We start from the raw sequence: 72,089 nt of genomic DNA on the forward strand, positions 1-72,089 counted from the left end.
AGCTGTGGCAGTTACGAGACTTCTCAACCCACAAACACCAAAGACAGCGGAGAAGGTTAGTGGAAAAAGCTGCGGGAATGGAAGGAGTTCGCAGTTTGGCTTCCAGCCCCAGGGGCAGCGGAGGTGGGGCAGCTACAGCTGTTGTTACTTCCGGCCCCAGGCCCACCTGGTGGGAGGAATTAAGTGGCCAATCACAGCAGGAGTGCACAGCCTGCTGAAGATCTAAGCCCAGTCTGGGTTGGGGGTTCTTGGGGAAGGAGCAGTGCTGGTGTGGCAGAGCTGGCACATCCCCCCCAAACGTGGAACATAGAACTCTGTAGTCTACAAGCAGTCATACCCCACTGAAAAACTCAAGGGTCAAGTTAGTTGGTTGGGAATATTGTCAGGCAGTGAAAACGCACCCAGATTCAGTCTCAGACTTTGGATTCTTTCTTTGGTGACAAAGAAGACCAAAACATACAGACAGAAGTTAACAAAGTCAAAGAGCCTACAACAGAAACCTCCAAGAAAAACATGAACTGGTCCCAGGCCATGGAAGAGCTCAAAAAGGATTTGGAAAAGCAAGTTAGAGAAGTAGAGGAAAAATTGGGAAGAGAAATGAGAAGGATGCGAGAAAACTATGAAAAACAAGTCAATGACTTGCTAAAGGAGACCCAAAAAATACTGAAAAATACACTGAAGAAAACAACACCTTAAAAAAACAGACTAACTCAAATGGCAAAAGAGCTCCAAAAAGCCAATGAGGAGAAGAATGCCTTGAAAGGCAGAATTAGCCAAATGGAAAAGGAGGTCCAAAAGACCACTGAAGAAAATACTACTTTAAAAATTAGATTAGAGCAAGTGGAAGCTAGTGACTTTATGAGAAATCAAGATATTATAAAATAGAACCAAAGGAATGAAAAAATGGAAGATAATGTGAAATATCTCATTGGAAAAACCACTGACCTGGAAAATAGATCCAGGAGAGATAATTTAAAAATTATTGGACTACCTGAAAGCCATGATCAAAAAAAGAGCCTAGCTATCATCTTTCAGGAAATTATCAAGGAGAACTGCCCTGATATTCTAGAGCCACAGGGCAAAATAGAAATTGAAAGAATCCACCAATCACCTCCTCAAATAGATCCCAAAAAGAAATCTCCTAGGAATATTGTCGCCAAATTCCGGAGCTCCCAGATCAAGGAGAAAATACTGCAAGCAGCCAGAAAGAAACAATTTGAGTATTGTGGAAACACAATCAGAATAACCAAAGATCTGGCAGCTTCTACATCAAGAGATTGAAGGGCTGGGAATACGATATTCTGGAGGTCAATGGAGCTGGGATTAAAACCAAGAATCACCTACCCAGCAAAACTGAGTATCATGCTCCAAGGCAAAATATGGATTTTTAATAAAATAGAGGACTTTCAAGCTTTCTCAGTGAAAAGACCAGAACTGTAGAAAATTTGACTTTCAAACACAAGAATCAAGAGAAGCATGAAAAGGTAGTCAAGAAAAAGAACAAGAAAAAGAAATTGCAAGAGACTTACTAAAGTTGAAGTGTTTTGTTTACATTCCTACATGGAAAGATAACATGTATGATTCATGAGACCTCAGTATTAGGGTAGCTGAAGGGAATATGCATATATGTATATATGTTTATGTATATATATAAGTGAATGTGTATGTGTGTATATATCTATGTGTATATATATGTATAGAGAGAGAGAGAGAGAGAGCAGACACAGGGTGAGTTGAAGATGAAGGGAAGATATCTAAAAGAAATAAAATCAAATTAAGGGATGAGAGAGGAATATATTGAGAGAGGGAGATAGGGAGAGATAGAATGGGGTGGATTATGTTGCATAAAGGTGGTAAGAGGAAGCAGTTCTGTGGGAAGAAGGGAGAGGGCAGGTGAGGGGGGAATGAGTGAATGTTGCTCTCATCAGATTTGGCCTGAGGAGGGAATGATGGAGGGGAGGGCAGATGGGGGTGGAAGTAATCAAAAACAAACACTTTCAAAAGGGGAGAGGGTCAAGGGAGAAAACTCAATAAAGGGGGAGGGGTTGGGAAGGAGCAAAATGTAGTTAGTCTTTCACAACATGAGTATTGTGGAAGGGTTATACATAATGATACACATGTGGCCTATGTTGAATTGCTTGACTTCTTGGGGAGGGTGGGTGGGAAGGGAGGAGTGGGGAGAATTTGGAACTCAAAGTTTTTAAAAACAGACATTGAAAAACAAAAAAAAGTTTTTTGCATGCAACTAGAAAATAAGATACACAGGCAATGGGGAGTAGAAATTTAGCTTGCCCTACAGAAAAGGAAGGGAAAAGGGGATGGGAGGGGAGTGGGGTGACAGAAGGGAGGACTGACTGGGGAAAAGGGCAACCAGAATATATGCCATCTTGGAGTGGGGGGGAGGGTAGAAATGGGGAGAAAATTTGTAATTCAAACTCTTGTGAAAAACAATGCTGAAAACAAAATACGTTAAATAAATAAATTAAATTAAAAATAAAATAAAATAAAAAAATGAGAGAAAAAAATCAGATATGCAAGGTAGAGGAAAAAATGGCAAAAGAAATGAGAGCAGTGCAAGAAAATAATGGAAAAAAAGAGTCAACACCTTGGAAAAGGAGACACAAAAATACTGAAGAAAAGAACACCTTAAAAACAGAATAGTTTAAATGGTAAAGAGGCACAAAAATTTACTGAAGAGAAGAACTCCTTAAAAAGCAGAATTGACCAAATGGAAAAAGAACTACACAAACTCACTCAAGAAAATAATTCCTTAAACATTAGAATTTGGCAAGCTCATGACTCCATGAGACATCAAGAAACAAAGTCCAAAGAATGAAAAAATAAAGAAAATGTGAAATATGCCCTTGGGAAAACGACTGACCTGGAAAATGGAGAGGGAATTTAAGAATTATTGGACTACCTAAAGGCAAACAAAGACCCTAGACATCTTATTTCAATAAACTATCATGGAAAACGAAAACTCCCAGGAATATTATAGCCAAGTTACTGAGCTCCCAAGTCAAGGAGAAAAAATTGTAAGCATCCAGGAAAAAACAATTCAACCATCATGGAGCCACAGTCAGGGTAATACGAGATTTAGCAGCTTCTAAATTAAAGGTTTGGAAGGCTTGAAAAATGATATTCTGGAAGGCAAAGGAGCTAGGATTACAACCAAGAATCACCTACTCACCAAAACTGAGTATAATCTTCAGGGGAAAAATAGACATTCAATGAAATAGAGGATTTTCAAGCATTGTGGATGAAGAGACCAGAGCAAAAAAATTGATATTCAAACATAAGACTCAAGAGAAGCACAAAAAGGTAAACAGGGAAGAGAAATCATAAAGGATTCAACAAGGTTAAACAGTTTACATTGTTACATGGGAGGATGATACTTGTTACTTTTAAGAGCTTTTTCATTATTAGGGCAGTTAGTAGGCACATGTGTGAGATGAATATCATAGGACAATTGTCTAAAAAATAAAATTAAGGAACAAAAAAGAGAAATGCATTGAGTGAAGCTGAAAGGGAAACAAAAAATGGAATAAATTATCTCACATAAAAGAGGCATAAAAGAGCTTTTATAGTGGAAGGGAAGATGGGGAACGTGAGTGGGGAGAGTGCATGAACCTTATTCTCATCAGAATTGGCTGAAAGAGGGAATAACATGCATACTCAGTTGGGTATAGAAATCTATCTTAGTAGAGGGGAAGGGGATAAGAGAAGGAGGTGGGGCTGATAGATGGGAGGGTGGATTGGGGAATACAGTAGTCAGAAGCAAAACACTTTTGAGGATGGACAGGGTGAAAGGAGAGAGAAAATAGAATAAACAGGTGGGGGATAGAATGGAGGGAAATACACAGTAATCATAACTTTGAAAAAATTTTGTAGCAAGTCTCTCTGATAAAGGCTTCATTTTTCAAATGTATAGAGAACCGAATCAATTTATAAAAAGAAAAGATCCATTCCCCAATTGATAAATGGTCAAAGGATATGAACAGGAAGTTTCCAGGAGAAGAAATCAAAACTATCAATAGTCAAATAAAAATGCTCGAAATCACTGGTGATTAGAGAAATGCAAATTAAAACAACTCTGAGGTGCCACTCCACATCTGTCGAATTGGTTAAATGACAGAAAAGAAAAATGACAAATGTTGGAGATGTGGGAAAATTGAGACATTAATGCCCTGGTGGTAGAGTTGTGAATTGATTCAATCATTCTGTAGGACAATTTGGAACATGGCCCAGAGGACTTTGACCTAGCAATACTAGGTCTGTATCTCAGAAAGTTAAAAAAAAAACAAAAAGGAAAAGTACCAACATGTACAAAAATATTTATAACAGCTCTTTTAGTGGTGGCAAAGAATTGGAAATTGAGAAGATGCTGATCAATTGGGGAATGGCTGAGCAAGTCGTAGTATATGATTCTGATGGAACACTATTGTGTTATGAGAAATGTTGAGCAAGTAGAAAAATCTGGAAAGACTTAAATGAACTGATGCAAAGTGAAACAAGCAGAACCAAGAGAACACTATACATAGTAACAGCAACATTGTATGATGATCAACTGTGAATGACTTAGCTATTCTCAGCAATGCAATGACCTAAGATAATTCCAAAGAACTTATGATGAAAAACGCTATCCATCTCCAATGAAAGAACTGATGGGTTCTGAATGCAGATTGAAGCATACATTTTTAACTGTATTATTCTTGAATTTTTAGAAACATGACTAATATGGAAATATGTTTTGCATGACTACACATTCATTCTTTCTCTACATTATCATTCAAATCCATTTCAATTTAGTTCAATTCAATTAAAAAGATTGTTTAAACCAAATTGTGCACAGAGCACAGTGGTAGATACTAGGGAAAAAATACAAAGTGTAGGTAGGTTGTGATCCCTACTTTCATGGAATGAATTTATAAATCTGGTAGGAGGATATGATACACATACAAATAAGCAAGACAAAATAATATTCTGACAAACATATTAGAAAGACATACTCTGTCATGCGGTCTCTCTCCTGTTGCCTCTAAATGAGTATAAACAATCTTAGAAGATTGCTTATATTTTTTTCTGTTCCAAAATAATCCTTTAAAATTAGGTGTTCTTAACTATAGAGCTCTTCAGAATAAAATTTCACAATAATGGAAGGAAATGACAAATTTCCATTAAAGATTAGTTAAAAACAAAGATGTGATTATTTTTTCCTATTAAATTTATAGAACCCCTGAAATCTCTCCACTTCACTATGGAACCCAAATACTTTCTATATCCAAATATGTATGTGCGTTTTCAAATCTCTCTGTAAGGATGTGGGAGGGGGTGGTTGAATTAATTATTTAATCATCAAGATGTTAAGTCTTGATACCTTAAATAGGTGAGAACCCTTTTCTATTAAACCAATCTATAATAGGCTTTCAACCAGCATTTCCCAACTTTTGTTCCATAAATTCTTTCCAGTAACAATAAAAATGTGTTTTGAGCTTCCAGGGTAATTTAATAAACTGCTCATGGTATTTTTTTAGATGTATTCATTAGGTACTTACAATAACTATAATGATAAAATTTGTCCCCAAATTAAAATGTGTATTATATAATTGTAATTACAAAATATATTTTGTTTTATCTGTAATTCTGAAAGTTAAATATAAAATTGGAAAACCAATTATAAATTAAGAATATTTTATGTGGTATATTCTATAATAATGAAAATAAGTCATCCAGCAAGACTCATATACCTACTTTTACCTGTAAGACTTCATATTAAATATTTTTAGTTTACAAAATTTGTTGGATAGAAATATTTTTAATGAGATAAGTTACAACTTGGAAGATGTTTAATGTAATAATCATATATAAACTTTACTTCAGTGTTCAATGTTTTTATTTAAATAAAGGTTGTCAATACTTGATTTGACTGAGTCAAATCTGATTCTACATCCAGTTTCCCTATTTCATTTAACATAAGAATAAAATAAAAATAATTGCTCACACAAATGTGAGGTGGAAAATGGTAGATGTTTATAAGCTGTCTTGCTGAGAAATGGACATTTATTTTTTATTTTTAGTTACCTAACCAGTCAATGAAAATAGTTTGTTATCATGTAAAATATTTATTTTTCTACTAGCTAATGACAAGCACTGTGTTAAATTAAAAATATATGCAAAGTATAATTGCATTTTTTTTGTTTTTAACAATGTTTATATCTAAACTAACCTTTGTAAAGAAAGGATCTCTTCAGACATGACTTTCTACTGTTCTACTACTGGCATATTGGCTACATTTTCACAGAATGTCTACTAAATGACTGACCAGTGTTGACAACCAGTTCACTTAAAAATCTAACATAAGTGAAGCATAAGTTTAAATCAGAAAAGTCTTTTTGCAATGAGAGGTAGTATGAGGTTTGTTTCTGCAGAATGTTTTTTGATGTTCCATGATGGTTTCAAGATAGTTTCGCAATACATGCGCCCAGCAATCAGTTTTCAAACAGCCGGACATTTGGACATTTGTTCTGTAACAATGCAAATGTTTGTAATATCTCAATTAAATGATAATAGCTGATGAGGTACAACCAATTCCAGGGTCACAGAGGGGCATGAGGGGACTACTCTGGTGCAGTGTACAGAAGACAAGTGAAGGTATGCTTGTGCATCAGTTCATCCATTGGGAATCAACCAATTTGCCTTCAAATGTTGAGACCTTGTCACAGTTTGGAAACAATTTAATGATAATGAGAAATTTATAGAGAAATTTGATGAGAAAATGCAAGAACACATTGGCTTAGAAAGAAATGGTCCAAGTTTGATGTAATCTCTGCACAAACACCAAAATCACAATCACCGTGCACATTATCATGTTTTGCATCCCTGCAGAAACGAGCTTATGCTGCTTCAAACATGAGTGTGCTTGTTGTCATAGAGGAAAATTATATTTATAACATACTTGGGCAATTGTTTAGTGCTTAATGTTCCATTAATTTTTTTTTTGCAAGAACTCCTTTGGCCATAGTCTCAAACCCCTAAGAGAAACCATCAAATGGTAACTATCGCTTTAGACTGAGTGGGGTTGGGAGGGAGGTAAAAGTCCTCTATCAACTTGTTTAATAGTCAGATTGTCTGAGGAAACTTGATCGCACCGTATGGATTGCCTATAAAATATCAAGCCAGTTCTGGCTCAAGATTTTGAGATTTTTTTCAGCAAAAATCCTAAGAAGAAATCAACTGGGGGCTGGGAGGAAGGGAGGCAGATCAGAGCCCCAGGACCCAGTCTCAGCCTTCTACTTCTTCCTTAACTCAAGCCATTCCCTGTCTGGATCTCCTCCCTGGTACCAGACTTTGGGAGTCTCTTGAGCATGCACTGGCTTTATATTTTATGGACAACTCATAGGATGTGACCAGGTTTCCTCAGCTAATCTGGACATACTTCCAGTAATGGTGATGAAATATTTTTCTCACTTAATCTAAAACATATTATTGGTTGGTTCAATAGAGAAGTGTTCTTACCTACCAGATCAGGGCTTAGCATCTTGAAACTTACCTTAATTAAGAGTCTGCAGAGTGGCTTGATTGATTTACTCAATCCTCCACCTTCACAGATAGATAATGCTTAAGCACCTGAATTGGAAAAGTGACTGCCTTCACAGAGTTCCTTCATTCCCCCAACATGGCATAAAGGGTACTAGTAGGTCACATGTGAGAACACTATTTCACCACACAGAACAGAACCAAGTATCAAAGAAATTTATTTTTTTGCTTTCAGAACCAAATCACCTTGTTGTCAGAACGTTCATTTTCCTTTTGGGGTGTTTCAAGTTGTTGATGGCCTTAGAGGGGAAAAAAGACCCTAGTCCATGATGCTGGTGCTACTTTTCGTAGTTCTTCGGATGTATGCCACAACCGCCATACTGAATGATACGAAGAATAAAATAATGCGAATAAGGACAAAAACCAAAATTGCAAAAAGGATAAAATCAGTGTCATCGTTTTCAGTAGGTCCACTGTCTAGGCTTCCACCATAACCCAACAGAGTACAAAATGGTGGAGACCAGCCAAACTGACAATGACAATTTTTATGGTTGTTGCAAACACCTCTATAGTTACACTTCTCAGGACTACAGTCAAAACGCAACTGTGCTATAGGAACACATATCTGATTTAAGCACATTGTGCTTTTGGTACACTTTGACCCATCCCACACCATTCCAAAATCTATCCACCCTGTCCCATAGTGATATTCTGTCCCAAAACATGTAATATCTCTTCTGTCCTTCTTTACTACTATTTGGTGAATTGTAATGTGCTCATCTAAATTTGGCATTGTCTGCAAACCTTCGCATTGCAGCCTTCCACACTTGACAGTTGATTGTCGACAAGGCACAGTAATGTATTTTATTTCTTTCTGCTTCTCTCCTTTAGAATCATTTTTCTTTTGAGTCTCCACTCCGCAGTTTCCAAATCTATCTCCTTTCACATTCAACTGTTCGTAGCAGGCATCATTAGCATTTACAACACGAGTAGAAGCAAACGTTTCTCTGCATTGTATATGTCGGTCAGTACAATTCCCTTTAAAGCAAATGGCATTTGCGGTGCATGGCGTTCCATCTTGGACATAGCTATCTAGAGGGCAGAAGGCAGAACTTCCATTGCAGAACTCTGGAAGATCGCAGGTGCTGAATGCACGCCTGCAAAGTAACCCCAAAGCTCTAAAGTGACAGCTTTCGCAGCATGGTCCATAAGCACAGTCAGAATTAGGGGTCCGCTCACACCTCATGCTACAACAGGGATCCTCAAGACATTCTTTAACTGAACCACAGTCACACTGTTCGTTTATGTCTATTCTCTTATTACCACAAAGACGAAATGAATAAGCATAGTTATCATAAACGTTTGGAAGTCTGTTTAAACATTGATCCCAGTAATTAACTAAATCAAAAAACCGTCCATAACTGCAATTACTGAGAGAATCAGAAAAAAGTGGATGGTCTTCCATGAGACAATGTGACCTTCGGATACAATGACAGTAGATCTGATCATGAGGTAGGCCAAAGTTGTGACCTATATAATGCGCCAAGATTACTGAATAATAAAAGACCCTGTCATCCTGAAACCATAATAATATTGCTGCCCAGTTGCCATTGCATATTGAGTTTGGAAAAGCAGCATAACCAGTTTCCCCTGCCTTGTTTCCAGTAACTAGGGCTGAAGTATCATGTGGAAAGTTGTTAGAGATCACTAAATTTTTCCACAATCCATAATGTTCTGCTATTTCAGATGAAGATCCTATTAGCGGTACTTTATCGGAATATTGCCAAAGATACAGAAAAACTAGGACTGTAAAAATCCGAAACTGCTTATAAATGGAATCAACTATATGAGTCAAAGTCACCATTTGGTCAATGTGAATAGTAAGATTCCTGTTATGAGTGTCCACTCTAGAGCTGCTAACGCAAATCGCAATTTTTAAATAGCGGATGTGCGGCCACCAGTGGCTAAAGGGACCTGCCCGAGGACGAAGGCCAGTCACTGAGTAGGAAAGCTGTTCATTCATTTCATTTGTTAAACTGCATCGAAAAAGATTCTGCCCAGCCTCCCCTTCTTCTGGCACCAGCTGGGATAACACATGTTCAAACTGGGAAGAACTGTGGAGAGGCTCGATTTCATAGGTGAAGTCATCCAAATGCAAAGTCCCTCGGAGACCCCCTTGGCAGGTGTTCAAGACAGCCATGGACGCGGGGATCCCTTCCAAATAGCCATGGTAGTAACAGTCGTTCGGGACATATGGATACTCCTCTTGGGGAGCTCCTTGCTTATCGTCCACTAGGATCGGGAGGTGTCTGGGCAACAGGAACTTCTTGACCCGCATATGGACCACGTACCTTCTGCCACCAAAGCGCAGCGAGTAGGAGAGCCTCCCGGGGACTTCAGCAAGAGCGCCGCTGGATCCTCTGAGGGCTCTTCGGCTGCTTAGCTGGCGGGGAATCACCACTTCAAAAGAAGAGAAGCGCCAGCCGGGACGGTGCTGTAGGCAGCCAGCTGGGTCCAGGAGCGCTAGCTCGAGTGCCAGGAGGAGCCCGGCTCTGGCCACAGAGGACCCCATGAGAAGCCAGAAGCAAAGAGCACGGGGATGGCTTGAGTAGCCTTGAAGACAAAGCCAGAGGTGGTTTAAGGAGACGCCTCCTGGGATTCACTGGGAGCGACAAGACCAGTCAACTGACAGCTCCCTCGTAATCCTTTCTCTCTGGTTACGCAACAATCCAGGGTCAAGGCTGGGCTGGCTACAGTGGACGTTGTGTGCTTGCGTGCGTGCGTGCGTGCGTGCGTGTGTGTGTGTGTGTGTGTGTGTGTGTACCAGTAGGGATAAAAGGAGCATTAGTGATGACTGCCACATTGTGCTACTGACTTGTGTACTTCTCAGCTTATGCCATCTGCAGATTTGATGAGCATACCATCTGTGCCTTTAAACAATAATAAAGATATTAAACGGCACAGGGACTTTCCCCTAGGTACTCCCCTGGAGACTTCCTGACAAAATTACATTGAACCATTAGTGACGATTTTTGAGCCCAGCCATCCAGCTAATTCCAAATGCTTCCGATCATACGATGGTTAAATCCATCTCTATCTTCTCCTCAAGAATAGCATGTAGCTTTACTAAAATCTAGGTAAAATATATCTATAGCATTTCCTTTATTCATTAGTTGGTAATGCTGTAAAAAAAGGGGGGGGCGTGGTGGTGGAAATGAGGTTAGTCTGTCAAGACTTGCTCCCGAAGTCACGCGGCTCTTTGTAATCAACACTTTTCTATAAAGTCGTTTGCCAATCATCTGTTTAATTACATATTCCAGGACCGGAGTTCTTAAGCTGGGGTCAGTGAGCTTTTTTCCTTTCCTTTTCTTTTCTTTTCTTTTCTTTTCTTTTCTTTTCTTTTCTTTTCTTTTCTTTTCTTTTCTTTTCTTTTCTTTTCTTTTCTTTTCTTTTCTTTTCCTTTCTTTTCTTTTCTTTTCTTTTCTTTTCTTTTTAATATTTTGAGAACTGTTTCAATATAAATGGTTTCCTTTATATTCCTATGTATTTTATTTTAAGCTTTTAAAAATATTCTTCTGAGAAGGGGGTCTATAGGCTTCACCAGACTGCCAAAGAATTAGAATTATGAACAGAATTAGGGTTAGGGTTAGCAGCCATAGACAAGTTTAAGAACACCGTTCCAGAATTTTCTCAGGAAACATGGCCACAGGCTGTGGTTTGCAGGCTCTTTTTCATTCCCCTTTTAAAAAATCCATTTGTCATTTTGCAAACTTATGGTACCTCTCAGGGACTGGACTTGACATTCATTTAGGAATTTAAAAGTGAGGAAAGTCCTTCTACCAATGCCAATGGTTAAATTTTTGAAGATACCAATCTGCAGATACCAATTGCTGTGTAGCACACAGCCTCTCCATTTGTTTTATCCCTTGTGCTGACTCAATGATCATCCCGTTGCCTTTTCCAGTAGGACATTTCTTGGATGGGGGTGCTTTTACAGATGGTCTCTTGAGTGTCTCTTTCATTATAGTCTCAAACCTGAACCACTGGCTTAGGTCTGACACATTTTTTCAGTAGTTCAGATTTGAGACGTAATGAAATGAAACATTCACAGACCATCTTAATGTTTAACCAAAAAACCATTTTTTTAAAAACTCAATAATAGCGTGGAAAGGATATTCAGCAAGGTCATAGCATAGATTCAGTCAGCCATAACTCCTCTGTCTCTACATTCACCATAGTGGCCTACCTGGTCAGCAGCATATGTTATGAGGAGCCTTCTACTCTTTTGGTGCTAGGCTTATTTATGCTTAGGCGACCAGTCTCCTGAGCTAATTAAGACTCAGGGACAATTTCATTGCCTTTTAGGGTAGAACTAGCCTAGCCTGCACAGGGCATCCCCTAACCTAGAGCATTTCTGCTTCTCACCCCCACTCCACCAATTGCTACATATTACTCTGGCCACAAACATTCCTTATATATGTCCCCCCATTCACGTTTCATAGTCACATGTGTTCCCTGCCTGTGTCCCTTCCCCTCTTCTGTGGTATGGTAACCTATAAGAAGGAATGAATGGGGCCCTTTCTTATCTTTTGTTTTGCTGTTATTTGATTCAATGTTTTTTTGTTTAAACTAATGTTTTTCTAATTGGTCTAGTTAAAAAAAGTCAGTGGGAGTTTGTTCATTTCTAACGTCAATGAACATTATTAACCTTCTTGGATCTGGCGGTAGCTCCTAACAAATATTTTGGAAAAGGATGGAAGAGTAAAATAGTAGCTGTTGCTATGAGTGATAGGGCCTAGCAGCCTCTACCGCATCGTCTTCCTGGCCACCTATGCCTCTGATCCTCAGATGACCTTCTCTGATCAAGTGAGTACTCCACCTGGCTAGGATTTCCTTTTTCTTGCGTCTATCAAGTTTGCTCCCCCTGTCTTTGTGCTTCTGGATAGATAACTGATGAAGACAAATACCTATTCTTTCTATTACCTCTCATTAGGGTTACAAAATTTTTTGTGTGTGTGTGTGCGTAACGGTAGAAGTTGATTGAGTAAAGCATTCCTTATATATGTGCCCCGCCCCACCTCCATTTATTTAAAGTATAACAATATAACAGCTTGCCCAACTATTTCCTTCCCCTCAAAGTACTTTCTACTTCTCTAAGGAAAGTGATGCACCTCCTGAGATCTCCAGGGCAAGGTGTCTCAGTGTGCAACTTCTTAGAGAAAAGGACAGTACAATACACCTCCCAAGAAATGAAATTACACACTATACCTGTGAAAAAATGGCATACTTTACCCACTCCTGACAGGATTTGCTAAGAGTAATAAAGCTCAACAGTCTGCCCTGGGGACGTTCACATTCCAGTCTGATCATGGCCTGTGAATTCTGGTCTTAACCCTGTCTGATAATCTCAGGGCAGGAATCCAGAAGGTCCCAAGGGTATTAGAATGTGTCCCACAAGGTGTATGCAACTTTCCCTTACTAACAGTGTGTGGGGAAAATACTTTATTTTTAAAAAATTAATATTATTTGAACCTGACTTTCTGTGGTAAAAATTGTCTAATTTAAGCTTAGCATAGTAGTCAGGCTGACCTCAAAGAAGGGGGAAGGGAAGCCAGACGGCTGCAAAGAATGCTTAAATCCCACCCAGATCTTGGGTTCACTCCAAACACTCGTGACCAGAGAAATTCTTGTGTAGCGATAGTTGGATGGGGGAACCAAATGTTTGGTCTGCTCACAAAGGTTTTATTTTAGGCCCACCCAGAGCTTGTATTTTGGCTTTTCCCCAATTTTATTGAATATTTATACTTACACTTACAAAATGTTTGTCAGCTGTATTGCAATTGCAAAGATCTGTGATTTCAACAGTATGGGTTTTCCCTCTATTGGTATAGATCTGTAACACCTCTGCGATTTAATAGGGAGGTGTCATGGACTGGTTGAAAAAACTCATCACCTTATAGCTACTTTCTTGATTAGGCTCTTCCAAATTAATTAAGCCATCAACAGACAGACTGCTATTTTTTAAAAATCAGAGCTTTTACTCTGGCAGCACACCCTGGCCTTTGAGAAGGAAGGAAAAATGCCTTTATTAAGCACCTACTATGTGCCAGGAACTTCTGAAAAAGACTGCATTTGATCCCCACAACAACCTGATGAGGCAGGTGCTGCTATCTCCCCCACTTTGGAGTTGAAGAAACTGAAGCAGAGGTTACAAGCCTTGCCTAAAGTTACACGGACTGTAAGTGTCTGAGGCCAGATTTGAACTTGGCTTTCTTGACTCTTGGCCCAGTGCTCTCTCCACTGCACCGCCTAGCTGCCTCTGAAACTCGACCACCAATGGGACATGATGAAATGTCACCTAAGAATATTCATCAAAAGCCACAACTTGTGGATTAGCTTAAATTGAAACAGAGGTGATTTTTTAAAAATCTTGGTTGTTTTGCCCCAGGTGGAGTAAATTTTAAAATTAGAGAGTTATACAGGCATAATTTTAGAGTAGGAAGGGGGTCTTCTATGTAATATAGTCCAAACTCTAAACTAAAGCATGAAACCCCTTTTCAATGTTCCTGATGAATTGTTGTTATTCTCCATCTAATATATACATATATATATATGCACACACATACATACACATGTGCACATGTATGTATGTGTATATATGCGTGTGTGTGTATAGTGAGATAGGCTCTTGGAAAGGTATTATACCTTTGGGTTTAAGATACCTAGGAACACAGAGGAGTGGATAGCTTAGTGGTTCAGTCAATATAGTACTAGGCTTCGAGTCAGGAAGACCTGTGTTCAGATCTAGCCTTGGACACTCACTAGCTCTATGATGCTGTGCAAATCACTTAACTTCTACTTGCCTCAGCTTCCTCAACTGTAGAATGAGGGGATTGGACTTAAGGCTTTCTAGGGTCTAAACCAGGAGAGAGTAGTGTCCTGGAAACCTAGAGAGAAGAGGACGTCAAGTAGAGTGATCACTGTACTCTGAGACAAGGTCAAAATAGGCACATGATTACACATAAAGGGTGATACCATAAACAAATTAGCAGACTATGGAATAGTTTACCTGTCACATCTCTGGATAAGGGAAGAATTTAAGGCCAAACAAGATATAGAGAGCATTATAAAGTATAAAATAGTGTTAACTATATAAAATTAATTTTTTTGCCCAAACAAAACCAAATGCAACCAAAATTAGGACAGCAGAAAACTGGGTTTGTTTTTTTTTTTTGCAGCAAGCATCTCTGATGAAGTCTTCATTTCTCAAATATATAGAGAACTGAATCAAATTTATAACAATAAAAGTCATTCCTCAACTGATAAATGGACAAAGGATATGGACAGGCAGTTTGCAGACAAAGAAATCAAAGCTATCTATAATCATATAAAAATGCTCTAAATCACTATTGGTTAGAGAAATGCAAATTAAAACAGCTCTGAGGTACCACCTTGCATCTATCAGATTGACTAATATGACAAAAAGAAAAACAATGTTAGAGGAGATGTAGGAAAACTGGGACACTATAGCAGTGTTGGTGGAGTTGTCAACTGATCTGACCATTCTGGAGAGCAATTTGGAATAATGCCCAAAGGGCTATAAAACTGTACATACCTTTTGATCCAGAAATACCACTGCTATGTCTGTATCCAAAAGAGATTTTTAAAAAGGGAAAAGGGCCTATTTGTACAAAGATATTTATAGCAGCTCCTTTTGTGGTAGCTAAGAATTGGAAATTGAGGGGATGTCCATCAACTGGGAAATGGCTGAAGAAGTTGTGGTATATGATTGTGATGGAATGCTATTTTGCTATAAGAAATGACAAGCAGGATGATTAAACTGAAGTGAGCCGACCCCAAATGTTGTACATAGTAACAGCATCATTGGTCAATGAAGAATTGTAAATGATTTAGCGATTCTCAGCAATACGATGATCCAAGAGATTCATGATGAAACACGCTATCCACCTCCAGAGAAAGAACTGGCATTGTCTGAATACAGACTGAAGCATGTTATTTTTTCTCTTTCTTCTTTCCTTCCTCCCTTTCTTTCTTCCTTTCGCTTTCTTTCTTTCTTTCTTTCTTTCTTTCTTTCTTTCTTTCTTTCTTTCTCTCTCTCTTTCTTTCTTTCCTTCTCTTTCTCTTTCTTTCTTTTTCCAGTCTTCTTCTACAAAATGGCTAATATGGAAATGTTTTACATGATTGTACATATATAACCTATATCAAATTGCTTATTGTCTCAGGGAGGGGGGAGGGGAGGAAAGGAGGGATAGAATTTGGAATTCAAAACATTAAAAAAAGTTTTAACATGTAATGGGGGGGATACTATTTTTTTAAAAAAAGGAAAATGGAATAAAAAAGGAGAATGAACAATAGTATCAAAGGCCACAGAGAGGACAAAGAGAGCGAAGACTGAGAAAAGTTCATTAGATTTGGCAAATAAGCGATGATGAGTAAAAATGGGGGGAGCATTTTTGGTGGAATGATAAGGCCAGAAGCCTGATGGTGAAGGTTGAGAAGAGAGCAAAAGGAGAGAAAGTGGAGGCATCTGTTGTAGCTGGCATTTTCAAAGAACTTTGCTACAAAAGGCAGAAGAGATAGAGGGGATAGTTATCAGGGATGGAAGGATCAAATGAGGTTTTTTTTAAGGATGAGGGAGACCTGAGCATATTTCTGGGTGGTAAGGAATGATCCAGGAGACACAGAGAGATTGAAAATAAGTGAGAGAGTGGGGATGACAGACAGGTCAAGAGGAGATGGGATGAAATGGGATTGTTTGAACAGAGACAAGGGGGTTAGTCTTAGTAAGGGGTTAAGGTCACTGTCATGTGAGATGGGTAAAGGAGGAGATGGTGGCAGAAGCAAATGGGTGATAGGAGATGAAAAAGAGGGGAGAAGATGGAGCACATGGTGAATGGCTTCATTTTTTTCTGTAAAATATGAGGTAAGATTCTCAGCTGAGAGAGTGGTAAATAATTGGAGGGTCATTGAACAGAGAAATTTCAAAAAATATCATGAATTTTTTTTGCACTTTCTACCTTTTTAAAATTTGATCTTTTCTAAAATTTTGCAAAATACACTTTTAACTTTTTTAATTAAGATTTTTTATTTTTAGTTTACAACGCTAAGTTCTGAATGTTTTTGAGTTCCAGATTTTCTTCCCCTCCCTCCGCTCCCCGCTCCCCCACAAGATGGCATGGGATCCAATGTATCTTCTACATATACCTTTGCATTAAACTTATTTACACAGTAGTCAAGTTGTAAAGAAGAATTATGGCCAATGGAATGAAAAGTGAGAAAGAACAAAACCAAAAAAAGAGAAAAAAAAGAAAAAAAGGGAGCAAATAGTTTGTCTCAATCTACATTCAGACTCCATAGTTTTTTCTCTGGATGTAGATAACTCTTCCCATCATGAGCCCTTTGGAGTTGTCTTTGAACCCTGTATTGCTGAGAAGAGCCAAGTCTACCAAAGTTAGTCATCACAGAAGCGATATGTCTGTGGTTGTATGCAATGTTCTCCTGGTTCTTCTCTGCTCACTCAGCATCAGAACATGTAGGTCTTTCCAAGTTATCATGAAGTCCGTATCTTCCCCATTTCTTATAGCACAACAGTATTCCCTTACATTCACATACAAAAACTTGTTTAGCTATTCCCCACTTAATGGGCATCCCCTTGATTTCCAATTCTTTGCTACCACAAAAAGAGCTGCTATAAATATTTTTGCACATACGGGTCCCTTTCCCACTTGTGTGATCTCTCTAGGATACAGCCCTAAAAGTGGTATTGCTGGGTCAAAGGGTGTGCAGATTTTTATAGCCCTTTGGGCAAATATCATGAATTTTGACATATGCATGGGAAACACCTTTTTGGAAGAGAGCCCTTTAAGGTAGTAGTTTTTGCTACAAAATCACACCAGGCAAGAAGAGGTCCTGGATCTGGAACAGAGGGCTTGACTTTCTGTAAGGAGCAAGAACAAATGCCACCCTGTAGCTGTGTTCTCATTATCCACAGCTGAGTCACAGATGTAGGGCAGACAGAGGAGGGGACTTGTACCGAGAGGTGATGGTTCAGGACAAGCAGTGTTCACAGGCCCTAGGCCAGGGGTGGGGAACCCGTGCCTTTCAGGCCACATGTGACCTTCTAGGTCCTCAAGTGCAACTATTTGGCTGAATCCATACTTCACAGTATTGACATTTGGATTCAGCTGAAGGGCCACACTTGAGGACCTAAAGGACCACAGGTGTCTCCAGGTCTCAGGTTCCTCATTCCTGGCTATATTCTGAGTAAGAAGCAAGGACAAAAGCAAACAACAGCTGTGTGGCTCTGCCCCTGGTAGCAAAGTGGGGTCTGATATCTAGCTTCCAGCCTAGTCTGAAGACTGGCATGAAATAACCAGGCCAGGAATCCCTGAACAAAGGAGAGCCTACAGCTCTGTCCCTCGGACCCTACAGAGCTCTCCAGCAGGCTGGCACCTCCTAGCAGCGTACTAAAACTCCAACCAGGGCAAACCCGCCTTTATGTGGCTCAGACTCCAACCCAGGTCAGGAACTTGGGAGAGCTCAGGATAAATGGCAGTAAGTAACCAGACTTCTCCCCAGTTCAGACCATTTTGGGTCCACTGAAAGCTTGCAGCCAAAGCTATTCCTGAGCTATTGAAATAACATGGAGCTCAAAATAATAACAAAGCCGAAGCAGGAACCAAGAGGACACAAAACCGGAACAGGAACAGCCCAGCCATTCCGTCCTAAGCTGTACACAAAGTCTAACATTGGGAAGGAAACTGCAAGAATAAACAAACAAAAAAGATTCCCACCATAAAGAATTATTGCAGTGATAGGGATGCTCAAGACACAAACACAGAAGAGAATGACTCCAAAACAGCTATAAGTAAAGGTTCAGAGAAAAACACAGAATTCTTTGAAGAAATGAAGCAAGAGGTTTGGTTTTTTTTAAAGCGCTAAGTATGATTTTATAAAATGAAACAAAATCAGGATAAGAAATAACTGGAGAAGAAATGAGAACTATAGAAGAAATAATTTCTGGGCCTGGGTTTTTTCTTTTTTTTACAATATTAAAGAAAGAAAATTAACAGCCTAATATAAGAGGTACAAAACCATACCTAAGCAACAGACTTCTTGAAAATTAGTATGGATCAAATAGAAGCTAATGCTTATGCCACGAGAAAACAAAAAATAAATTGTCAAAAGATTGAAAAAACATAGAAGCATAATATAAAAAACAAATAACCTAGAAAGCAGATCAAAGACAGATAATTTAAGAATCATTGTAATGTCTGAAAGTCATGACCCCTACCCCCCAAAAGTGCTGAGACATCGTATTTCAAGAAATCATAAATGAACCACCTAGATCCCTTAGAACTAAACAACAAAGTAAAAAGGGAAAGAATCCACCAGTCACCTGCTGAAAGAAATTACAAAATGAAAATTCCCAGGGACATTATAGACAAAATATAAAGCTTCTGGATCAAATAAAAAAGATTCCAAGCAGTCAGAAAGAAATAATTGAAGTACTAAGGAGACACAGTAAGGTCCACACAAGATTTAGCAGCAGCCACTTAAAGGATTGGAGAGCTTAGAATAAGACATTCAAGAAGGTCAAAAATATAAGCTGACAAAAAAGAATAGCTTACCCTAAAAACTGAGTATAGTTCTACAGAGGCAAATATGTGTGAAATTTAAGCGTGACTGATTGGAAAAAACAAAAAAAACCAAGAGCTGAATAGAAACATTGAAAGACAAACACAGGAGTCAAGATAAATATAAAGTAAATATGAGTGAGCAATCATAAGGGATTAAATAAGGATGAATTGTTTACATTTAAATTGGAACAAAGATACATGTATCTCCTCAAAACCTGATAATAATCAGGGATCATAAAAGGAGTCTAATAAGGCAGAAGGCTTTTCAAAAATATTTTGATGACTTAAAGGAAGAAAGGAAAGGGATAAGGAAAAAATATGTGTTGGAAGGGGGAAGGAGTGAAAAGGAGGGGGAAATTATCTCACATAATTTCAGTGTGCAGGTAGTAGACCATATAAGTAAGGAGAGGAGGTAATATTTGAACCTTACTCTCATTTGAACTAGCCAAAGAAGGGAAGGATTCACAGAGAGATTTGGGTGTAAAAATACTTCTTACCTAACAGAGAAAGGAGGGAAAGAAGAGAAGGGGGATATAAAATGGAGAACAGATTACGATAGGAATTAATACTAAGCAAAACAAACCCTGTTAACAAGAGGATCTGGATCTCTGAAGAGGGAAAATGATATACATCTATGTTTGGGCTCTGATGAAGGAAAAAGAAGAGAGGCAGAGGAGATTTCATCAGATCTAGAGCATACTCCTCTCTCACCACCCACTTCTTTTTTATAAAGAGGTGGCTAGAAATTGGTCAACACAAAATGATTAACCCCCAGCAGCAAAGGATTCATAATAAAATGGGCTTAGAGTACAGTTTTTCTGGACATAACCAATGAGGGGATTTGTTTTGCTTGAATATATTTGTTACATGGGTTTTCTTTTTTCTTCCTTCTTCAATGTGTGTGTAGGGGTGGGGAGTGTGTGAGGTAGTGAGAGAATAAAGTGTGAAGGCTTCACAGGAAATATGTATATATGTATTTATATCTAAAATGTTTGAGAATCAATATTTAGAGAAAAGGGAAATGGGATAAATTTGAGTCTGTGGAAATCTGATTATTTAGCCTTTAGGAATGTCTTTCTCCTCCTTCTTCTTTAGATTTATAGATGTCACCTCAGCTGTGAATGGAATACAAGATTGTGAAAGCTTCCCTATGAATAACTCATGGAAGGCAATATTCAAATAGAGATAGTACAAATTTAGTTAGGATCTGAAACTCACCAGGCCTAAGTTTCATTTTCCTGTAAATCATATGATTTCAGGGAAACCAGATGATATTCCTCTCTCCCCCTCGGCTAGCCTACTTACAAATGGCCATCTTAGCATTAAAGTTTCCTTATAAGGTAATTCTGTAGTTTCTGTGCTTGTATTGGGTAAAAACTTATTCCTGGTTAGATTATGAGGCCACTCATCTCCGCAAATGGGGACAGGGGTCCAGCCTCTGGGGTGGGATTTCTTAGAATTGTTTGTACAAGGGTATATATCTCCCTGCTTGCCTCTCCCCCCGGCCCCTCCCCCTGCCTTGCCTCTCTTCACTGCTATCTCCGCCCTGACAGTGAGAGATGCCCAATTCTCGAGACTTGATCAAATAAAGCTTCTGGGTTTTTTTCTGCCTTGAGAAACCGAGACATCTCTGTTTTTTTTTTTTTAACTTGAGCCAGTGGTCTTTTGTCCCACACAGGAGGGACACAGGAAGAGAAGACTATGTGGGAAGGAAAGAGGGTTGATTTTTGATTATAAAAAGATGAAATTGAGTTTTTTTTAAAAAGTGGAAGTAAGTTGAATACAACTAAGTTTATAAAGGAAACTGCAAAATCTCTGTAGCAAGTTTCTCTGATAAAGTTCTCATTTCAAAAAACTGATTCAAATTTATAAGAATAAGAGCCATTCTCCAATTGGTGAATGGTCAAAGAGGCAGTCTTCAAAGGGAGACATTCAACCTTGTTAGTAGCCACATGAAAAATTCTCCAAATCAGTAACAATTAAGAGAAATGCAATTAAAGCAACTTTGAGATTCCACTTCACACTCCTCAGATTGGAAAAGTTGGCAAACAGGGAAAATTATAAACATCGGAGGAGCTGCAGGAAAATAGGCATTTAGTGCAATGTTGGTGAAGCTATAATTTGTTATAGCCATTCTGGAAAACAATTTGGAAATATTCCCCTGAAGTTAATAAACTATGCATATCTTTTGACACAATGATGCCACCATTAGTCCTATGCCTCAAAGCGATCAAAGAAAGAGGAAAAAGAGCAAAGTGTACAAAAATATTAATAACAGGTCCTTTGTAGTGTCAAAGAACTGGAAACTAAGGAGGAACTCTTTAATTGAGAAATGGCTGGAAAAAATTGTTATATACACGTGATAGAGAAATCATTGCACCATCAGAAATGATGAAAGGGATATTTCAAAGAAACTTGGGAAGATTCATATGAACTGATTTAGAGTAAAGCAAACCAAATCAGGAGAACAATTTATAGAGTCACAACAACAATGTAATAACAAACAACTTTGAAAGACTTGATAACTCTGGTCATTACAGTAATCAACTACAATTCCAGAAGATTTCTGATGAAGCATGGCACCCACCTCCTGTCAGAGAGGTGATGGCCTCAAGATGCAAAAGGAGACACATACTTTAATGTTGCCTATATGGGAGTTTGTTTTCCTTGACTATTTGCATCTGTATTGTTAATGGAAATGGGAAGATCTTTCCCAGCCATTAATAAGCTCATGTGACCTGCTTAAGTCACATGAGTCTGAGTCACATGAGCCTGTGGTGGGAGAAGCTTACCAAATGGGTGGAGCAGGAAGTTGGAGTGAGTCAGAGCTGGGAGAGAGAGGATGCAGGCAGAGAGCAGCTAGCATGAGTGAGAGAGGGAGTGATTTTGCTTAAGGGAGCTTGTTTGTGGGAAGGCCCTAACAGAGGGAAGGCTTGGGGATGGTGGTGCCTCCTGCATTGATAATGTTTATAGACTTCTTTGTTGCGATGATGGATTTGGCTCTCTAGTGTTGGAATAAATGTTTTGGTTCCATCTTCCATCGAGAAAGTCTGTTATATTTTGTGATTCAAACCTGGGAATTCGCCTGCATATTCATAGCAGCCACTGTGGGTGTTGCATTGGTGAAAACTCACTATTATACTAAACTTACAAGGGATTTTTTTTCTTCCTTTTTTTTTGGTTGGTGGGGAGAGAAAATAAATATTAATTGGAAAAATAAATGGAAAAAAGCATCAATAGAGCCTATTCTTCCTTTTCTGGGAAGACAGCACATCAGTTGAGGAATCCATTCCCTTTTAAAATCAAGAAGAAACCTGGGGTCAATACTCTGACTAGCTCTTTTAAATTGAATTATGTGACATATGACATAAAGTTGCAAGAGATTTAACTGGTAATTTGAGTTGGTTCTAACTCAGCTCTTTTCATCATTGCAAATTGAAAAAAAATAGGGCTAGCAAGTAGGTGTTTGTCTTACCATTTTGTCTGTGTTTTTATGTCTTTGTGAAATGTAGGAAAATCTTTATCTTGTCTTGTTTTTAATGTTGTTTATAGATTCTGTTACCTTGAAAGATTTCTAAAAGGGAAGATGCAGCCAGCCAGAAAAACTGCTAAAAGCTATAATCTTAAGCAAGTTATCTTATTTCTCTTTGCCTCAGTTTCCTGGTTGATAAAGAGGAAAATAATGGTGGTACCCACCTCCTGTGGTTGTGAAGTGTTTAATATGGCAGCTGGCATATGGAAAGCACTACATAAATGTTGACTGTTATTATTTCTTTTATTAAATGTAATCATTCCACACCTGATAACTCTATATCAGGTTTTAAATGTGATTAGTATAAAATATTAAAGCTAATAAGATTAATGATTTTTATATGGGATAATTTGGAAATCCATTCAGTTGAATTGATGTCACCTGACTGGTAATAAGTTTTGTTTCATATTTTAAATACATGGTATTTTGTATATTGTTGTATTTCTAAATTCTTATATTGTGAAATTCATCGGAGATGCTATTAGAAATATAACCTCTCTTTTTTTTAATCTGGATGCTGTTAAGATTACGAATTGAACTTTCAAAGGAATGCAATAAAAATAGATATTTGAAAACTGTTAAATATTTAATGAGATATATTTTGTTTTAAAACAGCTAACAATAGTAAGTTTACTATAATAGTGAGTTTTCATTTTTTTTTAAATTGGCTATCACTTATAAAAATTATGAAAATGTATAGGGTGGTTTAAAGATGTAACTTCAACACATTAATGATGAGTCAACTATCAGATGTTTGCTATATATCTAAAATCTCAGAATGTGGTTAGTTTTAATTTATAAGCAAAAGATAAATTAAATGCTAATTGTTAGGGAAATATAAGTAAAGATATTCAAACCCTAAGTTCTGGTTAGTGAAATTTTGCTATTTAAAATTCTTGGGACTAAAATTTACTATTGTTTTGAATTTTGATTACAGGGATGGTCGTTTGCATTGTCATGAAACCAATAGTAGAAAATGCCATGTGCTGCAATCTGAAAAATGATAAAAATGAATGTCTGTGGCTGGGAAAAGTTTTGGGATGACCTTTTCATGGCCTAAGATAAGATCGTTTTGAATCTATTTCCCTATTGTATTATTTCCTATCTTAGGAAACTTCCCCACCTGGTTAATCCTGAGCCTTGCTTTTGTGTTACCTTGTGACTACATAATTGGCTGTTGGATATGACTCATTCCTGGAATCAAACAGAGCTATTATATTATGATATATGCCGTTCTTTTAATTATGTCTCTTCATTTTATAGGAAATTTCTGTAATCAGGACAGGTAAGTAGTAGAAGGTTTGTAAGTACAATGCTAAATCTATTAACTAATAGATTGATATGGAAACATTTTTGAGTTACTGTAATGGGATGCAAGTATGAAAAATCTTACAATTTTAATCTATATTTGTGATCCAACTATAGTATAAGGATGATATCTTCCTAAAGGGGGAGATCGGAAAAAGTAATAAGACAAGGATGTAATATAAAAGTTTTCTAATTAAGTGGAATAGTAAATTTTGAGAAAGCAGCAGGATTAGACTGTTTTCTCTAAGAACTATATATATACACGTGAGTATATATGTATATACATACATATATACACACATATATGTATATTTGTATATACATATATGTGTGTGTGTATATATATATATATATATATATATATATATATATATATATATAATTGGCTTCCAAATAGATCTAGCATGAAAATTCAAGCTTTGATTATGTTTTAGTAATAAGTTTTCAAAATTGGATGGAGGATTTTACATATAGAATTGCATTGACAATTGTAAAGAAAGTGAAATTATTTTCCCATTTTTAAAGTATCTGTATGATAATTTTAAAGAGTTCATTTTACAGTTGGACCCTCATGAATTTTTAAAGACTCTTATATTAGGTACAGGATTTATGTAAAGATAGAAAAAGTAAGTCATATACAGAAAACTAAAATTCTTTGAAGTTTCAGGATTGGAGAACCAAATTTAAAGGATTGTAATAAATTGTATTGTCTTGTTACTAGCAGAATTATCCAGGAACCTCTAGATTTGGAACCAGAGGAGAAGAGCCCCCTTCAGAGCTGTCCTGAGAATGAAGCCCATTTCAGAATGTCCAATAGAAGATATCCAGGGACCATATGACTTCGTGGAATAGCTGGGACTCAAAATGTGCTCCTTAAATGGACATTGGGAGTGCATTGCCAACTACCCTGTAAATTAAAAGGGGGAAAATTTAGCAAATTTAGGGAATTAGGGCAGCAAGTAGTGGTGGGAATTGGATGAAACACACTGAAAACATCTTGTGACTCAATTCTGGAGCTCAGTTCCCTTTCTATTCAGTTATGGGTCTAATCCAACTTCTGTCATGTGAGAAAACTTTGTTCAATTTTGGGAATTAGTAAAAAAACTTTATTGCATTGTTTGAATCTAGCCCTGTGAAACTGGACTATCTCACATCCGAAGATTGATGCAAGGAGTTTTCTCACAATTGTACATCTCAAGCAACCCATATAACTTATCTCAAAATTGACCATGTACTGATCAGTCGGTTACTGTTTACAGATACCTGGGGAGTGGGACGCCTCCTTTTCTGAATTCAGGAAATTGTGCCTGTACACTCTCCCTCTCCAAACTTGCAAAGTCCCTTTTTAATTGATTGGCCTTAATCTAAGTACCCCTAACAGTTTCTTTTCACCACTCCTACAGCTGGCAAATTTGAAGGAATAGACTCCTGGATCATCTGAGGAAGGCTCCAGTCCCTGAGTAGACCACCAAACCTGGTAAGCACCTCAAGATCTGCTTCAAGTGGATCCTGAAGCAAAAGCCATCTTGAGAAGATGTTCCCCCAAGACTCTAGACGTGGCCGGAGTACATGGCACCCCTGACCACCAAACAGTCACTTTGTTTGGGGTTTTCTTTTGTTCCTGATTTTTATTGTTTGCCTTGTGCTTCATCAATTTACTAGCCCTCGTTGCTGCATCTGTTTTCATGAACCCTGCTAATTCTGTCATGGCTCCCTTTTTCCCCTTGTTGCTGCGGGGAAGGGAGGTAACCCAACTCCCCCTCAAGAGTCTGCTTCAAGCCCTTGAAAAAGCTGACAATCTCATATCTTGTTGGATCTATGCAAGGGAATGTTTCAACAGATCATGCCTTTTTGGTTAGTGGTGGGCCCTGCAACCACCTTGACCCAAATGGGGGCAATGTGAAAATACTCCTGAGACTAATGTGTCTTCCATGAGCTAGTTATGTACAGACATAGTGAACATAGAGCAAGCTTGTTTGCTGAAAGGAGCCAATCAGGAGCCTGCAGTGAGCCAGATGCCTTTGCTGGTCAATCTTGCCAAACTATGAACCTGAAACCAGCTTAAACCAGACTTCTGGTCAACCCTTGCTACAAAATATCTTACTTCTATGGCCCAGCTATTCTTGAACTGTCCACCCGCCACCCTAACCTCTCCCTGAACCTCCCCTTGGCACTAGCATCTAATTGTCCTTCTGATAAAACCTTTCTGCTTTCAACTCCACTTGGACTCCTCTGTATTTGAGGGGTGGGCTTTGCCTGGTTGACAACAGTCATCACTTCATCTCTATGGGCCTCAGTTTCCTCATCTGTAAAATGGAGCTAACAACGCTCATATTACTTACATTACAAGACAGTTATGAGTAAAGTGTTTTAGAAATATTAAAACAGGAGACAGGGCAGCTAGGTGGTGCAGTGAGTAGAGCACCGACTGTGGAGTCAGGAGGACCTGAATTCAAATGCGGCCTCAGACACTTGACACACTTACTAGCTGTGTGACCTTAGGCAAGTCACTTAACCCCAATTGCCCCGTCTTCCCCCCTCCAAAAATTTTTTAAATTAAAAAAAATAGGAAGAAAAACAGATTTCAGGGGCAAAGGTTGAACTGCAACATAACCTGGGCCTTGGTGGCATCCCAGTCTTGACCCTCTATAGGATGGCCCTCCATGACCATGCTTTGGTGGCTTCAGATTGAAACTTCTCCTACCGATTCAGTGCTTGATGGATTTTAGGCAAATCTTACCTTCAAAGAGATTGAGAAGAAGCTTGAAGAGGAGGGAGAACAGTATGTGAAGAAAAGTGGTAGTGTTTTTGCCTTCAATGTGAAAGATAACCCTGGTGGGAAAGAAGCCATCTGGGTAGTGAATGTGAAAAATGGCAGAGGCTCCGTAGCTGTTAATTTAGAGAAGAAGGCTGACTGCACAATGACAATGGCTGACATTGACTTACTGGATTTAATGACTGGCAAAACGAATCTTTAGTCAGCTTACTTTCAAGGGAAATTGAAAATCACTGGCAATATTGGTCTGGTCACAAAGAGGACCTCCAGCTGCAGCTTGGCAAAGCAAAACTATGAACACTTTTGAGACGACTTCTGCAAAACATTGAGCCTTTATACTGTGTAGATGTAGTATGGGTATGTGTACACACACACATGTGCCCACACTATCAATATAGTCAGAAGCTAGCCAGAAATGGATTGGCAGCAGTGTGGGCCATCGGTGTCATTGGCCTTGTCTTTCTCAAGCCTTGTATTAACGGAACTCCAAAGTATTACTACTGAATCCTTGATGAATTACATAAAACTGTGCATATCCATCTCCAGAGAAAGAACTGATAGAGTCTGAATGAAGATCAAAGCATACTTCTTCTTTACTTTATTTTTATTTTTTGTCTATGTTTCCTTTTACAACATGACTAACATGGAAATATGTTTTTCATGACAGCACATGTGTAACCCATATCAAATTGCTTGCCTTCTCAATGAAGAGGGGAGAGGAGGGAGAGAATTTGGAACTCAAAAAATTTTTAAAAGTGAATGTTAAAATTGTTTTTACACGTAATTGGGGAAAAATAAATCATTACATTAAAAAAAAGAGAAGTTAATGTGTGTAGCCAGAATGGACTTTGTTTTCTTTGAATGACTCAGCTTGCCTCGTTGAGCTTCCCTGGACGCTGGGGCTTGCTCTTCCGGGGCAGGACCAGAGCTTCCTGTGTGATGAGTCGTGGCGCTGGCTGAGGGGAGGTGTGTTAACGTGGTCTGCGCTAGGGGGAGGGGCCAAGTCAAGAACCAATCGGCCCTGGTCGTTCAGGTGGCGCTTGATGATGTCAAAAACTCTATAAGAGGGGAGAGGACAACTTGAAGATCCTCCTTTCCTTTTCCGGTTGGAGTCAGAGATGCCTACAGCCAAAGCTGAGCTGCCGGTAGCAGAGCTGACTAGAGGCTAGTGGGTAATCTTCTTACTGTAGAGGGGAAGCATGTATACGATTTTGCCTTATACCATCTCGCTTCTCTGTGGCTCCTGGTTCCCCTTATAAGGCGGACTTATTGGGCCTGGAAGCTTTTGATGAAAATATCAAAATGGGGACGCTGGTTTGTGGGCTTGTTATTGTGGAGTGTAAATACATGCTTTAGTTCTCCTGCCTTCTGCCTAGAGAATTCCTTATATCTTGCGGTTCTGGATCTTTTAGGCACATATAAGATTCTCTTTGAAATCATAAATTCTGCCTTCCTAATATAATGTGGTAATCATAGTCTGGGTTAAATTGAAGTACAGAAGCAGCAAAATCCAAGAACTAAGTAAACAAAAGATCTCATATTGCTCATATAATATATTTAAGGATTATTCTGTTACGATTTCAATTTTGGAGTTTTCCTTGTAAGAACTGGATGAAACTAGCTGGGTAGTAATTAGTGCTGTGTACTTGAATACTCTAATCTATTTTCCTTAATATTTTTTAAAAATGTTGTAATGGAATTTGAATTTTTGAAAAAGAACTTAATTCTTTATTTTTGTGTAACTGAAAAAGATCAGGAGTGGGTGTCTTTAACTAAGAGAAAGGTTTTCTTCTTGAAAATCAATGCGTTAGATTTTTTTAAAATTCATTTTATTTTTTCAATTATCAGGGCAATTGGGGTTAAGTGACTTGCCCAAGGTCACACAGCTAATAAGTGTGTCAAGTGTCTGAGACCGGATTTGAACTCAGGTCCTCCTGACTCCAGGGCTGGTGTTCTACTCACTGCACCAATTAGCTACTCCTGGGTTAGATTCTTGAAATGATCATTATTCACAATTAAGGGGGCAATAAAATTTGCCTTGAGAGGCACAGTACTTATTGGATTGACTCCATCAAGCAAACTTTTCATTTATTCCTTCCTCATAACTTTACTACTTCATATATGTTTCATTTCTTTACCTGATTTAATTTTTCTGGTGTGTGTTGATACAATGTTTCTTTTTAACTTTCTTGTAATTTACTAAGATGAGGGTAAATAATGACTTTGATTGAAGGTTTAACACAAAATTAATTTTGCTTTTCCTGCTTAAAAAATATTAAGACACTATATACTACAGTCATTATCCAGGTAGCAACTTCAGAAGAGCAAGCACTTTAAAAATAAAGATGGAATCCCTCCAACAGGAGCAACTTGATTTGAAGCCTCCACCTCCACTGATGGTTTGGATGAGCCAACATGACCAAAAATGAAATAAGAAGCTACATTCACAGCCCAGTTAGATAGGACACTTGGTGCATTCCTATAAACCCTGCTTCCATGGAAACTAAAGTAGATGGTTGGACTGAGCTTGGAAGGGCTGAGCTGCAATTTGTTAAGTTGATAAGATGTCTGCACTAAATTTGGCCCTAATGTGGTGAGTCCTCAAAAGCAGGAGCCATCAGTTGCCTAAGTAGGGTCAAATCAGGCCAGGATGGAAATGGAGCTGGCTAAAACTTCCACACCGATCAACAATGTGCCTGCGCCTGTGAACAGCTGCCCTACTTTCCGGGCTGGATGAGAGAGGGAGACCCTGTCTCAAAAAATAAGCAACAAAACGATATTTATGTTCACACTTAGAGTCACTTCCATTTTCGAACACACATGCAGAATATGCGTTTTTGTTTATGATGCTGTGGTACTATTCTTAATGAGGTATGTTGGCACTACAGATCCCTTATACCACCTCACTTACTAGAAACCATTATACATTTCACTACAGCCTTACAAACAATAGAGCAAAACAGGGTATAGTTGTGATCATATCACCACAGAATTCCTCTGGTGGACTGCCAAGGGTAAAACTATTCGCTTTAAGCAGAATATAACTTTTTCCAAATCCTTGCATCTTTGAGCATTAGGTCATTCTTCTCCCATTTACCTGGAACGAGAGAGTATGGTCAGATGGATCCTATTAAGACATAAAAATAGAAGAAAATCAAACCCATTGTCAGGCAGTATTTCAAGTAAAGCTCTTACAAGTACCCAGGAGGAGCCAGTTCGTGTATGTGTCAGAACTGCGCTGTGGGTATTTGGAAGATCCTGTTGATCTTGCCAGCTCCTCTTGCACTTTTGTGGACCGTTTACTGAGAGTGTCCCTAAATTCACAGACTGAACTCACTCTTTTAAAAAATTGAAATGTTAAATTAACAAGTCTTTATTTTATCTCCTTCTCACTCCCCACCATTGGAAAGAAAAGAACCAAAAGCGTCTCATAACAAATAAGCACAGTCAAGTAAAACAGACCTCACATTGCTCTTGTCCAGAAATGTATATCTCATTGTGCATCTTGAATCTATCATCTATTTGTCAGGAGGTAAGAACTCAATCTCATATCATTTTGGGGAGAAGCATTATCGACTGTTGTTTTACTAAGAAAGGTTATGATCCCTAACTAGTAAAACTGGACCAAACTTTTTTAATTTCAAAATTTATGCCAAAGGGAAAACAAACAGTGCTATAGAAGTTTTTGGGGTAGGAGAAGGTAAGATGGGGATAGAAATGTGTATACTTTATAATCATGACCCAACAACTGGTTAAAAATCGAAGGATTTTTTTCTTTTTTAAAAAATGACATCTCTAGAGAGAAAAAAAATCACAAAAATTCAATAGTCAACATTTTCTTTTAACGAAGTCTTGCAGTGAAGTCCTTATAGTTTATATTTTCATTGATGAATCAGTTGATCTTAGATGGATTCTATTAAATAACATTGCCCTGATTGAGGATTCAAAATCAACAATGTACTTGTAAGAATGAGAAAAATGGAGGTCATTCCAATGTAAAGAATCAAGAGTTTACTGAATTTTGGGGGGGGCGCACAGGTCCACTGTCAATGCTTCCCCCATAGCCTTTAAAATTACAATAGGGAGGATTCCATCCATACAGGCAGTGGCAATTCTGATTATGGTTGCACAGGCCTCTGCCATGACATTTTGTTGCATTACATTCATCCTTTTCTTCTGGAATATCGACACATTTCCTATTCTTACACATTTTCTTCGGTCCACACCTTGTTCCATCTTTCACTTTTCCAATATCAATACCTCTTATCCCAAAGTGATAATCTGTCCCCCAGCAGGTGGTACCATTAACATTCATCTGAAAGATGCTGACAAAATCTGTAACAGGGATTTCTATTACATTTTCACACAGTATTCTTCCACATAAAATATGATCTTCAGCACATTTCTTATATTTGTCCCCCAAAAGGCTGCAGTTACCCAAATGGTCTCCTTCCATGTTGATTTTCCTGAAACATTTTAAGGAACCACTTTTTGCCTTTTGACCAAAGATACTTCTGCATTGTTGGTCAAGGCCTTGACAATATTTCTCATAACAGAAAGCACTATCTCCACATGGGCTTCCATTGAGCACATATGTGTCTGCTGGGCACCAGGGTGAAACTCCATTGCAGTACTCTGGAAGGTCACAGTTGCTGATCTGAGCTCTACATAATTGCCCCGCTGGAACAACCTTACAATTCTTACAACAACCTAAGGCACAATCAGCACCAGGAGACAGTCTACAATCGGATTGGCAACAATGATCCTGTTTACAATCCTTTTCCGACCCACAGTCACATTCCTCTCCATTTTCTACCATCCTATTAAGGCACCACAGTGGCTTAAAAAGTAGACTTGTTCTTCTGGGGGTTCAGCCAAACAATGCATATCACTGTTTAATCGTTTGTAAAAGTTATTATAGCTGCAGTTACTGGAGGTTTCTACCTTAAATATATTAGCATGCATGATGCAATTTTTCCCTTTACAATAGCAGGTCTCCCCATCATGATGCATGCCCAGGTTATGACCAAGTTCATGAGCAAAAAGGGCAGCAAATAAAATCAAATTGTTATTGGTGAAAGAGAGAAGAGCCATGGCATGATTTTCACTACAAATGTTTCCTATGTAGCCTAAACCAAGGTAGATCCCATATGAGTTGAAGACAATTAAATGCGCAGTATCGTACTGTAAGCGTCCTGGAAGAGTTTTCTGGTGCCACATATGAAAATCCAAAGCAACTGTCCACATAGGACCTATGATGTCAATTAGATTACCTTGAGTCCATATTTCTAGGCCCACCAAAAATATATGAATTCGCAGTGGGTCATAGAGGATGTCAGCTATATGACCTATGTTTAAAACCTGCTCCAGCACTTTTGTTTTGTTTTGATTTAAGAAGATAAATTGTTCATGGTCTACCAGAACAGCCAGCTCCACAAATCTGGTGGGTGCCCAAGTATCCCCCTTGGTTAGAGTTTCTGGTACAATGTCTGAAAGTCCTTGAAAGCTGTGACCACTTAGTTCCTCATCAGTTGTGGCACATTTCATTTTAAGTCCACTATCCTCCAGTTCCTCCAAACGATACACCAGATGCTGAAAAGTGATCGTGGTGGAGAGGGGCTCAATCTCGTAGGTGAGATTCTCCATCTTTAGCATCCCGTGGAGGCCTCCAGAACAGGTGCTTAGGGCCACCACGGATTCAGGGATGCCCTCCACAACACCCTGGTAGTAGCAGTCATCACGGATGAAGGGCAGGTCCACTGTGAGAACTTCCTGGTCGTTGTAAGTGAACACTGGGAGATGTCGGGGCATCCAGAGCTTCCTAACTTTCAGGTGCACCACTCGTTTCTGACCCTCTACGTACAGAATGTACGTGTGCCTTCCTGAAACCTCGGCGATGCCAGTTTGGGGAGGCACCTTCCAAGGAATCACCACTTCATAGGAGGCGAAGCGCCAGCCTGCCCGGGGTTGGAGGCAATCTGTGGGGGCCAGAAGCACCTCGAGGCTGAGCACCAGCAGAAGGGAGAGCCCCGCCACCCCCATAGCATTCTCCAGCCAGAGTAACAGCGAGAACCAGAACCGCAAGGGAGTCCAGGGTTGGAGCTACGGCTGCGAGAAAGAGCTGGTTCAGGAAGGCACCTCCAAAGTTCAGAAGTTGAAACTGAGTCGCTCAGCTGTGCCCACCCCCACCAATCAGTCAGCGTCCAGCTTCTGGCAGCTGCGCGCGAACCCCTCAGAATCCTGGGCGGTTACTGACCTAGCGCTTAGCTGGACTGGGCACAATGGAGTCAGTCCCAAATCCCGCCTATCCTCCCTTTGTTCCCCTCCTCCTCCTCGACCCTCCCAAGGACCACTGGTTCAGAACCCGGGGCAGGAAAGAAAGGGTAATGACCAAGAAAAGGATAATAGGCATTTGGTAGTTTTTTTTTTTCCACAGGGGAAGGTCAAAGTGCAAAGATTTTTAAACTTTGATTAAAATTAGTTTTATATTAGGAAACATTTATATCTCCCCCTCCCACTCCCCCATCTGAAAGAAAGAAAGGAAGAAAAAAAGAAGGACGGAAGGAAGAAGGAAAGAGAGAGAGAGAGGAAGAGAGAGGGAGAGAGAGAGAGAGAGAGAGAGAGAGAGAGAGAGAGAGAGAGAGAGAGAAAGGAAGGCAGGAAGGAAGGCAGGCAGGCAGGAAGGCAAGAAGGAAGGAATGCAGGAAGGAAGGAAGGAAGGAAGGAAGGAAGGAAGGAAGGAAGGAAGGAAGGAAGGAAAGTCAAACCCTTAAGATGAACTTAAGATGCAGAATAAGACATATTTGGGAGCATGATCAGTGTAAGAATTTATTTTTCTTGACTCTTATTTGGTCATGTCCCTAAATAGGTCTCTGTCTGCATCCCCAGTCCAACCCCTCTTTATCAAGAGGTGGGTCACAGACTTTATCATGGTTCTCTTGTAATCATGGAGCAGAAAGGGACCATAGGGTTCATCTCTTAGCAAGGGAGGCAAGGACAGCCCATTAAAGTGAAATGATCACCTCCATAGATAATAAGTGACAGGACTGGGATTTGAATTCAGATCTCTAAGATGTAGCTCTTTTGGCTATATTAATCCTCCTCTAAGGTAGAGATCAGAGGATATATGAGGGAAAGATAATGATGATAATAAAACAATAATATAATAATCTACTGATAAGCTAGTATTTAGTGCTTTAAGGTCTGCAAAGCACTTTATATGTATATTCATTTGATTTGATTGATTTGATAATACAATAATAGCTAAAATTTATATAGCACTTTCAGTTTTGCCATATGCTTTATAGGTTATCTCATTTAATCCTCACAACAATCATATGAGGTAGGAATTATTATTATCTCCATTTTACAGATGAGGAAACTGAGGCTGAGAGAGTTTAAGTGACTTGCCCAAAGTCAAACAGCTAATGAATGTCTGAGGCAAGATTCCAACTCAGTTCTCACTGATTCCAAGTCCAGTACTCTACATATTGCTCCAAATAACTACCTAGAAAGACGGACGTGTCAGTGCTTTAGTATTAATCCCTGCCCTTATCTATTTGGATACTCTTTTTCAACTACATATACAGACCTGTTCATAATGTCTCTGTATATGACAACCCATTCGTACCTCATTCTGTGAGATTCTGATCTATTTCTCTTAAGTACTTCCTTAAAGTATCAACCCAAGGTCTTCCTTTAGGTCTTATTTAACATTTAATGGATGCCCATGCAATACTTTAACTATCCATTTATTACCGCTTACTCTTGATCATCGTACCTCCTTTTCTGATCACAAATTTCCAGGATGTTTTCTTTACCTCACATACAATGAGTCTCTCCATTACTTTTTAGCTAAACTGCTATTTTGATTTTTCAAAAAATGTTACTTTCCCTGATTTACAGCAATACAGCATCTTTGGAATAATACTGGTGTTTATTTTTTTTAAGTGGGTTGGGAATCAGAGAGCAGCTTTGAATCTTTGAAACAGCTGCACAATCCCCCAAATTTAATTCAATCTTCAGTATTACTCCTTTTCAATTCTAGGGGTACTGCCATATGAATTCAATAGGCTGCCCATCTAATGGCATGGAATAATCTGGACAGTGGGCAATAGTTCTTGTTGAGGGACTATATTATTTGGAGGTTCGATGCAGTTAGCACAACATGGTCTTGAAAGAGGAGGATCAAAGGAATTTTATTTTCTATAGGGGTCCAGCTTCCATTTGGACTCTGTAGGATTTCCTCCATAGCGTGTATGGGTGTTAGGAAAGTTCAATATAAAATAAATCAGGATAGTAAATCATACAATAACCAGATCAATTAAGATGAAATCAACAAAATAACAAGATTGTTGAAATCTCTACTGATTTATATCAAGAGACACAGAAAAAAGGCTTTGATAAAAATGATATTCATCCAACTTTAAATGACAAAAATATCTAATAATGGAAGGATTTTTATTTGTAATAAATAATATTTATTCGAATCCAAGAAAACCCTGGGATTCAACAAAATAATTCATCAAAATAATAAATAGTTTCAGCAAAGGAAAGCAGAATATATAATTAAGTCACACAGTCATTGATATTTTTATATATCACTAACAAAATCCAGAAAATTGATAGAAAATATCATTTGTGAATATTGAGTATGATATATTATAAGTAATAGGTATATTGTATTGTTTTATGTATATGTTATATTATCGTGTGTCTGTTATGTTAGATAAAAAACAAATGACCACCACACATTTGGGGTGACTCAGGTGGGCACAAATAATATTGTCAGCTAAAAACTATTGCCAAAGATTATGGAGTTTTGAACAAGAAATTGAAAACCATAGGGGCACAGATTATATTTTACTCACTGTTGCCCATTAAAGGTAATGGATGTGGAAGAAAAAAATTGATTTAGGAAGTGATTAGCTGGCTAAGAAAGTGGTGGCTGAGAATGGAATTTGGACTTCTGAATCATGCTTAAAATATAAATTTAAAGATGGGGGTCATTGAGTTAGTTGATCAATTGCCCCACCCCAATACCTTAATCAGGTAAGAATACTTTTCTATTGAGTCAATCAATCAAAGGCTTTAGACTAAGTGCGGGAAAAGTCCTGGGTCAGCTGGAGTGATGTTGCATAGGAAATGTATTCAGATTAGCCGAGGAAACTTTGCTCACTCCCTATGGGTTCTTTGTAAAATAGCACGTCAAGTTTGGGCCCAGGAGATTTGAGTGTCTTAGGACAGATGTGAAAAACCTTAAGTACTGGGCACCCTAGGGCACTCACTTATTAAGACCTATGTAAGTACAGTCATAAAATGACTTTTTGTTTTGCAATATTAAAGGAAGGATTAAAAATTGGAGAGGAATTGGATGTATATGGTTGACTTATACAAGTAAAAATGACATTACTATTCAGATTAGTCTATGGATTTAGCACAATACCTATCAATATACCATTGAGATACTTCATAGAATTAGATAAAATATTTTAAAAGTTTATATAGGAAAACAATTTTTTACATATTACTTGCCAGATACTATGCTAGGTGGTTTTTTTTATGAATATTATCTCTTTTAATCTTCTCAACAACCCTGTGAGGTAGGTGCTATTATGTGTCCTATTCACTATGCCACCAGTTGTCTTCTAATAATAGAGACTATCCACAGTGATGGAATCATCAATGCATTAAAATTCTGAACCATATGATATGAGACACATTTGGCCTCAGTTTAGTCATCCGATCCATTTCACGAATCTCTATTTCTGGGTGGTTTTTTGTTTTGTTTTTGTCCATTAACTGTTCTAATAATAATTGTTTTACATATAATTTGGGATTAAGTGGTACAGACTTCCCTTTTTCTTTTTTTATAAATGTCTTTACCCTAAAAAATATTTTCCTATGTAAACTTTTCAATTATTTTCTATGAAAGTATCAGACCTATGTGTCTTCATAATTCTGTAAGAATCCGATGAGATAACATATGTACTATACTTTGCAAACCTCAAAGCGCTACATAAATGCTAGCTATTATTATCATTACTACTACTAATATTATTACTACTACTACTACTACTACTACTACTACTACTACTGTATTACTATTACTGCTATGGCTGCTGCTGCTGTAATATTATTACTACCACTGCTACTATCATCACCACCATCACTACTGTCACTACTACTACCACTATGAGTACTACTACCACCACCACTACTACTCCTTTTTCTACTCCCACCACCACCACCACAAATAATACCATCACTACCGCTATTACTACCACCACCACTATGCATTTTCCCAAATGCCATTCAGCCCAATTTCTTCCTTCCATTCAATTCTCAGCTCAGTTCATTTCCATCTATAGTACATACCCAAGAGATATGTATAGGTCCTAAATTTAGTCTGACAGATGCCACCCCCCCCCCACAACTAGGGGCACCAGGGCTAAGCTGTCTTGACTGGTAAGATATCTAGCCAGTCCTAGATCCAACTATATTTCTTTGGGTTGGCCATCAGCTCCTTTTCAGTCCCGCTACCTGGCTGCTAATGGATCTCTTCCCCAGGGCCATGATGTTGCAAATGATGGGAGTATACTATTTCTAGTTGGCCCCCTCTTCAACTATGCCTCTTCATACCAGACATCTTCCCTGGCTTCCTGCCTGCAACTGCCACTGCCCAGGAATTGCTGCCTTGGGTGTATGCTCTTGTGATTAGTGAAAGGCCACTGCATCTAGTCTACCCCAGACCTGTCCATAGCACTTTGAGGTAGGTAAAAACAGTAAAATGGTATGGGTGATGTCTTTTGACTTATGCATGAATTGTATGTAACTGAGGCAGAGTTATTTGAAGTCATCAGCCTCTCTTCCAGAGTCATCAAAGTTCAATGGCAAGACAAAAGTGAAGATGACTTGTGACGTCCCAGGATGCAGTGGATAACTTTGGTGTCTTTAGTGCCTGACCAAGCACTAAACTGCTCCACAGCACCTGCTTCAGCCGCCTTCATGGCCGTTGGAACAAATTGTTCTAATCCACCCATTCTTCTGGGGGAAGTCTCCAGATGTTTGGGGCAGATCTCCCTGCTAACTCACCGACAGGTTTGAGACCCTTCAGTTACCCTCAACATGGTTTAACCCATCTGCCAAAATGATTTTTACCAGAATGTAGCCACTATACATGCTACAGTTTCTTGGAGCCACAGGTGAAAGTTGGGTGAATCAGGGGGAGGCCAAAGGTAGATAAGCAGCCCTGAAAGGGGCTCAGCAGCCCTCACACCAGAGGTGCTAGTCCTCCCTGAACATCCTATATCCTGACAGAGAAAGGTATAAGAATATTGGAAAAGGAGGGAGTGGGGAAGAAATAGGTTATGAAGAATTTTGAATGCCAAACAGAGGATTTGATATTCGATCCTGGAGGCAATAGGGAGTCACTGGTATTTGTTGGCTAGATAGTTGACCTTGATTGGACTTGACTTTTGGAAAATCACCTTAATGGTTAAATACAGGATGGCTTGAAGTAAAGAGAGACTGGAGACAGGCAGAATCTCAGTAGGCATGAGATGATGAGAGCCTGCACCAGAGTGGTAGCAGTGTCAAAGAAGAGAAGGGGGCATATTCAAGAGATGTTGCAAAGAGAAAATCAGTAAGTCTTGGCAACAGGTTGGATATGGTGGGGGTGAGAGACAGTGAGAAATTCAGGATGACGTCTTGGTTTTTAGCCTGGGAGATTGGGAGGACAGTGGTACCCATGAGAATAAAAGAATAGTTTGGGCAAGGGTTACATGGAGCAGGTGCTGAGTTCCCCTGGTAACTTCCAAGGAAAGCAAGGCTCAGCAGTGTAAGACATATGTTTGAAAAACCAAAGCAATACCCATATTAGCCAATGAGCAGTGGACATTGAAGAGAGCAACTCTACCATCTGTCTCCCTCTTCCTTTGACTGAATGTGTAGGAGCTGCTCTTCCCCAACACCAAAGGAAACAGTAAACTGAAAGCATATGTCAGTATAAGTGTTGGCTTAGGCCAGTCTGAGCTTGGGCCTTGATCCTCATGCTGCTGCTGCTTTTTGGTGTTCATTTCCTAAAGACAGGCTACTCAGTAGTGATCCTGAGATGGAGGTTTCTAAATGTGGAGGAAATCTTGGTAGTTCAAGAAGTCTGAAGATCCTGGGTCCCTCATTTAGAGGTATCTGGCAGGAGGATAAGTTTCTACATCAGAGAGGTTGACCGCTGGTGGTACAATCCCATGCTGAGGGGTGAATGAAGTGTATGGAATGACAGAATGAGGAAACGTAAGGGAAAAAGAGACCTCCAGTTTTGCCCATCACTTTTTTTTCCTTTTCTGTTTTTAAATTTTATTTATTTTTTTTAATATATTTAGTTTTCAGCATTGATTTTCACAAGAGTTTGAATTACAAATTTTTTCCTATTTCTACTCTCCTGCCCACTCCAAGATGGCGTATATTCTGATTGCCCTGTTCCCCAGTCAGCCCTCCCATCTGTCACCCCACTCCCCTGCCATCCCCCTTTCCCTTCTTCTCTTGTAGGGCAAGATAAATTTCTATGCCCCATTGCGTGTGTATCTTATTTCCTAGTTGCATGAAAAAACTTTTTTCTTTGTTGTTGTTTTTGAACGTCTGTTTTTAAAACTTTGAGTTCCAAATTCTCTCCCCTTTTTCCTCCCTGCACACCCTCCCTAAGAAGGCAAGCAATTCAACATAGGCTACATGCATATCATTATGTAAAACCCTTCCACTATACTCATGTTGTGAAAGATTAACTATGTTTTGCTCCTTCCTAACCTATCCCCCTTTATTGAATTTTCTCCCTTGACCCTGTCCCTTTTCGAAAGTGTTTGTTTTTGATTACCTCCTCCCCCCATCTGCCCTCCCTTCTATCATCCCACCTTTTTTATCTTCTTCCTCCTTCTTTCCTGTCGGGTAGGATACCCAATTGATTGTGTATGGTATTCCCTCCTCAGGTCAAATCCGATGAGAGCAAGATTTACTCATTCCTCCTCACCTGCCCCCTCTTCCCTTCCTAGAGAACCACCTTTTCTTGCCACTTTTATGCGAGATAATTTACCACACTCTATCTCTCCCTTTCTCTCTCTCTCAATACATTCCTCTCTTATCCCTTAATTTGATTTTATTTTTTTAGATATCATCCCTTCATATTCAACTCACTCTGTGCCCCCTGTGTGTGTGTGTGCGTGTGTGTGTATATATACACACACACACACATATATATATACACACACCTACATATATACATATATAGGCACACACACATGTATATATATGTACACACATATATATATATGCATATCCCTTTCAGCTACTATGATATTGAGGTCTCATGAATCATAAAGATCATCTTTCCATGTAGGAATGTAAACAAAACAGTTCAACTTTAGTAAGTCCCTTATGATTTCTCTATCTTGTTTACCTTTCCATGCTTCTCTTGATTCTTATGTTTGAAAGTCAAATTTTCTATTCAGCTCTGGTCTTTTCACTGAGAAAGCTTGAAAGTCCTCTATTTTATTGAAAATCCATATGTTGCCTTGGAGCATGATACTCAGTTTTGCTGGGTAGGTGATTCTTGGTTTTAATCCCAGCTCCATTGACCTCCAGAATATCGTATTCCAAGCCCTTCGGTCCCTTAATGTGGAAGCTGCCAGATACTGTGTTATCCGGATTGTTTTTCCACAATACTCAAATTGTTTCTTTCTGGCTGCTTGCAGTATTTTCTCCTTGACCTGGGAGCTCTGGAATTTCTTTTTGGGATCTATTTGAGGAGGCGATCAGTGGATTCTTTCAATTTCTATTTTACCCTGTGGCTCTAGAATCTCAAGGCAGTTCTCCTTGATAATTTCTTGAAAGATGATATCTAGGCTCTTTTTTGATCATGGCTTCAGGTAGTCCAATAATTTTTAAGTTATCTCTCCTGGATCTATTTTCTAGGTCAGTGGTTTTTCCAATGAGATATTTCACATTGTCTTCCACTTTTTCATTCCTTTGGTTCTGTTTTATAATATGTTGATTTCTCATAAAGTCACTAGCTTCCACTTGCCCCAATCTCATTTTTAAGGTAGTATTTTCTCCAGTGGTCTTTTGGACCTCCTTTTCCATTTGGCTAATTCTGCCTTTCAAAGCATTCTTCTCCTCATTGGCTTTTTGGAGCTCTTTTGACATTTGAGTTAGTCTATTTTTTCTTCTTTCTTTTTTTTAATCAAATTGGCCAAAGGTTTATCAATTTTATTGGTTTTTTCAAAAAACCAGCTCTTTGTTTTATTTATTAATTCAATAGTTTTCTTGGTTTCAATTTTATTAATCTCTCCTTTGATTTTCATTATTTCTAATTTGGTATTTAATTGGGGGTTTTCGATTTGCTCTTTTTCTAGCTTTTTCAGCTGTATGCCCAGATCATTGATCTCCTTTTTCCCTATTTTATTCATGTAGGCATTTAGGGATATAAAACTTCCCCTAAGAACTGCTTTTGCTGCATCCCATAAGTTTTGGTATGTTGTTTCATTATTGTCATTCTCTTGAGTGAAGTTATTAATTGTTTCTCTGATTTGTTCTTTGGCCCACTCATTCTTTAGAATTAAATTATTTAGTTTCCAATTAGTTTTTAGCTTATTTTTCCATGGTTCTTTATTAAAAATGATTCTTATTGCATCATGATCTGAAAAGGATGCATTGACTACTTCTGCTTTTCTGCACTGGATTGTGAGGTTTTGTGAGGTCAATTTTTGAGTATGTGCCATGTACTTTTGAGAAGAAAGTATATTCCTTTTTATCCCCATTCAGTTTTCTCCAGAGGTCTATCATATGTGCCTTTTCTAAAATTCTGTTTACCTCCTTAACTTTTTTCTTATTTATTTTGAGGTTAGACTTATCAAGTTCAGAAAGGGGGAGGTTGAGGTCTCCCAATATTATAGTTTTGCTGTCTATTTCTTCCTGTAACTCCCTTAACCTCTCCTCTAAGAATTGTATGCCTTACCACTTGGTGCATATATGTTAAGCAATGATATTGCTTCATTGTTTATGGTGCCTTTTAGCAGGATATAATGTCCTTCCTTATCTCTTTTAATTAAATCTATCTTTACTTTTGCTTTGTCTGAGATTAGGATTGTTACACCTGCTTTTTTTACTTTAGCTGAGGCACAATATATTTTACTCCAGCCTTTTACCTTTACCCTATGTGTGTCCCCCTGTTTCAAATGCGTTTCTTATGAACAGCATATTGTAGGATTATGGTTTTTAATCCATTCTGCTATCTGCTTCTGTTTTGTGAGAATGTTCATCCCCTGCACGTTCAGGGTTATGATTTCTATCTGTGTCTTTTTCTCCATCCTAATTCCCCCTGTTTATGCTTTTATTTCTCCCTTTCCCCTTCTCCTCCTCAACAAAGTTTTGCTTTTGACCGCCACCTTCCTCAGTTAACCCTCCCTCTTTACTCCCCTCCCTTATCTTACTGTTTCCCACTTGCTACTTCTCCTCTCCCTTCGGACCACCCCCCTCCCTTTTTCCCCCCTTCCCCTCCTACTTCCCGTAGGACAAGTTAGATTTCTAAACTTATCAGGGTATGTTATTCCCTTCTTGAACTAGATAACAGTAAAGCTCAAATACTGCTCTTCTCCCTCCCTTCTTTCCCTCTACCATAATATGTTTTTGTGCCACTTCATTTGGTGTAATTTACCCTTTTCTCCTACCTCTTTACCACTTCTCTCATAGCCCTCCCTTTATATCTCTTACTTATATGTTATATCTTTACATCAGTTAATTTATACAGGCATTCACAACCTATGTATATCCCTTTCAATTGTCATAATAGCTGTACCATTCTCAAGACTGACTTATATATGTGTACGTATATATATATATATATATATATATATATATATATATATACATATATATATATATGAAACATTCATAAGATGTTATAATCCCCCATAAAGATGTAAACACCCTGCCCTTTTTGGTTAATAAGGTTTGTGGGGTTTTTCCCCCTGGTTACCTTTTTATGTCTCTCTTGAGTTTTGTATTTGGAGATCAAATTTTCCATTGAGTTCTGGCGTTTTCATTAGGAAGGTCTGGAATTCCCTTATTTCATTGAATGTCCATCACCTTGCCTGGAAAATTATGCTTAGTTTTGCTGGGTAGTTGATCCTTTGTTGTAGTCCCAGCTCCTTTGCCCTTTGGAATATCATATTCCAATTTCTCCTGTCTTTTAATGTGGAAGCTGAGAGATCCTGTGTGATCCTGACTGTAGTTCCATGATATTTGAATTGCTTCTTTTTGGCTGCTTGCAGTATTTTCTCCTTGAGTTTATAGCTCTGAAATTTGGCTATAATATTTCTTGGTGTTTTCAGTTTGGGATCTCTTTCAGGGGGTGATCGGTGAATTTTTTCAATGACTTTTTTGCCCTCTGGTTCTAGGACCTCTGGGCAGTTGTCTTTGATAATTTCTTCGAAGATACTGTCAAGGCTCTTTTTTTCATCGTGGATTTCCGGTAGACCAATAACTCTTAAATTGTCTCTCCTGGATCTATTTTCCAGATCAGTTGTTTTGCCAATCAGATATTTCACATTTTTTTTTCTATTTTTTCATTCTTTATGTTTTGTTTTACTACTTCTTGGTGCCTCATAGATTCATTAGCTTCCACTTGCTCAAGTCTAATTTTTAATGAGTTAGTGTTTCCATTTTGCTTTTGAGTCTCCTTTTCCAATTGGTTGATTTTACCTCTCAGGGTGTCATTTTCTCTCTCTAGATTCTGAATCTCCGTAGCCATTTCGCCAATCTTTTTTTCCATATTTTCTTTTAGCTCCCTAATTTGGTTTTTAAAATCCTCCTTTAGCTCTTCCAGCAGTGCTTTTTGGGCTGGAGACCAGTTCATATTACCTTTTGAGGTATCCGATGTATCTACAGTGTCATTGCTGTCCTCTTCTATGTTGGTATTTTGATCCTGCCTGTCTCCATAAAAAGAATCTATTGTCCTTGGTTTTTTTGTGTTCTTCTTCATGTTGGTTTGCCTTTTCCTGGCTTTACAACGAATTTCTACCTTTGGGCCTCAGGGATTTCTGTCCCAGCTTTCTTATTCTGGGGGTTGTGAGTCTAGAATTATAGCCTTCAGTTTCCTGAGGTGTGGGGGAGGGGTCTGGCTCCCTGGCTTCTCACTCCCTATGGGTGCTCTCCAACACTTGCTTATCAGCAATGGTCTCAGCTGTTTGTTGTTTGAGCTGATGTCTGGCACTTCCCCTGGGAGAGCAAGGTTACGTCTGGGCTCCTGGCATTGACCCCTGCCGACTCTGCCCCTCTGGGACTGATGAACTTCCACTATTTGACCACTGAAGCCCCACTACTTTCTGCTCAGTTCGAGCGTTCTTTTTTTTTTTTCCCGAGGAATTCTCTGGGTGGGGAGGGGAGGGATTAGAGCCCTTTACCTGGCCATTATGTCTCCCGGAAGTTCAAGAAGCCGCGTTTCATACGTTTGGGCTGCAAGCCTCCGGAGTTGGTGTTTCATGGCCAGTGGCGTTGCGGTGCCTCTCGTCGCTTCCACAGACTGCTGTCCTATGTTGGGAAGCCTGGGGATCTCCACCGGTTTCAGGTGCCCAGCTTTCTCCCAGCCTGTCTCCCACATGGATTTTCCAGCCGGCTGCTTCCGCTTTGGTCTGGAGCAGCTCCGCACCAAGCACTCTCCAAGCCTACAGATTCGTGCCTTCGGCCTTTCAGACTCTCCCGGCTCAGAGATTTGCCTCATGCAGACTGCTCGTGGTTTCTGACTCTCTCAAATCTGCTCAAATTCACTTTTTTATAGGAATCTGACAGACCTTGTCGAGTTAGTCTATTTTTTAAAGTGTTATTTTCTTCAATTTTTTTTCAGTATTTTTTTGGATCTCCTTTAGCAAGTCATTGACTTGTTTTTCACGGTTTTCTCGCATCCTTCTCATTTCTCTTCCCAATTTTTCCTCCACTTCTCTAACTTGCTTTTCCAAATCCTTTTTGAGCTCTTCCATGTCCTGAGACCAGTTCATGTTTTTCTTAGAGGCTTTTGTTGTAGGCCCTTTGACTTTGTTGACTTCTTTAGGCTGTATGTTTTGGTCTTCTTTGTCACCAAAGAAAGATTCCAAAGTCTGAGACTGAATCTGAGTGCGTTTTTGCTGCCTGGCCACGTTTCCAGCCAACTTACTTGACCCTTGAGTTTTTCGTCAGGGTATGACTGCTTGTAGAGCAAGGAGTACTTTGTCCCAAGCTTGAGGGGATGCTCTGTTGATTTCAGAGCTATTTCTATACAGCCAGCTCTGCCACCCCAGCACTCCTCCTTCCTCAAGAACCACCAACCGGGACTTGATGAAAATCTTAAGCAGGCTCTGCACTCCTGCTCTGATCCACCACTTAATTCCTCCCACCACATGGGCCTGGGGCTGGAAGTAACTGCAGCTGTAGTTCTGTAGCTGCACCTCCCCTGCTGCCCCTGGGGCAGTGGCTGAATTGCAAACTCTGTCCCCCACAGCTTTTCCCACTAACCTTCTCTGTTGTCTTTGGTGTTTGTGGGTTAAGAAGTCTGGTAACTGCCACAGCTCACTGATTCAGGGCGCTAGGGCCTGTTCCAGCCTGCTGCTGGTCTGGTTGGTCCTGCCGCTGCCCACGCTGAGCTCCACTCTTCCCTGCTCCGTGCATGATAGACCTCATCCAGCGACCACCCAGGCTGTCCTGAGCTAGATCCCTGCTTCCCTCTTCTATTTTGTGGGTTCTGCAGTTCTAGATTTTTTTCAGAGCCATTTTTTATAGTTTTTTGGAGGGACATGGTGGGGAGCTCAGGCAAGTCCCTGCTTTTCAGCCACCATCTTGGCTCTGCCCCCAGAAGTCTCTGCCCACCACTTTCAAAGTGTTCCTGAAGTATCCATATGATAATTTTTTTTCATAAATCGAATCTTTTTACCTCAACAACCAACATAATTTCAGAGACTTCTAGTTCATTTCCTTAAGTAGTTTGGTGTATTTGAGATTCCATCAGTGCCAGAACTCTGTCCACTCATATAGATGGCAACCCCTGCTTGCCTTCTTACCCTCTTCCCGTGTGATGCAGAAACTTTTCCTCCTTCCAGTCGTCTCCAAATGAGGGATCCAGGATCTCCAGAAGACATGGACATGAAGGGAACTGATTTAACAGTATAAGGTAGAGCTGAAATGTAAAATACCAGTTAAGCTGTTCCACAAACTGCTTCATATCTTGATATTAGAAGCATTACCATCCTGGGAGAGTATAATAGTCACAGATTATTGTGTCCTGTTTTGAGTATTTGTCAAGTTGTACTTGGGAGTCTTTGGTGGTAAGCAGATTTCTGGGTGTGGAGGAAAAACCTAATTTGGAGTTAAAAAGATAGGTAGAAAGAGCTTGTAAGGGCAAGAAAAGTGGGACGTTTTGTTGTCTTTTATTTTGGAGTGCTTCTCAGCACTGGGTCAATCGTGTCTTTGATTGAGTCTTGCCTTTGTTTGTAGGAAGGCCCATAACCTTTTGCTAGTTAGGTCACGAGAGGTGTGAAACCTCAAGAGGTGTGAAACCCTGGAGAGGTCTGAAGCACTCTGACCCTGAAGAAGTGTATATATACTCTGAGGTTAGCATTTTGTTTGGGATTTATTCATTGGAAGAGTGTCATGTGGAGACTCTGGGTAGCCATTAAGGAGTGCCCCACCCCACCCCAGTTTGAAAACCCAGATGTTGGTGCTTATCTCTCTGGCAACTATGTATGTATACCTTTGATCAGACAGCTAGAAGCCTGTCTGTTGATTTGTGTTATTTGCTTTGTTTATATTTTTTCTGTTTGTAATTTCTGTTTGTATTTGCTCTGAAGTTCAGGGTGTTGACTTTTCCCCCTGAACTAAGTGAATAATATATGTATGTTTGATTAAAGTGAGATTGTAAATCCCTTAAAGTTGCTTTCCTTAGAAAAGCAGAACAAAGAACCTGTGCTAGTAGCCTTCCTGTGTGCTGGTGTTACTGGCCTTACACAGCCACAGCAGCTGCTAGTCCCATTGTTGTTACAGAGCTTCAGGCAAAGACATTATTAGCACAATACAAATGAAAGGTGTTAAGTGTAAGACAACCTGCCCTCCTCTGCCCTGAATAAACTTAGTTACAGAGACAAAGTGCAAGTGAAACAGGATGCCAGAAAAGACTAGAACATATAATTCAAAGACAGGCAGCATATATAGTATAGTGGATAGAAGCCAGGAAGATCTTGGCAAAAGTCTTGACTCTGACCTGTACTGGCTATATGGCCCTTGGTAAATTGCTTACAGGGTGTCTAGATGGCACAGTGGATAGAGTTCTTGGCTGCAAGATTCATTTTCATGAGTTCAAATCTGGCCTCAGACACTTACAAGCTGTGTGACCCTAGGCAAGTCATTTAACCCTGTTTGCCTCAGTTTCCACATCTGTCAAATGAGTTGGAGAAGGAAATGGCAAGCCATTCCAGTATATCTGCCAAGAAAACCCCAAATGGGATCACAAAGAGTAGAACACAACTGAACAACCAATTGCTCAGTCTCCCCGGTGCTCAAGGCAACTCTCTAAAACCAGGAATGACCTGGAAGGTGATGTATTCGTAAAGGGGGTTCCACAACCAAAGTTCTCTACACCAAGAAAATCACATGTCCCTCTCCCTCAAATTTGAAGTATCCTAAATTGCTTTAGGAGTGCGAATTAAAAGGAGTCATGTTATATGGTAGGACTGACCGGTTTAGGGCCCGGAGAACTCTGCTCCAGTTTGGGCTCTACTAACACTATATAATTCTTGGCCGTCCAAGAGGAAAGTGTGTGTGTGTGTGTATGTGTGTGTGTGCGCGCGAGCGCATGTGCATGTGCGTGCGTGTGTATGCACATCGAGACACAGAGGGAGAGCATCATTCTGGGCCTTGTCTCAATAGTCTGCAATTTGGGAGCAGTTCCTAGGGTATACTGCCAAAGGGTGTCAGAACAATTCAGATTGGTTGCTAGGTGGAGGTGGTGTGTCTAAATTCTTCTTGGATTAACACCTGTATTATTTTCCTTTCACATAGCTTGAAGAGAGATTAGAGGCTGGCTGGTCAGTTTGAAACACCTCAAAAGTTGTCTGCACCAAACAAGGACTACACTAGATGGCAGCATGGGTTCTCTGAAGACCATAGCCACAGGCACAATTTAAATTTGTTAATTGAGGAGAGGGTGTTAAGAGGGAGAGGGAAGAAGGTAATTTGCTGGGTGTACCCTTATTGAGGAGTGTATAAGTGTATAAACTAGCAGGATCCTTCAGGGGATAACTTAAGAAAAAAGAGAGACCTTCTCCAGTTTTGCTCAACTTTCAAAGTGTTCCTGAAATAGGTATACGTTGAATTTTTTTTCATAAATTGAATTTTTTTTTTTACTTCAACAGCCAACATGATTTCACAGCTTTCTTTTACTTCTGATTTAAGTCAGTGGTAGTTTGGTGGATTTGAGATATCATCAGTGCCAATATTCAATCTAGTGGACCCCTTGCTCAGTGCAGCTAAGTTTTGAGGAATTTCCAACTGACCAGCCAGTTTGGTGGATTTGAGATATCATCAGTGCCAATATTCCATCCACTCATAGGTGACAGACAACTCCAGTGTAATTCTGATCCATGTTTTATCGTCAGTCCTCCTTCTAAGCACCTTAGCTCTGAGTTCCTATCTTCCTCACCCTAAAGAGCCAGACAGGTGGCACAGTGTTTAGAGTACTGGGCCTGCAATCAGGAAGATCTGAGTTCAAATCTAGCCTTAGATACTAGCTGTAAGACCCTGGGCAAGTCACTTAACCTGTGTCTGCCTCAGTTTCTCCAACTGAGAAATAGGCATAAAATAGAATCTACTCCCAGGGTTGTTGTGGGGATGAAATGAGCTAAATATGTGTAAAGCCCTTAGCATAGTGCCTAGCTAGCAATTTGTTGAAATCCATTATCAAGGTAGATGTTTTGTAAGTGCATATTTCTTTCCTTCCTGACAGGGCCAGGGACTTCAGTGGTAGCAATTTCCTTTTCCAGGGCTTTGACAGATGTGGCTGCTGGCGAGATCGAGGCTGCAGCACTTGCCTCACTTGGGGAGGCAAGTGGCAGGTCACATCTCCACAAGCATTGATTCCTTAAGAAGATGTCTTTAAAAGTTGGGCTGTAAGCCGGCCAGTGAATGTGTGTGGGGCATGGGGCTTGGGGTGTGGGTATGTGGCTGCTATTCACAGAGCTCTTGCTTGGGTTGGAGGTCTTGGGTTGTCTCCATCCGCATCTGAAGGGGAGGTGATGGTGTGGTTTGAATTATCCTACATATGTCTCTTTCTGTCTGTCCCTCACGGTGCCTTGCTGCTCCAGCTAGTCTGATTTACCTGCCTTGTAGGGGGCAGCTGGTTGACAGTTGGCAGGAATAGTGGTATACTTCTCTGTAGGATTTGACCCCCTGAGTGATGACTGTGGGGACTATACTGGAAGCAAAGCTAAGGGTAGGAGGGGCCATCTTGCTCCCCAGACTCTTGGGGACTCTGCCCATGGCAGTTAGTGGTTGGTGTTTTCAATGGTAAACGTTATCTATAGGAATTACTTCCCTTGATTATGGTTGCAGAGGCTAGGCTAGAAACAGGGCCAGGTTAGCATGGGAGTGGGGAGGAAATATTATTCCTCAAGGCTCTTGGGTTCGGGCTGTCTCCGTAGGCTCAAAGGGGAAATGGTTGTCAAAGTGATGGTGGTGGTTTGACTCACCTGACACAAGGAGTCAGAGAGAGAAGGGGAAACAAGTTTGAGGGATGGGGTTGAAGAAAAGAATTAATAGGGTATTTTAAAATACTTACTTTTAAAAATACTTAAAACCGCTGCTTAGAAGTGGAATACAATAATAAAATAGCTGACATTTATGTAAAGAGTATTTAATGGTTTAAAAACTATTTAACATGAATTATCTTTAATTTTTTTTAAAATACTATTTTTAGCATCCTTTCCTTTTTAAATTTTGAGTTCCAAATTCTCTCCCTCCTTCTCATCCCCTCTTCCACCCACCGAACAACAACAAGCCCTATTATATCAATTATACATATGAAATCAAGCAAAACATTTCTCTATTACCATATTTTTTTAAAAAAGCAAGAAAAATAAAGTGAGACAATTATACTTCAATTTGTATTCAGAGCTCATCAGTTCTCTCTCTGAAGGGTGGATAGCATTTTTTCATCATGAGTCCTTTGGATCATTGTCTTGGATCATTGTATTGATCTGAGTAGGCAAGTCTTTCACCATTGATCATCATTTCAACCTGGCTATTACGGTGCACAATGATCTCCTAGTCCTCACTTCTCACTTCATGTAGGTCTTGCCGTATTTTTCTGAAACCACCAACTTGTCATTTCTTATAGCACAGTACTCTATCACAACCCTATGCCGTAACTTATTTAGCCATTCCCCAATTGATAAGCAACCCCTCAATTTTCCTTTTTAAAAATATTTAATAGTATTTAATTTTTTTCCAATTACATGTAAAGGTAGTTTTCAGCATTCATTTTAATAAGATTTTGAGTTCCAAATTTTTCTCTCTCTCTCCCTTTTCTCCCCACCCCCACCCCAAGACAACAAGCAATCTGATATAGGTTATACATGTACTATCATGTTAAACATATTTCCACATTAGTCATGTTATAAAAAAGAATCAGAACAAAAGGGGAAAAAACAATGAGAAAGAAAAGACAAAAAAGTAAACATAGTCTGCTTTGATCTGCATTCAGACTCCATAGCTCTTTCTCTGTATGTGGTTAGTTTTTTCCATCATGACTCTTTTGGAATTGTCTTGGATCATTGAATTGCCGAGAAGAGATAAGTCCATCATAGATGATCATCATACAATGTTGCTGTTATTGTGTACAATGTTTTCCTGGTTCCGCTCACTTTACTCAGCATCAGTTCATGTAAGTCTTTCTGTGTTTTCCTGAAATTAACCCGCTCATCATTTCTTATACCACTATAGTATTCTATTACATTCATATACCACAACTTGTTCAACCATTGCCCAAGTGATGGGCATCCTATCAATGTCCAATTCTTAGCTACCACAAAAAAGAGTTTCTATAAATATTTTTATACATATGGGTCTTTCCCCCTTTTTATGACCCCTTTGGGATACAGACCTAGATGTGGTATTGCTGAATCAAAGGGTATATTCACAGTTTTTTAGCCTTTTGAGCATAGTTTCAAATTGTTCTCCTGAATGGATCGATTAGTTCACAACTCCATCAACAATGAATTAGTGTTCCAATTTTCCCACACCTCCAACACATATCATATTCCTTTACTGTCATATTAGTAAATCTGATAGGTGGGAGGTGGTACCTCAGAGTTGTTTTAATTTGCATTTCTCTAATCAACAGTGGCTTAGAGCATTTTTTCATATGACTATAGGTAGTTTTAATTTCTCCATCTGAAAACTGCCTGTTCATATCCTTTCACCATCTATCAGTTGATTCCCTCAATTTTCAATTCTTTGCCACCACAAAAAGAACTGCTATAAATATTTTTGTACAAATAGGTCCTTTACGAACCTAGTAGTAAGTCCTAGATGAGTCAAAGGATATGCATAGTTTTTAGTATACTTATTTTCCCTCATCCTCTCCAACATTTTTTATTTCTGATAGCTTTGAGGTAGTACCTTAGAGTTGTTTTAATTTGCCTATCTCTAATTAATAGTGATTTAGAGCATTGTTTCATATGACTATAGATAGCTTTGATTTCTTCTTTTGAAAACTACCTACTTATATCCTTTGACTGTTAATTGAGGAATGGCTCATATTTTTATAAGTTTGACTCAGTTCTTTACTTGGTATATATTTTAAAAATGAGGCCTTTATCAGAGAAACTTGCTGCAAATTTTTTTATATTACTTCATTGTCTATGGTACCTTTTAGCAAAATGTACTTTTCTGATTATCCCTTTTAATTAGGTCTATTTTTCCTTTTGCTTTATCTGAGATTGTGATTGCCTTTTTTAGTTCAGCTGAAGCATATTAGATTTTGTGCCAGCCCTTTATTTTAATTCTGTGTGTGTCTTTCTGTTTTAAGTGTGTCTCTTATAAACAACATAATGTTGGATTCTGGTTTCTAATTCATTCTCCTCTCTATTTCCATTTTATGTGTGAACTCACCCTATTTACATTCACAGTTATGATTGCTAATTGTGTATTTACCTCCATCCCATTTTCTTCTGTTTCTCCTTCCCTCTCTCTTTTTATCCTGCCCCTCCTCAAGTCTATTTTGACTATTTAATCACTGTTTCCCTTAATCTGTGCTCCCTTTTATCATCTTCCTCCTTTCTCTTATCTTCCTCCCCTCCAATTTCCCTATTGGTTAAGTTATATTTCTATACACAACTGGATGCATATATATGTATATATATATATGTATGTATGTATGTATGTATGTATGTATGTGTGCATATATACATTCTTCCCTCTGAACCAATTTCAATGAGAGTAAGGTTCAAACATTGGCCCCCAAAATTTTCACCTCCCTTATAAAAGCTTTTCCTTGTGTGCTTCTTTTTTTGTGAGAAAATTTTCCCCATTTTGCCTCTCCCTCCCCCTTCTCTTAGTACATCACTCCTCCCTCCATTTTGGGGGGGGGATCATTCCAACATAATCAACTCACATCCATTCCCTCTATGTTAACTCCTTTTAACTGCCCTAATAATGATAATGTTCCCAGGAATTAAATGTATCATCTTCTCATGTAAGAATGTAAACAGTTTAGCTTTATTGAGACTGTTATGGTCACTCTTTCATGCCTATCTTCTTATGCTTCTCTTGAATCTTGTGTCTGAATATCAAATTTTCTATTTAACTCTGGTCTTCTCATCAGAAATGCTTGAAAATTCTCTATTTCATTAAATTCCCATTTCCCCCCTGAAGGATTATATTCAATTTTGCTGGGTAATTTATTCTTGATTACAGTCCTAGCTCCTTTGCCCTCTGGAATATCATATTCCAAGCCCTTTGCTCCTTCAACATGGAAACCACTAAATTTTGTGTGATCTTCTCTGTGGCTCCACAATATTTGAATTGTTTCTTTCTGGCTGCTTGAAGTATTTTCTCTTTGACTTGGGAGCTCTGGAATTTGGCTATAATGTTCCTGGGAGTTTCCATTCTGGGATCTCTTTTGGGAGGTGATTGGTGGATTCTTTCTATTTTTATTTAATCCTCTAAATCTAAGATATTGAGCAGTTTTCCCTGACAATTTCTTGAAATATAATGTTAGCTCTTTCTTTGATCATGGCTTTCAGGTTGTCCAATAATTCTTAAATTATTTCTCCTTGCTCTATTTTCCAGGTCAATTGATTTTCCCAATGAGATATTTTATGTTTTCTTGTATTTTTCCATTCTTTTGATTTTGTTTGACTGATTCTTAATGTTTCACAGAGTTATTAGCTTCCACTTGCCCAATTCTAATTTTTAACAAATTGTTTTCTTTAGTTAGCTTTTGTACCTCTTTTTCCATTTGACCAATTCTACTTTTTAAGGAGTTGTTTTCTTCAGTGTATTCCCCACCCCCCCGCCATTTTGTAAATTGTGTTTTTAAAGTAATTGTTCAATTTTTCTTCTACCTTTCTTATTTGACTTTAAAAATACTTCTTGAGCTCTTCCAAGAAGACTTTTGGGGCTTGACATTCCCCTTTGAGATTTTGGATGTGGGTATACTGACAATATTGTCCTCTCCTAAATTTGTGTTTGTCACCAAGATATTTCTCTATGGTCATTGTTTTTCTTTCTTGCTTTTTGCTCATGTTGTTTGCCTTTTTCCTGGCTTTTAAAGTTGATCTCTGCTTCTGAGGCATAAGGGCACTGTCCCAGGATTCTTGTGCTGGGACCTAGGGGCCTGGTTATTGGTTTTGTGTGCTGGTAGTTTACCTGGTGCTGAGCTGGAGCTGGTGGTGGTGGCTGGTGTTGGCACTTGCCTGCTCCACCACCCTGGAGGTCAGGACCTCCTGCTGGTTTGGTGAGGTGGGGCTTGCCACTGGCTTGCTGGGACACCTCCTGTCCTACACTGGTCTTCTTCAGCTACAGCAAGAGGAACCTTTCCCTTAAACTCCCTAGCCTCCAAAGCTAAAAGACTACTGCACCTCATCTTTCTGCTGACTCCAAGGTTTCAGGATTTTTCCTGGGGCAATATTCTCTGGGTTTTTCAAGATCAATAAGGGAGGGTGAGAGTGACTTACTGCTTCCTCCACCATCTTGGTTCCCAGAAAATGAAATAGGTGACTTTCACACATTTCGTCTGTGGGCTGATAGTTCCAGGAGCAGCCACTGCCACTGCCACTACCGCCATTACTGTTGCTGCCAATTCAGTCACTCCCAAGGCCTGCTCTTGGTTTGCTGGGGCCTGGGCCGTATTGAGACACCTTGCACTGGACTGCGCTTCGCTCTCACCCAGTCCACCCAACACATTCTGCTGACCTTCTAAGCTATGTTTGGGCTAAGTTTGTCTATGGTCTGAGAAATCTGGAAACCACCACTGCTGCCAGTGATTCAATCCTCTCAGGTCTGCTCTGGCTTTGCTAGGGCTGAGTCTGCACCAGTGCAGCCTGCGCTAGACTGCCCTTCTCCCTCAGCTCTGGTGCAACCAGACCCTTCTTGTGGACCTTCCAGTTTGTCTTGGCCTGGAAATCGACCTCTCTGTCTCTTTGTGGGTTCTTCCACTTTAGAATTTGTTCAGAGTCACTTTGTAAAAGTATTTAAAGAGGTTTGGGGGAGAGCTCAGGTGAGTCTACGCTTTCACTTCACCATCTTGGCTGTACCCCGTCAGTTGATTTTCCAATGAGATATTTCACATTTTGTTCTTCTTTTCTTCTTTGACTTTGTTTTATTGTTTCTTCATGTCTCATGGAGTCATGAGCTTCCACTTGCTGTGTTCTAATTTTTAAGGAATCATTTTTTTTCAGTGAATTTTTATGCCTCCTTTTCCATTTGGCCAATTCTGTTTTTTAAGGTATTATTTTCTTCGGTATTTTTTATGCCTCTTTTTATTTATTTTAAAAATTTTATTTATTTATTTTTAGTTTTCACCATTCACTCCACAAGCTTTTGAGTTTTAAATTTTCTCCCTTTCCCTACCCTCTCCCCTCCCCAAGATGGTGTGCAATCTGATATAGGCTCTACTTATACATTCATATTAAACATATTTTTGCATTAATCATGTTGTAAAGAAGAATTAGAACCAATGGGAGGAACCACAAGAAAGAAGAAACAAAACAACAACAACAACAAAGAGCAAATAGTATGGTTCGATCTGCGTTCAGACTCTGTAGTTTTCTCTCTGGATGTGGACAACATTTTCCAACATGAGTCTTTTGGAGGTGTCTTAGATTTTTACATTGCTGAGAAGAACCAAGTCTATGAAAGTTAGTCATTGCACAATGTGGCTGTTACTTTGTACAGTGTTCTCCTGGTTCTATTCACTTCACTCAGCATCAGTTCATATAAGTCTTTCCAGGTTTTTCTGAAGTCTCCCTTGTGCCTCTTTTTACCAAGCTGTTAATTCTCTTTTCATAATTTTCTTCAATCATTCTAATTTCTTTTCCAAATTTTTCCTCTACTACTCATCTCTTCCTTTATCTCTTCCAGTAATTCTTGTTGGACTTGGGCTCAATCAGAATTTTTCTTTCATGCTTTTTGGAGATCTTTTCTCATTGTTGTCTTCTGAATTTATTCTTGTTCTTCCCTGCCACCATAGTAGTTTTTTATGGTCAAATTCTTTTTTGTTGTTTGCTCATTTTCCCAGCGTATTTCTTGATTTTTAACTTTATGTTAAAGTTGGGGTCTGTTCATCTGGGGGGAGGAATGCATTATCTCAAGCCTCAGGATTTTTTTGTGCTGCTGTTTTTAGAGTTAGTTTTAGAGGGATTTTCAAGTTTTTGGTGCTTCCAAGGTAGTGTGATCCTGGGAGAGGTATGGTAACTGCTCTCCTAGTCTTCACCCTAATCTTTACCAGCCAAGGGCCCCTGATTCCCTGCAGCCACAAATGCTAGGATTATCTTTGCCTTGGAACTGCAACCTTGTGACTAACCCCTGTTCCCTTGTGACTGACCCCCACTGCTCCTCTGTGCTCTGGAACTGCAACTCAGAATTGTATATGGGCAATTGAGTTGCCAATTAGTGCCAGTGGTACCCAGTGCCAACAAAGAGGCCCCTGGAATCTCTTTCTGACCAGTTATCTGACCCCCTTACCATCTCTGGGCTGCGAGCCCTGAAACTGCTGCTGCTACTAGTCACTGTTGTTGCCCTACATGTGTGGGCTCTAGACAGGCTTCCACCCCAGTATCACAAACTTCTCCTGCTTACCTCCTATTTTCTTAGGCCAGAAAAAATGTTTCAACCTGACCTTTTGTTGGCTCTTCTCTGCTTTTGAGGCATCCCCCTAGAGCAGGATCAGCAAACTATGGCCCAAGGGCCAAATCGCATGCAAGTAGACAAATGCTAGTGAAAATAATCAAGATGTCTACAGTAAAGCTATTGATAACAAAGCTAGGGTACTGTTGGAAACTTAGAGATGGGGCCAGGAATTTCTTTTCAAATTTCTTCACAGATGCTCCCTACTTGTGTGAGCATAAACAAGTCAGTAATTCTCTTTTAACCTCAGTAAAATGAAATGGAAAAAGAATTTAATTGCTTAGTATGTACCGGGCACTAAGGTAATACAAATACAAGGAAACAAAGAGTCTCTGTTTTTATGGAGTTTACATTCTAATAGAGGAATGCAACCCATAAAAGGTAGGGGAGCTAGAGTTGGAAAGTGATGGGAAGAGGAGGGGAGTGAAGATGAGATAAGGTTCACCTATCAGAGCCCAGGGTCCTAGAAGCGGAGTCCACATCCTGACAAGAGCAGGAGGGACAGAGTACAAGGAGAATGGTTTGGAAATGGAAATTAATGTAGCAGCTTGTTTCTAAGCAAGAAATAGGGAAAACACCTATCAGAACTGAAGATCTTAGGAAAGCCAGAGTAAAAGTAGCATTTTGGAAATGCCTGGGAAATAGAGATGAAAACACCCAATATTGCCCATCCCAAAGCTCCAATTTTATCTAACGATTGTATGTGTGTTTGGGAGTGTTGGGCCCATGAGCAGAGGACTGTTTGCTTCCTTTCTCTGGTGTCCACCCTCATGGGGACCACTGGTGCTACTCTTCCCCAGTTGCACCTTGTGCCACGCCCTTGGGAATGACCTCTTCTCTATCCATTCCTTAGAATGGCATAGTGGGTTAGGCACAGCGCTTGGAGTTGGGAAGTTAAGAAAAGATTGTTGTTGTTGTCATTGCTCTTGTTTTTCATGACCCCATTTGGGGGAATTTTTGGCAAAGATCCTGGAGAAGTTTGCCATTTCCTTCTCCAGCTCATTTTACAGATGAGGAAACTGAGGTAAATAGGGTTAAGTGCCCAGGGTCACACAGTGACTAAGTGTCTGAGGCTGGATTTGAACTAAGGAAGATGAGTCTTCTGATTCCCAGACCAGTGCTCTACCCACTATACCATCTAGATGCCCAAAGTCAAGAAAGCCTTGGCTCAAATCCCACAATATTAGATGTGTGAGCCTGGGCAAGTTGCTTTACCTCTCTGTGTGCCTCAGTTTCCTAAGGCACAAATGATGGACAAAGACTCAATGGCCTTTAAGGTATCTTCAGTTCTAATCCATCATTCTATGATCCCTGGGAAGAAAAATTAACCAACTTGAGAGGATCCAGAAGAGGAAAGCCAGAATGACATCCATGTCTTATGAAGATGAGTTGCAAAAACTGGGGATGCTTAGCCCAGAGAAGACTCAAAGGGGCCATGAGAGTCATCTTCAAGTATTTGAAGGACCGTCATGTGGGGAAGGAATAGTTCTCTTCTCTTTGGCCCAGAAGGCAGAACCAGGGTCACTAGGGGATGTTGCAAAGCCCATTTATATCAGGAAAACCTTCCCAACATTGAGAGTTGTGTAGAATGAGATGTGCAAAGAGGCGGCAGACTTCCTCTTCTTAGAGGTGTTCAGGCAGAAGCTAGATGACTATTTCGGGGGTATGTGTTTTAACAATCCAGCTAGCAGCTCCTGTGGGGGCATAAGATCCCCCCACAGCCAGCACCCAGGAGGCTGCTGGCACGCCAGGAAAGCACAGGTTCTTTTTATCTGCTTAAACAAGGAAAGCACGGTGAAGGGGTTGACCAGCTTACTTTAATCCAGCGTTCAGTTAGCATACAGACAACATTCATTTAGTTCAGGGGAAAAATGCCAACATTCAGTTAGCATTCAGTTAGTTCAGGGGAGCATAGAGACAAGCATCAAGAAACAAGCCAAATACAGATTCATTCACTTACTTCAGGGGAAAAAGCCAGCACCCTGAGGTTCAGAACATTCATTTAGTTTGGGGGAGACGAACCAGCACCCCAAGCTTCAAAACAAAATACAAACAAATTACAAATATCAACAGACAGACCCAATACAATTCATAGTTACCAGCATCTGGGCTCAGTCCGAGAGCAAGGGCTGGCCCAGAGTCATGCTTACCACTGCTCCCGCGCCAACCGGAAAAGGAAAGAGGAAGATTCAAGCCACCTTCTCCCCTCTTATAGAGTTTTTGACATCATCAAGCGCCGCCTGAATGACCAGGGCCGATTGGTTCTTGAGTTGGCCCCTTCCCCTAGGTTAACACCCAATAGGGTGTGGCTCTGGAGTCAACACCTCCCTTCAGCCAGCCCCATGACTCATCACGCAGGAAGTTCTGTGTTCCCAGGCATGGTCTCTGGGCTTCCTGCCCCGGAAGAGGAGCACCAGGCCCAGCACCCAATGAGATAAACTGAGCCACCCAAAGAAAACAAAGGCCATTCTGGTCACACTCTGTTATAGTAGAGATTCCTGCTTTGTATGAGTTGGACTAGATAACCTAAAAGGTCCCTTCCAAATCTCAAATTCTGTGATGATATGATTTTGTATTTAATATACTTGCCAAAGTCCAAATCACTATATCAATATTATCATTATTTATAATATTATAAATTATAAGTGTCAATTATTTTTATCAATTATATTATAAATTATATATAAATTATAAATATATAATAAATTATAAAGATCAATTATTTGTTATTAAATATATTATCAATTATATATTATATAAATTATAAATATAAATTATCATTATTTATCATTTTGTAAGAACTAGAAATATTGTCATCAGAATACCTCATGTAATTAATTGTGGTTTTTGAGCATCTATTCCCCTACTATATTATTAATATAATTTGTCTGTATTGCCTTGCCCTTATATGGTTTATAATTTTATGAGTCAAATCCAGAAATGTGCTGGTAAACGATTAATGACAGGCTGTCTGGAAAAACATTTTTAAGTTTATGGGGATGATAATAGCATCTGCCTCCCAGAGTGGTTGTGAGGTTCAAATGAGTGTAAAGTGCCCAGCACAATGTCTGGTGCTCAATAAATGTGTGGTGCCCTTTCCTTTCCCTAAGCGAATCTGTTTTTATCTATCCCTTACTTAAGTCTAGACAACCAACTAAATAACAAATCCAACCCTGATTTGTAGCTTTTGCCATTTCTGCTTACATTGAAAATTGAACAGTCATCTCTAAAGAGCCAGTTTGAGCAGTTTCCAGTATGCTGCTGGACTCAAACCTAACATAAAGGAGAACCAGCCAGCCCAGTTAAGCGTGTAGCCCATAAGGCTCCACAGAACCTTCTACTGAGCATTTGCCATCAATAGTTCAGCTGCTGCTGTCCCTTGCCATTCTAACTAATGACAAAGTCCCACCCTCCCTTCCTTTCCTAATCCAAGTGATACTAAATTGTTGGCTATTAACCACCATGCAGTTTATCACCAGTGTTAAATAATTGTTATACTAATGATGATCCCAAAGTCATAGGCAGTCATTCCATGGTATCTTTTATATCAAACAAGCACTATCATGTGCCGAGAAATTTGTTCTTGTTGAGTTGTTTCCAGCTCTTCATGACCCCATTTGGGGTTTTCTTGGCAAAGATACTGGAGTGGTTTGCCATTTCCTTCTCCAGCTCATTTTATAAATGAGGAACTGAAGCAAACAGGGTTAAGTGATTTGCCCATGGTCACACAGCTGGTAAGTGTCGGAGACTCGATTCAAACTCATGAAGATGAATCTTCTTGATTCCAAGCTCAGTGCTCTATCCACTGCACCACCTGGTTGCCACCATGCAGTTGACGTAGTATTATACAAAATACCATTTCTTCTTCAATGACAAAATATATAAATTAAATGTTACAAATGTTACAAAAGTGTATGCATATCCATAGTACATAAGCAAATAACCATAAATAGTCCCCCAAAAGTCACTCTTAGCAATGACAAGATCAACAGACCTATGTGGTTATAATGCATGCACGTCATTAGTTTACATGCGAATCAGTAAGTGACAAAACATTTGTTTCTCCTGCAACATCAAAGATTAGCTTAGTCACTGGTCAAATGATTCTAGCTCTTTTGTGATCTTCTCACCTTTCTACATCTGTATCTGAGTTTATTGATGGTGTAGGCTGATCATCATTATTATTGGTCCATAATCCTGGATTCCTAATCCTGAGTTCGTTGAGGGACTTTGCTGGCTACCATCGTTTCTAGCTCTATGGATTGTCTCTATAACCTATGCAAAAATGGGCTGTCTTTGGGGTCAGTCTTTCTCTCCATCTGAACTGGAGTTCTCAGAATTAGGAAAGATTGTTGAGTTATAGTACAAAATATCTTCTTCACTTGAGGAATTCACCTCCTGAATTCACCTTCTCTCTGGCTCAGTCATCCTACAATTAGAAGATTAAAATTCCTTATGCCTGTCCCTTCTTTCCTCCTGCTCACCAGGTCTTGTCACTAATTTTCTGATGAGCAAGAGATGGTTTTAGTTCCTCCATGTGGCTCTTACCACTTTGGGGGGCTATTCTGTAAAATGATGAATTGGTAAGTCTCTCATCAATTTGATAGGGAAATGGCTTTCCCTATCTGCTGATTCCATATATGCCCCCAGAACACCAAAGTTTCTAAGCAGAACTTGGCCATTTTGCTACACTTCTTGCTAACAAATTCAGGCATCATATCATCATTTGTTTATTTCAGAGTGCTTCTAAGTCTAAGTCTTATGGAGCTGGTAGATTTTTTCCAACTCCTTTTTCAATCAGGAGATAAATTAGTTACGAGCACAATACTTGCATCCTTTGCACCTGAGATTCCAGAGCACAAGTTGGTAGGTAGTCCTGGTTCTCTCTCTCTCTTTCTCTCTCTCTCTTTCTCTCTCTCTCTCTCTCTCTCTCTCTCTCTCTCTCTCTCTCTCTCTCTCTCTCTCAAACATAGGATCAAAGCTCTAAAGCTGGAAGAGACTTTGGAGGCTGATAATAACAATGTAGATAATAACTGTCAAAATGCATATGTAGTTCTGTATCACAAAATATATGAGACTCTCCACATAGAAGGAGAAGTAAACCATTTATTCAGACACCAGAGAACCAGATCCCACAAGCCATTTATCCAGTCAGTCCACTTCATCATAACAGTAAGGAACCCAAAACATTCGATATACAATATAACAACCTGGAACCTTGCCATCCCAAAACCTCTCTGACCCCCTGCTAGGGTCTTCCCCAAAACAAACTCACAGTACAGCTAAGTCAGCCTGTTCAGCTCTAACAATCTCGAGGGTGGCCATTAGCAGCCATAACATATCTCTCTCAGCATTTCCTGTGACATAACTTCGTTTTCCTGTCAGGAACTCCTCCTGTGCTTATAACTTAGGCTTCCTGTGATGTAAGCAGGTCACATGGCCATCTAGTCCAACCCTTTCATCAAATATTACTGAAACCTCCGACATAATTCCTATTAGAGTTATGTGTGTGCTCTTGAAGTGTCACATATTAATTCCACAAGAATGGAGCATGCTTGAGAAGACAGATAGAGCTTCTGTGGGACCAGCCACTGACACTGTCTTTATTGTGATGGGAAAGAATAGGCTAGTCCAGAGCTTCTTAAATGTTTTCTACCTGTGATACACGGTTTAAGAAAAACTATGTTTTCTGAGAATGACATTGCCCTTTCCTGCTGATGATTCCCAGATCTACTTATCCAGCCCTAACCTTTCTCTTAACTTCCAGTCTTACATCTCTAACTGCCTATTGGACATCTCCAACTGGATGTCTTGTAAACATGTTAAAACTCAAGATTTCCAAAACTGAACTCATTATCTCACCCCTCCCCCCACCCAAGGCTTGCAGTCACCCAGGCTTGCAAGCCAGGTGCTATTCTTGAGTCTTCATTCTTTCTCATCTCCCATATCCAATCCAGGACTTGTCAATTCTACCTTTGTAATATCTCTCCTATATGCCTCTTTCTTTCCACTAATACTGCTATCACCTTGGTGCAGACTCTCATCATCTTATACCTGGATTATTCCAATAGCTTTCTGGTTGGTCTCCTTGTCTCAAGTCTCTCCTCACTCCACTCTGTTTTGCATTCAGTTGTCAAATTGATCTTCCTAGAGTACAGGGCTGACAACATTACCCTCCATTCAATAACCTTCAGTGACTCCCTATTTTCTCCAAGATCACATCGAAAATCTCCTGTTTGGCATTCAAAGCTCTTCATAACCTGGCCTCTTCTTACCTTTCCAATCTTTTTATACCTTACCTCCCTCCAGTCCTGCGTACTCTGCCTCTTTGTTTTCCTATCACAATATTCTCTGTCTTTCAACTCTATGCATCTTCACTGCTATCCTCCATGCCTGGAATTTTCTTCTTCCTCATCTCCAACTGCTGGCTCCCTGGTTTCCTGCAGGTCCCAGCTAAAGTCCAAGTCCTTCTTTTCTTGACTCCCCTTATCTGTCTTCCCTCTGTTAATTATCTTCCATTTATCCAATGTATATATTTTGTTTGTGCACAGTTATTTGCAGACTGTGAGCTCCTTGAAAGCAGGGACAAATTTTTTGCCTTTATTTTGTATCCCTAGCACTTAAAGCAGTACCTGACACATAGTAGGACTTGACAAATCCTTGTTGATTGACTGACCCTTCTCTACTTCTCATTCCCCTTCTATTCCTCCCAGAGAGAGTAAAGCTTATTTTTTTTTTTGTTCATTTGGTTTTTGGCAGGGCAGTTGGGGTTAAGTGATTTGCCCAAGGTCACACAGCTAGTACATGTGTCAAGTGTCTGAAGTTAGATTTGAACTCAGGTCCTCCTGACTCCAGGGCCAGTGTTCTACTCACTGTGCCACCTAGCTTCCCCTAAAGCTTATTTCTTTCAAGTTTATTTTTTCTTTTTTGTTTGATTTGTCTAAAAAACAAGCATTAAGATAAAATTGTGTACCTTCCCCCAAACTATTAATGAGTAGTATTTATTTCGTTTTTCTAAAGGCAGTTAAGAGGGAGGTTAAGGTTGGTTGCACAGAAGAAAAAGAGATACAAAGAGACAAAGTGAGAGAGAGAGAGAGAGAGAGTGAGAGAGAGAGAGAGAGAGAGAGAGAGGGAGAGGTTTTTTTTTATAAATCATTGGCATATCTGACACTTGGGGTTTGAATGAACCAAGGAGATTTTCACTGAATGTTGATTATTAAATTTCTTAAAAGAAAAGATAAAATTAATCTTGACCCTTCATATATTCCCCCAGGCAAATGAGCTAAGGATGGTATAAGGGGGAAAGAAACTGTTTAAGTAGGTATTTGGAGTACCCCAGAGGCAGGTACCTGAGAGTTTTTCTCTGTCTCTACCTCTCTTTGTCTCTGTTTCTCCCTGTCTCTCTCTATTTTTTGTAATTCTGAACTCGATAAATAGCCACAAACATGAACACTTCCATACAAAAAGAAGACCACAAAAGGATTGCATATGAAACTGTGAATCTCTATTATATACAAGTTGTATTTTCAAAAAGAATATAATAAATTCAATGTTGTATTTTCAAAAAGAATATAATAAATTCAACATGTTATTTTCAAAGCTGTCTTGTTTGCCTTCCTCTGAACTTTTTTCTGTTCTTTTCTGTGAATTTAAAAGAATGCTTCAATGACACTTTTTTCTTTTCTTTTTCAGCATTACTATGACTAACCTACCCCTTCTTTGCTTCCCCCCAACATCATGAAACTCTCCCTTGCAACAAATAGAAATAGTCCAGCAAACCAATTCTATACACTGACCATCTCTAAAAATGTGTATCTCATTCTTTACCTCTAGTCCATCACCACTTTTAACAGGAAATGGAAAGCATGCTTTATTGTTGGTCAAGGGGAACTTTTTCTGAATTCTCATCATCACCCATACACCCCCTACTTATCAGTCTCCTGCATCTCAAAATTTTCCTGGTCCCTACTTGCCCCCTAACCAACCATCAAATTGCCACTCATTCAGTGCCTTTAATTACTGTTTTTAGTTTAAAGCCAGCAATCTGACATCTGACATCTTTATTAATCGAGGGAGGGAATGAGGAAGACAAATGGTGAGGGAGGGGGGAGGACAGAGAGAGAGAGAGAGAGAGAGAGAGAGAGAGAGAGAGAGAGATCCAGTACTAGGGAGAGCACCAGAGATACAAAACTTAATTTAATCACAGAGCCCCATGCTCAATTTAACAGACACAAGGACTCAGAATGGGGTCCCTGTGCAGAGAGTGGGAGGAGCAAGCAGCCCAGAGTTCCTGGGAAAGACTTAATTGTGGATGACAATGTGTAAACAGTGGGGATGAATAGGGCTTGCAGGTGTGAGCTGCTGGGGCCTACTTGGGGACTTTTTTCACACGAATTTCAACCCCTTCACTGATGACCTGCTCCTCAGAACGTGATTAGTGTCAGCAGTTGAGAAAGCGTTGAGGGTGTCAGGAGTTGGCACTTATGACTAGCTGGGGACAGAAGGAAAGGGGAAAGGAGAGGGGGGCAGGGTTGGGAATGAGACCCAAGAAGGAAGAGGCCTGCCTGGGAGATACATTGGGGGTATGGCCCATTAAATGAGGGTGGAAGTTAAAGAGACAGTGTATCTTTTGTACAGTGGAAGCATCAGGCAAAGTCTTTGAGATGTGGTAGAATGAGGAAGACTTTGTTTTAGAAACATCTAAAGGCTCTTACCCATATTAAATACAGGCTATAAGCCACAGCCTGACATCCTCAATCCAGTTGTTAGAAGTAAAAGATAGGGGAACTGGAAGGTAGATGCTGAGTCTGTTGAGGCAAGGGTGCTTGGGTAGAGTGGCTACTAAGATTGCACTTTTCCCTGTTCTTCCCAGAAAAAAAATTGTTGGTCTTTAGGGGACCGGGGATCACTGTATGGTTCTGAGATCAAGTGAGCCTTCCCTGTTTGATGTGACTGAATTCTGGGTTGAAAGGTGATTCTAGTTCAGTATAAGTCTGAACTATAGGGATGATCCTTGTGGATCGGACAGGAAGAATATAAGAACTGCCAAGAGGCCTGTCTGAATCCCATTGTGTTGTTTAGAAAGATCTGAAGATCTTAGTAGGCAGGACAGAATAATGAAAAGAGTGCTGGATTTGAAGGCAGGAGAAATCTGGGTTCAAATCCTAACCCCGACATTTTGCTTGCTGTCTATATGATCCTGGACAAATCACTTAGCCTATCTGAGACTCTGTTTCCTCATGTGTAAGATGGAGATGATTTGTACTACTGATTTCACAAGAGCACTGCAAGCAAAGTCCTTGGAATCTCACTACCCCAAGCCATATCCTGGAAATAATCCTAGTTAATTTAGTTCAAACTGATCTCCCCTCCTGTAAATTACTACAACACTTGCTCTCTGTATCACATGATTTATCAGTTATTTTAGTATTGTGTGTTGTATACTATTTTTCGTGTATATATGTTTGCCTCTTTTCTCCCCAATCAGATAATGACTCTTGGAAGGCAGCAAAACATCTTGTATGTTAATGTCTCTTCCATAGCCCCTAGCTGAGGAAGGGTTAGTAACTCAATGAATATCCATTATTTTTTGTGATTTGAGGCCAGCTTGGCAGGGATGTTTTCCTCCCCTTAGCAGTCCTCAAGTAGGAAGAATGGAGTCAAAGATTTTTTTTTTTTGGAAAACGAAGGTAGTATCCTTCAGTGGGAAGAGAGAGGTCCTTCCTCTCCATAGCTAGTTTTCATCTCCAGGTGTTTCTTCAAGCCTTTGTCACTCCCTGTTCCATCCAATCCTGCAAAGATGGAGAGATGATGGAATTGACTAGGATTTGAGGATTCAGGTTCCTCATCCTGCCATCCTCATCTTTTACTGGGTCCATCAACTGACCTAGGGCAAGTCACCTACTTTTATTCAATTAAATTCAACAAACATTATTAACTACCTAGAATTGGCAAAGGACTGTTTCAGGTAATGGGAATACAGAGATAAACATGAAATAGTCTCTGCATTTTAGGAACTTAACTGCTTCTGGGGGGAGTGTTGGGGAGGGAAGGTAGTATGGGGACATACAACATGTATGGAGAAGTTGTGTCCTAAAAATCTTAATACAGATTCCTCAATAGCTTTAACTGTACAAAGAATTTTGGAACATACTGTATGAGGTAAGGAGTGATAGGGACAAAGGAGAGACAAAGTACTCTAGAAAAAACTAGTTGTATGAGAGGACCAGGAGAATGCTGGAGCCAGCACAAATCTTACAAATGAGAGCTTGGTTTATTGTGTTGTTGATTGTCTAGACTTAAGTAAATGATAGAGAAAATGGTAATAATGCAGATTAAAAACTTAAAAGTGTGTTATGGATACATTTCTGCCCTTCCCTTCCCCTAAGCTGGTTGTTAAACATTTACCAGTGTATCACTGGTGGGAGTGCTCATTTATGCTTGTTTTCCCATGAGTAAAAGGGATAATATCATGATCACAGCCAACACACAGTATTGCTATCTTTTGACAGATTAGGGTTGAACTAAGTCAGCTTTTAAAATAAGATTTTGAAGGATTTAAGGAAAATGCTGTGGGTACTGAGACTAACACTGCCAAACCCATCACCTTCATATTCCCAAATTCATCCAGCTATTTTGTTGAAAATTTCCAATATCTTTTTCTTCTTCTTCTCCTTCTCCTCCTTCTTGTTCTTGTTCTTGTTCTTCTTCTCATTCTCCTCCTCCCAGGATCACACAGGAAGTGTCTTAGGCCACATTTGGACTCAGGTTCTCCTGACTCCAGGGCCTGTGCTCCATCTACTGTGCCACCTAACTACCCCCCACCCCAACCTTCTTTTAAATTCAGTTGATTTACCAAAGGATCAATGATCCAGGGCTAGAAAGGACCTTGGGAGCAACCTCAGTCGAACCACCTTATTTTTTTAAAATAATTTTTAATAATGAACTTGACAGTCATCAACAAACATGAACATTTCCACCTACAAAGAACGGTCTGTATCCCAAAGAGATCATGAAAAATGAGAAAGGACCTACACGTGCAAAAATATTTATAGCAGTCTTTTTGTGGTGGCAAAACATTGGAAATTGAGGGGATGCCCATCAACTGAGGAATGGTTGAAAAGCTGTGGTATTGGAATGTAATGGAATACTATTGTGCAATGAGATGATGAACAAGCAGATATCAGAAAACCCTGGAAAGACTTATACGAACTGATGCGAAGTAAAATGAGCAGAATCAGGAAAGCATTGTACACAGTATCAGCAACTTTGTGGGATGATCAGCTATGAGTGACTCAGGTCTTCTCAGCAACACAATCGTCTAAGACAAGTATAAAGGACCTACAAAGAAAAATGCTATCCACATCCAGATAAAGAACTGATGGACTCCGAATATAGATTGAAGCATACATTTTCACTTACTTTTTTGTGTTTTTTTCCTTGTGATCTGTTTCTTCTTTCACAACTGTGACTAATATGGAAATATGTTTTACATGATAGCACATGTGTGACCTATATCAAATTGCTTACCATTTTAGGAAGAAGGGAGGGGAGGAGGAGGGAGAGAAATTTACAACTCAAAATCTTGTAAAAGTGAATGCTAAAAATTGTCTTGACATGTAATTGGGAAAATAAATAAAATACAATTTTAAAAAAAACAGAAAAAGAAGGTTGCATATGAAACTATGAATCTACCATGGAAAGCTTTTTTTTAAATACACATAAAATTTAACATGGTAGTACCAATACTACCTTCCTAGTCTATGCCTTCTCTTGGACTTCCCTCTGCTCTATTCTGTGTATTTATATAAGTTTCATGAATGTTATTTTCTTTTCCAACCCACTCATTTTACAAATGAGGAAACCAAAGTCCAGGAAGGTTAAGTGACTTGCCCAAGACCACACAGTAAAGAAGCAAAGGTGGGATTTGAGTATATGATTCTAGAGCCAGTGTTCTCTTCTTGCACCCAAGTTCCTTCTTTTTAGTCCTTGATTTGTTTCCGTTGTGGCCCCCTCAAGGACCTTCCGTCTACTGACAACTAGCATGAAAGTGTAAGAACTTGGTGTTCTAAGTGAGACCCATCAGATGGAAGGGTCCCCTTAAGCTCCCCTTGCCCTGCCTCCCACCCTAGACCTGACAATGTTTCCATTTGAGACTTCACTGGTCAGTCACAAGGAAAACCAGTTATGCTGAGACCCAACAGAACATTTCTTTCTGTTTCTACTCATAGTAAGTCTTTAGGTGGTTTGTGTTAAGTCTCCGAGTAGGGTACAAATCTGCAAAGGGTTTAACAGTCATTTCTTTATGCTCACAGTTTTGTGACAGAAGATTGGTTCTGATGGGAAAAGGGAAAGAGCCTCATGTAGAATTTTCCTTAAAAAAAGTGAACTTAGACTTGTTAGTTCAGTTTTATTCAAGTTCCCTGATGCAGACTGGATCCCTAAGCAATGAAACGCTCTGTGCCAAGTCAAGCCAAGTCAACATGTCTGATTTGAATACTGGCTCCGTACACAGGGAAAAGATGATGAGAAATGACTATACTGAATGACCCATGGCTACAGGCCCAGGGCTAAAGGAAACAAAACCAATCCTAAAATACCTCAGGTGAAATACAGAAAGAAATGCTGCGAGCATTTGCAAATCTGCACCATGGTCTTGGGACTCAATTACCATGTAGCCTGCGTAACCATTTTGGGGGCAATCTACGGATAAATTGTGGAAATGATCTATATTGCTTATGTACACAAGAATGAGGTATGTGGTTCACTAATTAACAGAAGTCAATGATTATTCTTGGTGTAATATGTTTAAGAAACTTGGGGATTATAGATTTAAAGCTTTAAAGAGAATATAGGGGTCCTATACTCTAATTTTGTAGCTGAAGAAACTGAGTCTCAAAAAACTTAAGTGACTCAGCCAAGGTCATACTGCTAGTGAGTGGCGGTGCTGAGATTTGAACTCCAGTCCCATGGCTTCAAATTTACCTCTTGTTTCTTATCCTTTGCCTAGGAGCATACCATGAGATAATAACATTAAATGAGATAAACTACGTAGAGTTTTTTTATAACCTTGAAAGCAATATGTATTTTAAAGTGCATAAAGTACTATATAATGTTAGTTGTTTATTATCATTACTATTGTTACAATAAAAACATCTGTAATTGTCGAGAGATTTTCCTATGTTTTTGGATATGTTTTTAAAAGCTCTAACAGTCCTTTATTTTGAGATGACTTGTGAGATCTCAATTAAAATGGGTCAATGTGAGATTGAGGGTAATGCCACAAAGACCCTTCCTGAATTAGTAGGATGGGGACAAGCTGTAGATCTTGCTCCTGCCCCACTCATCCTCCCTCCCTCCCCTGCCCACCAGCTACCATAGGATAGAAGAAGTTAGTTGCTTCTTATCCATTTACTCTTGGTGTAGCAGGAATAAGAAACTTAGATAGATAATAGAGATATTCTAGAGTTAGAAATAACTTTCGCAGTCATCTAGTCCTATACTTTCATTTTACAGCTGAAGAAACTGAGGCCCAAAGAACTTAAATGACTTGCCTGCCAGGAGTTGGGCTGTACTTGGCAATCTACTTCCTTCATACCATGCTGAGCCTAAGAGGGCACTAAGTTGTGCTCTCGTACCTCCTTATCTTCACCCTTTGGTACCTTGGCCAATCACTTGATGCTAATGAAGCCAAGCCACTTTGTTTGAGCCTCACGTGGGCCAGTGTACTTTGCTCAATTGTAAGGACACAGACTGTGCTCCAGTCCTGGTCAGCCAGGCAACAGCATGTGGCCGGATTAGCACAAACCCATCACACTCCTGGGAAAGTAACTCAGAGAACATGCTTGCATGATGGTGGGTCAGTGAAATTTTCATAAAGGGTAGCTTACTCATCTTCTTCCTTGACAAATAGGGAACAAGAAATCCCAGGAGAAATGAACAACTGAAAGTGATTATCATAAACTGGAGCTAGGAGTACAAGATATATCTCCTAGCCCCCCGGAATGTGCGTATTTTATTATCCTCTGGATAATCAGAAATAAACAAAATATGGCATCAGGAGCATTGGTAGGCAGGGCTATAACTAGTGATTTTTGTACCCAGGGCGAGTGGCATGAAATATTCCATGAAGAAAGCCATAGGCAGGTAGAGGAATGGAGCTGGGCTAGGAAGGAGATCACTTGTAGTATAGCAGATAGGGGTAGGGAAAAAGTACATGCCACCTTGTAGCTTATCTTAACTAATTAGTTTTGCTAGCCAAGTGATTAAAAATTCTGACATTTCTAAGTGCCTGAAGGACTGCCATTTCCATCAGCATCACAACATTCAGAATCCTGTGACAAAGCCACAGTTGTCCTGCCCTAGTTATGGCTCTGATAGCAAGACTTTGCAAAGAGCTACCCTTGAATCGGAATCTTTACTAGAACCTCCTGCTTGCTGTGAAAATAAGAAACCTTCTTAGGCTTCTAAACTTTCTATCAAAAATTGTAATATAAATAGGATCAGAGAAACCTCATTTATTGAGAATATTTGGAGTCTTTGGAACCCGGAGAATAGAGAGGAAAATGAAAGCACAACATTAACAGTAGAGTCAAAGGGACCTTATAAAGAGGTAGAATGGGGTTTGCTCTTCTTTGAGGGGTGCTAAAAGACCAAATTCCCTCCAAAATGAGGCTGGTTGTGATGTCCCAGATTCCACTTTGATTCATTTTTTTTTTTAAATTAAGCTATTTATTTGCAACCTCCTCTTTTAAAATGCCAGGATTTCTGTAGAGGAGCATCCATAATCTGTCTTAATATGGTTGACTTAATAAGCTTGATTTCTAGACAGATTAGAATCAAATAACTGAGAGAGAATGGGAATTTTGATTTGGTAGAGGAATGGAAAGGAGAGCTGTTCCACCAGAGTCATTTTTAGAAAAGATGGCACTAGCTGAAGAAGGGCAGGTCTGGTTAAGATGATGTAGAGTACTACATGAACGTACTGGGAAAGAGGGGAGAAGTCATCTACTTCAACAATTATGCTTGTACTTGAAAGGAAGTGGAAGAATGCATAGTCCAATGCCTCCTTAATTTTAGAAGCCAGGGTAATTAAGGAAGGAAGGAAGCAAATAAGCATTTATTAAGGGCCTACTATATGCTAGGGACTGTGCTAAGTGTTTTAGAAATCCTGTCTCATTTGATCCTCACAACAACCCTGGGAGGAAAGCCATTATCATCCCCATTTTGCAGTTGAGGAAACTGAGGCAGACAGAGGTTAAGTGATTTGTGCAAGGTCACACAAATTGTGTCTGAGACTAGATTTGAATTCAAGTCTTCACTCCAGGCCCAGTGCTCTGTCCACTGGGCCACCTAGAGGCAGAAATACACCTGGCTAAAGGAGCATGTACGGAATCTTAATAATTTAATAGCTATCTTTGTATCTACTGGCCCTCATGTCTCAAGCTCTTGCCCCATCTTTTGGAAACGTCTTGGGATCCTCTTTCAATCTCACCATCTTCTCCTACTTGATCTGACTGATTTCTTGTCAATTAGAAGATACCCAACCCAGCCCAACCAACTTCTCTGTCTCCATCCCTGACACTCAGATCTCATGTTGGAGCTGGGAGGGACCTTAGACATCACTCAGTCCACCTCTTTTGCTTTATAGGATCTGAGAGACTAAGTGACTTTCCCACTCTGAGTTGTTAGCAGACTAGAAGACTAGAAGACAAGACTCCTTTCTCCAAGTCCAGTGTACTTTACACTGCTCTACAAAATTAGATGTAATTAGAACTAATCTCACTAGAAGTGAGTTTTTGAGGCAAGCTTTAGAGCCAGGCTCTGATACTGAACTTTGGCTCAGGAAGAAACACTTCATAGGTTA

General features: G+C 39.5%; 2 protein-coding genes across 3 annotated transcripts; both read right to left on the reverse strand.

The window, feature by feature from the left end:
* Positions 1 to 7,736: 7,736 nt before the first annotated feature.
* LOC118827886 (disintegrin and metalloproteinase domain-containing protein 20-like) lies at positions 7,737 to 10,245 on the reverse strand. Of its 2 annotated transcripts, XM_036734220.1 has the most exons (2): positions 8,341 to 10,245; positions 7,737 to 7,916 (listed from the first exon to the last, which is right to left on the reverse strand). In XM_036734220.1, the coding sequence occupies exons 1-2, from the start codon at positions 10,106 to 10,108 to the stop codon at positions 7,837 to 7,839; spliced, it is 1,848 nt and encodes a 615-aa protein (XP_036590115.1). In that variant the 5' UTR covers positions 10,109 to 10,245; the 3' UTR covers positions 7,737 to 7,836. The 2 variants fall into 2 exon arrangements, with proteins under 2 accessions (XP_036590115.1, XP_036590114.1); XM_036734219.1 differs by having other exon boundaries at positions 7,738 to 10,245.
* Positions 10,246 to 30,815: 20,570 nt separating this feature from the next.
* LOC118829843 (disintegrin and metalloproteinase domain-containing protein 20-like) lies at positions 30,816 to 32,854 on the reverse strand. Its single transcript, XM_036736703.1, has 2 exons — positions 31,998 to 32,854; positions 30,816 to 31,632 (listed from the first exon to the last, which is right to left on the reverse strand). The coding sequence occupies exons 1-2, from the start codon at positions 32,852 to 32,854 to the stop codon at positions 30,816 to 30,818; spliced, it is 1,674 nt and encodes a 557-aa protein (XP_036592598.1).
* Between the last annotated feature and the right edge of the window lie 39,235 nt (positions 32,855 to 72,089).

Source organism: Trichosurus vulpecula, chromosome 8, assembly GCF_011100635.1.
Source record: "Trichosurus vulpecula isolate mTriVul1 chromosome 8, mTriVul1.pri, whole genome shotgun sequence".
Taxonomy (NCBI): Eukaryota; Metazoa; Chordata; class Mammalia; order Diprotodontia; family Phalangeridae; genus Trichosurus; species Trichosurus vulpecula.

What these genes read in the sequence shown, in the direction of transcription:
- LOC118827886 (XM_036734219.1), bottom strand. Translation starts at nt 10,108, where the DNA reads ATGGGGTCCTCTGTGGCCAGAGCCGGGCTCCTCCTGGCACTCGAGCTA.
- LOC118829843 (XM_036736703.1), bottom strand. Translation starts at nt 32,854, where the DNA reads ATGGGGGTGGCGGGGCTCTCCCTTCTGCTGGTGCTCAGCCTCGAGGTG. An exon ending in ACTCTTCCAGGACGCTTACA is followed by an intron (nt 31,633 to 31,997) that starts GTACGATACTGC and finishes GTGCCTTAATAG; the next exon opens with GATGGTAGAAAATGGAGAGG.